Raw genomic sequence first — 72,089 nt, forward strand, 5'->3', positions numbered from 1 at the left:
CATTAACATCCCAATGAACAGTCTTGAAATGTAAAGGAAGTTTGTGTTAGCAAAAATTGGGTAGAAAAACAGTCTCTGGCAAGACACTGAAGCAAACTGCCACAGTGCTTGTAGAATGACAATTTATGCTACTTACACGGTGCCAACATCCTCAAGATAAGACATTCATGCAAAACTGGTCCTAGACCAGGGACACTCTTGGAGCCTCTGGAAAAAGCGAGCATGAAACTGCTGCTGAGGAACACTTTCCTAAACCTATGTATGGGTTCCCCTGGCTTCCCAGGGAAAAGCAGGTGCAGGCTCAAAAACAAAAATTGTAGATAAAAGGAGAGAAACAATCTCTAATGAGAGAAATCAAATATACAAACAGAAAGATTAGCACCCCCTCCAAGAACTTGGATAATTCAATAATCTGAAAGAAGCTATAACATATCTAGAAATATGTAGAAAGAGTAGGATATTAAAAAAGAACAGGTAAATTTGCAAGAATAACAATTAGCAAGCTTACCAATGGCCAAAACAAAAATCTCAATGGCTGATGTTGCCACATTAATGTGATTACCACAGGTTCTGAGAGGCACACACGAGCTTCCCTAGCTCCTGTGCCTGGGGTCAGCTGGGGCTGGCTAGGTGACCCTGCTGACTGGGCTGGGTTTGCTCACTCCTGGGGGCTCAGCTGGCCATGGGCTGATCTAGGCTGGCCCCAGCTGGGGTGCCAGGCCTCCTGTTTCTCATCCTCCAGCAGATTAGCCTAGGCGTATTACTATGACGGTGGTAAAGGTGTCAGAGCATGAACAACCAGCACCCTGTAATTTCTGCCTCATTTTCTCAACCAAAATAATGGCATGACTGAGCCTAGAGTCAAGGACACCCCATTTATGGTGAGAGGCCATTACATTGCTCTGTGTAGTTATAGGGAATAGGGGATGGATGCAGGGCGCAGAAAAGAACTGAGAACTTTACCACAATTTACGACACATAGCCTACCGAACTGGCTAAGCACATCTGAAGGATGAGTGAAGAGAAATCTGAGAAAATATCTTATTTTGTAGCAGAGATAAAAATAGAATGTATGAAAGGAGTTAAGACATGAAGGGAATGGACTGAGAGGACCTACCATACGTTTAGTAGGCATGCCACAGGAAGATAACATATTCAAGGAAGAAGTAGTAAGAACTTTCTGGAATTGGTAACAGACATGTCTCTCATAATTTGGAAGCACAATAAGCCCTGAAAATAATTTAGTTCGCCTAAACATACTTTCATAGAACTTCAGAACATAAAAAGAAAATTTAAAAGCCACTAGAATAGAAGAGACAGATTACTTAATAAAAGTACAGAAAACAAACTTTTCATTATCGACAATGGTCCCAGACAACAATGAACTAATACTCATGAGTGCTGAGGGAAAATCGCTATCTATCTAGAACTCTACACCATGCTAAATAGTTACTCAAAGAAGAGGGCAAACACACACTGTTTTGAGACAAAGCCCCAGGCTGAAGAACTATTATGGAATGTGCTTTAGAAAGAAAGAAATCAAATCTAGAAGGAAGGAATGATCTCTGATAAGCAATGGTGATCATGAAAATCAGTGGCCAGACATGGTGGCTCATGCCACCCAGCACGTTAGGAGGCCGAAGCAAGCGGATGCTTGAGCTCAGGACTTTGAGACCAACCTGAGCAAAAGCAAGACTCAGTCTCTAAAAAAACAGCCAGGTGTTGTGGTAGGTGCCTGTAGTCCCAGATACTTAGGAAGCTGAGGCAAGAGGATCATTGAGCCCAAGAGTCTCAGGTTGCTGTGAACTGTGACACCATGGTACTATACTCCAGGGTGACAGAGTGAGACTCTGTCTCAAAAAAAAAAAAAGAAGAAGAAGAAGAAGAAGAAGAAGAAGAAGAAGAAGAAGAAGAAGAGAAGAAGTAGAAGAAAAGAAGAAGAAGAAGAAAAGAAGAAGTAGAAGAAAAGAAGAAGAAGAAGAAAAGAAGAAGAAGAAGAAGAAGAAAAGGCCAGGCCCGGTGACTCATGCCTATAATAGTAACACTCGGGATGCTGAGGCAGGTGGATTGCCTGAGCTCATAGGTTCCAGACCAGCCTGAGCCAGAATGAGATCCGATCTCTAAAAATAACCAGGCATTGCCGTGGGTGCCTGTAGTCCCAGCTACTTGGGAGGCTGAGGCAAGAGAATCACTTGAGCCCAGGAGTCTGAGGTTGCCATGGAACTCTACTGAAGGTGACAAAGTGAGACTCTGACTCCAAAAAAACAAAACAAATAGAAGAAAAAAAGAAAATCAGCAGACATGGATTCATTAACAGCAAACCGAAATAGTAAGCATAATGGCAAATGGGGCAGCATGAAAACAAGGTAGATTGGGAGAGAGCAAGATGGCGGCCGAGTAACAGCTTCCTTGTATCTGGGCACCATGAGTCCAGGCATCTCTGGCTGGTGGGATCTGCCTATAATCATCCGTTTGAGGATACAGGGAGTCAGCGAGAGACTTCTGGACCCCAAGAGGAGGACAAAAATAGTGGAAAACTGGCAAGTAATTGCGTGTGTTCGATCGGTCTAATCCCACCAACAGCTGTAAGTGCAGTAGCAGTGAGACTGCAAACCAGAAAAGCCTTACCTGTGAACGGTTTTGGTGTTTTTGGACTTGGCACTCAGTTGAACTGCCTTGGGGAGAGCTTGAGCGGGAATGCGGAGAACTTGGGCATTGTCTGGGACCCCACACTGAGCCACTGAGCCAGATGGACGGAGCTAATAGTGTTTGGCTGAGGGCTCCAGGGAGCCATTGTGAGAGAACTGCCCCAATAAGGTCCGCCCTAGGGGTTGCAGAGCAAGGATCGGGTGGGACCTAGTAACCTAGTGACTGAGCAGCCTAAAAGGTGGGGTCTGAGCCGCCTTACAGCCCTAACCCTCAGGGGCAGAGTGAGACCGGTTTTGGCACACTGGGTAAGTGGATAGCCACTTCAGCAGTGATTCCAGCGACAAACACTTTCCTGGGAAAGCTTCTTCTTAGCAAGTTTAGAAGCTTAAAGTGCCTTTTAAGAGGGCTAAAGAGAAACTTAGGGTGTCTACCCTGTGGGGTTTGAGAAATCAGCAGCCTCCAGTCGTATCAAAACTGTGATTAACATCTCATACCCCAGACTACTACGTGTTGCCCAGACAATATTCAATAACATATACATACTGCTTTGTTTTTGGTTGTTTTTTTTTTTTTGTTTGTTTGTTTTGTTTATTTTGATGTTGTTGATGTTGTTTTGTTTTTTAATTTCAACCTTTTCCATACAGATCCCTTTTCTTTCTCAATTTTTCTAGTTTAATTATAATTTCCCATTGCTGCCTTTTTCAACAACTAGAACTTCATTTTTGCTAGTGTTTCTACCACTATTTGGTTTTTCACCCAATTTTATCCCGTAAAGTTTTCTGTTTCCTTGTTTTGGCTTGATTTCTAGCATTTTTGCCTTTTCTCTCTACTTGGTGGAGGTGGGGTACTGTGTCTGATCAGGTTAGCAAAGAGCTGCTGACCTCAAGGGAACCACCCAACAGGGCACCCCCAGAAGGTGGGCTTTTTAAAGGTTGTGTCAAAGTACCCTACTGTACACCTATATTGCTCTGTCTCCCTCTTTCTGTACCTCTCTTCTATTTGTCAATATTCCTTTTACCCACCCCCTCTCCTTTCTCTATTTTTCTTTGTTTTTCTTATCACATGGTCCTCCTTTCTTTCATCCCTTTTTTGCTCTTCAACCTTCTCACCCTTCTGGTCCTGTAACCCTTAGTCCACAGGCACGAGAACTTAAAGAGCAAGAGGAAGTGAAAGGAAAATTAGGGCAAGGAAACAGATAAAACAAATCACTCATGAGGAAGAATCAGCAGAAAACTCCAGGAAACATGAAGAACCAGTCCAGAACAACCCCTCCAAGTGACCATGAGGTAGCTACCGCAGAGGATTCCACCTATAAAGAAATGTTAGGAATGACAGAAAGGGAATTTAGAATACACATATTGAAAAAAATGAAAAAATGATGGAAACAATGAAGGAAACTGCTAATAAAGTGGAAAATAACCAAAAGGAAATCCAAAAACAGAATCAAATAAGAGATGAACTATATGAAGAATATAAAAAGCATATAGCACAGCTGAAGGAACTGAAACAGTCAATTAGGGAACTTAAAGATGCAATGGAAAGTATCAGCAACAGGTTAGACAATGCAGAAGAAAGAATTTCAGAGGCAGAAGACAAAGTTCTTGAGATAACTCAGATAGTAAAAGAGGCAGAAAAGAAGAGAGAGAAAGCAGAACGTTCACTGTCAGAATTATGGGACTTTATGAAGCGTTCCAACATACGAGTTATAGGAATTCCAGAAGGGGAAGAAGAATGCCCCAGAGGAATGGAAGCCATACTAGAGAATATTATAAAATAAAATTGCCCAAATATCACCAAAGATTCTGACACACTGCTTTCAGAGGGATATCGGACGCCAGGTCGCCTCATCTCTAACTGAGCTTCTCCAAGACACATTGTGATGAACCTGTCCAAAGTCAAGACAAAAGAAAAGATTCTGCAAGCTTCCAGGAGTAAGCGCCAATTGACCTATAGGGGCAAATCCATCAGAGTGACTGCAGACTTCTCTAATGAAACTTTCCAGGCAAGAAGACAATGGTCATCTACCTTTAATCTACTTCAACAGAACAATTTCCAGCCCAGAATTCTGTACCCTGCTAAGCTAAGCTTAAAAATTGACAGAGAAATCAAATCATTTACAATATACAAACATTGAGGAAATTCGCCACAACAAGACCAGTTCTACAGGAAATACTTCAACCTGTTCTGCACACTGACCACCGCAATGGATCAGCAGCAAAGTAAGAACTCAGAAATGAAAGGACAGAACCTAACCTCCACACTGATGCAAAAGATAAAACTAAGCAATGGACTCTCACAAAATAAGACAAATAGAATACTACCACACTTATCAGTTATCTCAATAAATGTTAATGTCTTGAATTCCCCACTGAAGAGAAATAGATTGGCTGACTGGATTAAAAAACACAAGCCATCCATTTGCTGTCTGCAAGAAACACACCTGGCTTCATAAGACAAATTAAAGCTCTGTGTCAAGGGTTGGACAATTTTTCAGGCAAATGGAATTCAGAAGAAAAGAGGAGTTGCAATCTTATTGTCAGATACATGTGGATTTAAAGCAACTAAAGTCAAAAAAGACAAAGATGGTCACTTTATATTGGTCAAGGGAAAAATACAACAAGAAGACATTTCAATTCTAAATATTTATGCACCCAATTTAAATGCTCCCAGATTCTTGAAACAGGCCTTACTCAGTCTGAGCAATATGATATCTGATAATACCATCATAACAGGGGACCTTAACACTCCTCTTACAGAGCTGGACAGATCCTCTAAACAGAAATTGAACAAACATATAAGAGATTTAAATGAGACCCTAGAACAACTATGCTTGATAGACGCATATAGAACACTCCACCCCAAAGATAAAAAATATACATTCTTCTCACCACCCCATGGAACCTTCTCCAAAATTGATCATATCCTGGGACACAAAAGAAATATCAACAGAATCAAAAGAATTGAAATTTTACCTTGTATCTTCTCAGACCATAAGGCACTAAAGGTGGAACTCAACTCTAACAAAAACGCTCGACCCCACCCAAAGGCATGGAAATTAAACAATCTTCTGTTGAATAACAGATGGGTGCAAGAAGAAATAAAACAGGAAATCATTAACTTCCTTGAGGATAACAACAATGAAGACACAAGCTACTAAAACCTGTGGGATACTTCAAAAGCAGTTTTGAGAGGAAAATTCATCACTTTAGATGCCTACATTCGAAAAACAGAAAGAGAGCGCATCAACAATCTCACAAGAGATCTTATGGAATTGGAAAAAGAAGAACAATCTAAGCCTAAACTCAGTAGAAGAAAAGAAATATACAAAATCAAATCAGAGATCAATGAAATTGAAAACAAAAGAATCATTCAGAAAATTAATGAAACAAGGAGTTGGTTTTTTGAAAAAATTAATAAAATAGATAAACCATTGGCCAGACTAACGAGAAATAGAAAAGTAAAATCTCTAGTAACCTCAATCAGAAATGATAAAGGGGAAATAACAACTGATCCCACAGAGATACAAGAGATCATCTCTGAATACTACCAGAAACTCTATGCCAAGAAATTTGACAATGTGAAGGAAATGGATCAATATTTGGAATCACACCCTCTCCCTAGACTCAGACAGGAAGAAATAGAGCTCCTGAACAGACCAATTTCAAGCACTGAGATCAAAGAAACAATAAAAAAATCTTCCAACCAAAAAATGCCCTGGTCCAGATGGCTTCACACCAGAATTCTATCAAACCTTCAAGGAAGAGCTTATTCCTGTACTGCAGAAATTATTCCAAAAAATCGAGGAAGAAGGAATCTTCCCCCAACACATTCTATAAAGCAAACATCACCCTGATACCAAAACCAGGAAAAGACCCAAACAAAAAGGAGAATTTCAGACCAATCTCACTCATGAATATAGATGCAAAAATTCTCAACAAAATCCTAGCCAATAGATTACAGTTTATCATCAAAAAAGTCATACATCATTATCAAGTAGGTTTCATCCCAGGGATGCAAGGCTGGTTTACATACACAAGTTCATAAAAGTTATCCACCATATTAACAGAGGCAAAAATAAAGATCATATGATCCTCTCAATAGATGTAGAAAAAGTATTTGATAAAATCCAGCATCCTTTTCTAATTAGAACACTGAACAGTATAGGCATAGGTGGCACATTTCTAAAAGTGATTGAAGTTATCTATGACAAACCCACAGCCAATATTTTACTGAATGGAGTAAAACTGAAAGCTTTTCCTCTTAGAACTGGAACCAGACAAGGTTGTCCTTTGTCACCTTTACTATTCAACATAGTGCTGGAAGGTCTGGCCAATACAATTAGGCAAGACAAGGAAATAAAGGGAATCCAAATGGGAGCAGAGGAGGTCAAACTCTCCCTCTTTGCTGACGACATGATCCTATACTTAGAGAATCCCAAAGACTCAACCACAAGACTCATAGAAGCCATCGAAAAATACAGTAATGTTTCAGGATATAAAATCAATGTCCACAAGTCAGTAGCCTTTGTATACGCCAATAACAGTCAAGATGAGAAGCTAATTAAGGACACAACTCCCTTCACCATAGTTTCAAAGAAAATGAAATACCTAGGAACATACCTAACGAAGGAGGTGAAGGACCTCTATAAAGAAAACTATGAAATCCTCAGAAAGGAAATAGCAGAGGATTTTAACAAATGGAAGAACACACCATGCTCATGGATGGGCAGAAACAACATTGTTAAAATGTCTATACTTCCCAAAGCAATCTACCTATTCAATGCCATTCCTATCAAAATACCAACATCGTACTTTCAAGATTTGTAAAAAATGATTCTACGTTTTGTATGGAACCAGAAAAAACCCTGTATAGCTAAGGCAGTTCTTAGTAATAAAAATAAAGCTGGGGGCATCAGCATACCAGATTTTAGTCTGTACTACAAAGCCATAGTGGTCAAGATAGCATGATACTGGCACAAAAATAGAGACATAGACACATGGAACCGAATAGAAAACCAAGAAATGAAACTAACATCTTACAACCACCTAATCTTCAATAAACCAAACAAGAACATACCTTGGGGGAAAGATTCCCTATTCAGTAAATGGTGTTGGGAGAACTGGATGTCTACATGTAAAAGACTGAAACTGAACCCACACCTTTCCCCACTCACAAAAATTGATTCAAGATGGATAAAGGACTTAAATTTAAGGCATGAAACAATAAAAATCCTCCAAGAAAGCATAGGAAAAACACTGGAAGATATTGGCCTGGGGGAAGACTTCATGAAAAAGACTGCCATGGCAATTGCAACAACAACAAAAATAAACAAATGGGACTTCATTAAACTGAAAAGCTTCTGTACAGCTAAGGAGACAACAAGCAAAGCAAAGAGACAACCTACACAATGGGAAAGGATATTTGCATATTTTCAATCAGACAAAAGCTTGATGACTTGGATCTATAGAGAACTCAAATTAATCCACATGAAAAAAGCCAACAATCCCATATATCAATGGTCAAGAGACATGAATAGAACCTTCTGTAAATAAGACAGACGAATGGCTAGCAAACATATGAAAAAATGTTCATCGTCCCTTTATATTAGAGGAATGCAAATCAAAACCACCCTTAGATCTCATCTAACCCCAGTGAGAATGGCCCACATCGCAAAATCTCAAAACTGCAGATGCGACGTGGATGTGGAGAGAAGGGAATACTTTTACACTGCTGGTGGGACTGCAAACTAGTACAACCTTTCTGGAAGGAAGTATGGAGAAACCTCAAAGCACTCAAGCTAGACCTCCCATTTGATCCTGCAATCTCATTACTGGGCATCTACCCAGAAGGAAAAAAATCCTTTCATCATAAGGACACTTGTACTAGACTGTTTATTGCAGCTCAACTTACAATCCCCAAAATGTGGAAACAGCCTAAATGCCCACCAACCCAGGAATGCATTAACAAGCTGTGGTATATGTATACCATGGAATACTATTCAGCCATTAAAAAAAATGGAGACTTTGCATCCTTCATATTAACCTTGGATGAAAGTGGAAGACGTTATTCTTAGTAAAGCATCACAAGAATGGAGAAGCATGAATCCTATGTACTCAATTTTGATATGAGGACAATTAATGACAATTAAGGTTATTGGGGGGAAGGAAAAGCAGAGAGAGGGAAGGAGGGAGGGGGGCAGGGCCTTGGTGTGTGCCACACTTTATGGGGGCAAGACATGATTGCAAGAGGGACTTTACCTAACAAATGCAATCAGTGTAACCTGGCTTATTGTACCCTCAGTGAATCCCCAACAACAACAAAAAAAAAAAAAAAAAAAAAAAGAAGAAAAAAATAAGTAAATAAAAAAAAAAAACAAGGTAGATTGAGTTACTTCCCATGAAAAATGTGAAGCAACAGAGTTGAAGTGTTCAAAGTTCCTCGTGTTATACAGAAGAAGAATATAGGTAATAATTAAACTTAAATTTCATTAAGTCAAATATGCTTATTAAAATGAAAAGGTAACTATTAAAAGAATAGAGATAGAATATGCCTTCCAATGCAAAAGAGGGAAATGGTACCTATAGAGAACCTGACCAGTCTACAGCAGGTAGGAAAGAAGTGAAAAGAAGTGTGTGTGTATAAAAATTATAACCAAAATAAGATAGAAGTATTAAACACAGATAAAAGATTCTTGACAATCCACTTATGTGTTGTTTACCTAATAAAGTTCCCAAACGTAACGGTATGGAAAGTTTGGAAGTAAAGGAGTAGATCCAGGCATAACCAGCAGAGGATTATCATCTATCATATATAAAAATTCTTTCAAATCAGTAAGATAAAAATGAAAATCTCAAAGGAAAAACAAACACAGAATATGAGCAGGCAATTCACAGGAGAAGAACCCAGAATGATCACCAAACATATGCAACTGCCCTGTCATCAGGGAACCACAAAACAAAGCCAAGAGTCGTGTTATAGATGTCGCATTGGCGGAAAAGTCATATGGCTTGTAACACCAGATTTGTTGGTAAGAATATGGGAGAACGGGGTATAAAATACACTGTTGGCACAAGAGTAACTTGGCAAAACATTTTGTAGGGCAGTGTAATAATATCTAGCAAAACTGAATATATACAAACCTATTACCACATAGTAGAGCAACTCTCACGTGCGCACATAAGGAGGCACGTATCAGAGTGTTTACAGGGAAAAACTGAAAGCGACATTAAAAAAGCCAGTCGTAAAAGAATATATTATGTAATATATCTTATATAACAATGTTGCATGTAGCTATTTCTTTTTATTTTTTATTTTTATTATTATTTTTTTTTTTTGTAGAGACAGAGTCTCACTGTACCGCCCTCGGGTAGAGTGCCGTGGCGTCACACGGCTCACAGCAACCTCTTAACTCTTGGGCTTACACGATTCTCCTGCCTCAGCCTCCCGAGCGGCTGGGACTACAGGCGCCGGCCACAACACCCGGCTATTTTTTGGTTGCAGTTTGTCCGGGGCTGGCTTTGAACCCGCCACCCTCGGCATATGGGGCTGGCGCCCTACTCACTGAGCCACAGGCGCCGCCCGCATGTAGCTATTTCTGCTCATATAGTTTTAAGTACATGCTTGTAAATAAAAGCTTTAAACATACCCCATTAAGGAAACACTGGAATACCTACCAACTTCCCAACTTCAGGACAGTGGTCACCTTCAGGAAGAAAGTAAAGGTAATCTAGTGCCAGGAAGGTAGGCAGAGTTTAATGTTTCTTGTTAACAAAAAAAAAAAAATTGTCAAATATGGCAAAATGTTAACGATTGTGTGGTAACTAGACAGGCATCGATTATACCCGTACATTTCTTTAATGTTTGAAATGTTTTATAATTAAAGTTTAAAATTGTGTAACTAACACAATGTACTCAGAGACAGAAACGCCAACAATCACCACAAAAACAGCAAATAAAATAGAAAGTCAAGGTAAAGGGTTCAAAAGAGTAACAATTTTGAAGAGTCATGACATTCCTAAGGTGAAGCATTAATAGAAGTGTAAACGTGACCAGGAGTATATACCCAAGGTTTTCTATTTCTTTAGACAAAATTAATGTTTAACTCGTGTGTTGCCCTTGGTAGTGTTGAGTACAGTAAAACAGGTTGTACCCATCCACGTAGCTAAGCCCAGATTAGAAGCAGTCAGCTTTGAAATTTCATGAGTTTCAGAGCCTGGAATTGTCCCCCTCTGCAATATATTAGCATTATTTCCCCATCTGAGCGCTCTTGGGCAGCACCAGTAATACCCAGGGGGTTTTCTTAGAGGTTAGGGCCCAATCCTCCGTGAGTTCCCAGGAACACCCCCTCTCTCCTTGCAGGGTGGGGTTTGTAAAACTCACAAGGATTCTTGTGCTGTAGAGGCTGATTTCCCGGTGAAGTTCACGTTCCCGCCGGGCATATCCTGCTCGTGCTGAAAAATAAACACAGGCTTTAATCTCCAAGGCCTGAAGTCACCTAGGAACTGGCCAAGGAGACCAACAGACCAGTGCCTCTGAGCCCTGTGCCTTTTAGCTCCCATGCCCGGATGGCTCAGGCGCAGACAGAACCTGCTGCAGGCAGGGTATTGAACGGGGCCCAGTCCTCTGGTAAAATCATGGTCCTCTGAGGTGAGTCAGATGCAGAGTGAAGTGTATTTGAGGCACATTTTAAAGGTCAGTTTAAAATCCGGCAATGTGATGATTTTAAAATCTGCTTTAGGACCGGACCATCATTTTGGTACCAGAGCCATTTTGTTCAACAGCATTCCCGGAACACACAGCCACTATGGCTTATCTAAGCCTCCCTTTGCTTTAAATGAGTTAAATCAACAACTCTTGTGACTCACAGGGTGAAATATACAGAGAGATGCTCCTCGTGTCCCAATCCCACTCCACCTTCCAGACCCAGCTCACATTCCCCCTCTTGTTGGCACCCTTCTCCCTGGACTCTGCTCGTCTTCAACAGACGCCAACATTTACCAGCAATGGGGAAGTAGAGAGCTTCCGTGGATTCCTACTAGGCAGCCCTGGACCTGAATGCCAATCTCAGTTTATTCCCTATAGAATCTCAGGCACTTCATTTAACCTCTCGGGGCTTCAGTTTCCTCACCTGAAAATTAGGGAGGTAAAAATATCCAGCTCACAGAGACGTTGTGGGGATTAAAAGAGATTCGTATGGACATCGTGGGCCCTGCTCCATCTGAAGCGTGGCCTGGAGTAATCCTGAATTCATCCCTGTTGTTACTGGCATTCTTCTTGTCATCCTTTCTATTATTATTATTGTTGTTGTTGTTGTTATTATTTTGTCCTTCATATCTCTGTTCCAAGTTGAAGGTGGTTATTTTGAACTTAGAGAAAAACTTTAATTTTTCCCCTACTGTTGTTGATTTAAAATGTTTCGCTTTATTTACAATAAAAGAGCTTTCCTTGAGTTACTGTGCCTTACATTTCCTTTTTTCAAACAGCATTAAGAACAAAATAATTCTAAAAATTGAAGTCAGGTATATTCAGGAGTCAAACATTTTCAGTCTTAAGCCCTCTGTTACCCAAGCCACCTAAGCCACTGATGACCTTAGCTGGCTTCCGAGGGCTGTCTGTCGACTCTTTGAGGCACCGGTGTGGAGTTATGGTCAGCTGTTAGGGAGCAGTAGGTGGAAACTTTGGTCACATTGTGGGAGGTGAACTGCTATAGGAAAGGCCACCAGAGAAGCCAGGGCAGGGGTAAGTTAAGTTCTTTCCTTTTGGATGTTGCCAGAAGGATGAGCTTGAAGACAAAGAGCATTCTTTTATGTCATTACTCAAATTCAAGCATTAACAAATGTAAGCACATGGTAGGTGCTTAATACTCGCTGAGGGGAAAGTGTGACGCCTCTCCTGGGGACTCTCCATTTACCTGGAAACTGACCCATGCTCCAACGATTCACAATAGACAAGTGCTCCCTCCTCTGCCCCTGCCCAAAAGCCTTATAAATAAATGTTCACACACCTTGAAACTTGTTCTTGTATTTATTATTTTAAATTATTATTCAAAGAAAAATGTATTGTTATATATACTTTAAATACGATGCAGCATAATTCTGAAGAAAAATAAATGTAATTTTGTAAATCAAGAAGAATTGTTTTTCTAAGGCACGTTTTAGCATATCAAGATTCCAGATGTCAGTACCTCATGGGAAAATGTCATTGTTTTGTGTTTCTAAATCTCATACACAATGACTAAAACTTTTATAACGTAACCACAGTGACTCTGTCATCCCCGGCACTGAAAACTGGAGGCTGCAAGCCACTGCCAGGATTGGGGGACACTGTCATGGTCCCCAGGATCTCAGCAGGGGTCAGCTTCCACTAACTTAACCCTCAAGAGAATTTGTCTCTGGCAAAGGTTTACCTGCTGCCCCACAGCATGGCCCGGCCCATGAGACTCCTGCATTTTGACAGAATGGCAGAGGGCCAATAATTACACAGAACACTGTAGGGCTACGGTGTCCAAGGCATGAAATTCTTGATTGTTTTTGATGATTGTTTATAATGGATATAGTGCTATTGAAACATATCACTAATCTCTTTTTTCCTTCTGTGGACATAGCCTTTTTCAAAGTCCACATTCTCATCTACCTGCTGGGGGAGATGCTGGAGGAGACAATGAGGAATCTTTGAAGAGTAATTCTGAGTCTCTAGTGAGGCAACATGACTCCTGCATTCCTGAGAAGTCTCTGGTGATCTGATATAACCTTTGCTGGGCACTCACAGAGGTGAGGGGTCCTAAGAGTCCAGGCTATAGTCCCAGGGCTGGTCCATGAGGAAGAGAAATATCAACTGGGCCAGGCCTCAGGGAAGAAGGCTTTTCCTGGTGGGCCCAGGTGTCCATTTGGCCTAAGATTAAACTTTATATGCATAAAATCACTGATAGAGTTAAAAGAAGAACATTAAAACTTGTGGTCCTATTAAACTTTTTAAATTTGTGATCCCATTAAACTTACAGTGTGTGATGAATTTAGGATTTTTTAAATAAATCCAGCAATATCTTGTGAATAGCACAATTGCATTGCATTACAAAAAGGGTTAAAATGCCAATTCTTCAAACATAAACTTTTTTTATTTTTTTCCCCATGGTCCCCCTTACATTTAAAGTATATTATATTTAGGCTCAGCGCCTATAGCTCAAGCAGCTAAGGCACAAGCCACATATACCAGAGCTGGCAGGTTCAAATCCAGCCTGGGCCTGCCAAACAATAATGACAACTGCAACCAAAAAATAGCCAGGCGTTGTGGTGGACACCTGTAGTCCCAGCTACTTGGGAGGCTGAGGCAAAAGAATCGCTTAAGCCCAGGAGTTGGAGGTTGCTGTGAGCTGTGATGCCATGGCACTCTACCCAGGGCGACAGCTTGAGGCTCTGTCTCAAAAAAAAAAAAAAAAAAGTATATTATAATTAGTGTACCCTTGTTTTTTTAAATACCAGAAATCTCAAAAACCTGAAAGCCAGCAAGGCCCCATCTGAGACGTTCTGATGCAAATCCCTGGGCATAACACTCACATAGTGCTGCTGATAGTTCCTTAAAGGTGACACTCTTTCCATCATGTCTCTGCATTTTGTAGCCTGTTTCCTCTCACATTCACCCCATTCCCAGGCTCAGCAATATTTTTAGGGCTAACTCTTTCCTCCAGACCCCACCCAGGTGTCACGCCCTCCCAGGAAGCTTCTTGTGTCCCTGTCTCATTTGGTGGCTATCCTCTGGGTTTTCATAGTGTCTGTCTTGGCTGGGCACAGTGGCTCATGCCTATAATCCTAGCACTCTAGGAGGCCAAAGAGGGTAGATTGCTTGAGCTCAGGAGGTCAAGACTAACAACCTAAGTAAGAGTGAGACCCTGTCTCTAACAACAAAAAAAATATATATAGAAAAAATTAGCCTGGCATTATGGCAGTTGCCGATATTCCCAGCTCCTCAGGAGGCAGAGGCAAGAGGATCACTTGAGCCCAGAAGTTTGAAGTTGCTGTGAGCTATGATGCCACCACCACACCCTAGCCTAGGGAACAGAGTGAGACTGTCTGAAAAACAGAACAATTGTCACCGTGCCTATCAGATTCTTTGCCCTTCATCTCTCTTCCCCACCCTAATGTAAATTCCTTTACAGCCAGTGCCATCCTTCTCATCCTCTGTGCGTTCCCAGGGTTTATCATAATGCCTGGTGTGTGGTAGATGTCCTGGCCCTTACAGCAAGGTTCTGTACACCTTACACCACATTTCCAGCTATGCCCCTCCTCAGAGTGAGAGGAGACCTGTTTCACAGGGTGGGTACTGTTCTAAGTCCGGGCTCACTGACTCAGCAGAGAGCACGCCAACAGGAGAGAGATGTTAACACTGTTCATTTGCACGTCAGGACTCCGATTTCTTCCTCCTGTGTTAGAGTTTCAGGGACAAAATTAAGCCAGATAGAAGGTTATCATGGGAGGGAGAATATGGAAATGCTTGCGCTATGGAAAGAGACAGTGAGAAGTGCTTTGTCTCAGGCTGGCTGTGGAGCATGGATTTGCTGGGTCTGATGCCAGCCCTCTGGATCACCAGGCTGTGCTGACTCACCCGGCCCTGCTGGACTCACAGCCTTTGTTTTCATAATGCCCAGTGGCTGGGTCTGAGTTTCCTTGTGCACTTCTGCATGCATGCTTTTCAAAAACAAAACTAAGTGCATGCATGCTTTTTAAAAACAAAACTTTTTTCCCATTCCCATTCAGGTGACTAGCCCCTTTGCAATACAGTAAATTAAAAAAAAAAAAAATGTTGCATAACAATGTACCATAAGAGCAAGACTGAGTCTTGTGAAAAGTGAGAACTGAAGAGGATAATTTGAGACTGCCCAGAAGACATTAATTAGTAGTCTACTTTTGTAGATTCTGCAATAGCATTCTGAACTTCACCCAAATGACGATCCCTGGCCTTAATGTCTGAAGGAGTCCTTATGCAGAGTCCATAAATCTCAGCTGGCATTAGCTGGCATTGTGAGGGATTGAGATCATTGGCTGATGGGACCTGCACTGGGAACAGACATGTTAACTAGACCAATTAATTCACTGGGGAAATTAATTATCTAACATTTAGCTAATTAGCTAATGCTTTCACCTGTTAGAGGTAGAGATAAATGTCAGATTGAAATTAAGTGGTCTTCTCCATTTTACCCTAAAAAAAAAATTGAGAGATATGGATCGGAATACCAAATAAAGGTCTGCAGGTCCCTGTGGTAGTATGTGGGCCTATCCAGTCTCGAAAGTGCCCATGGTTGCTGGGAAAGAGCAGCAGGTACAGCAGCCTGAGGCGGATCATGAGACACCTGTGTAATATTATAAACCAACAACAGGAACAACTGCCCCAACATACAAGGGCAACACGTGTATTCAAGATTATTTTGCCTTGTAGTTGTCATTACCTTTCCTGAGATAAGTGTCCTAGGGGATTTGGGGGTATCTTAGGCAAAGTTATAAATGCATAGTTGGTGGTGGCAATTGCAAGATACAGGCTACACTGACTTCTCAACACACAGTTCCCTATCCTTTCTCCTTCCCATTCTGTAAACTTTGCTGGCTGGCCAAGATGGACCATGGAAGGCCAGCACAAAATTCAAAGAGTTTGCCTAGAGTGACTATCACGAGGAAAAGGAGCATCTTCTAACTTGTAGACCCCTGTATACCATGGAATACTATTCAGCCATTAAAAAAAATGGAGACTTTACATCCTTCGTATTAACCTGGATGGACATGGAAGACATTATTCTTAGTAAAGCATCACAAGAATGGAGAAGCATGAATCCTATGTACTCAATTTTGATATGAGGACAATTAATGACAATTAAGGTCATTGGGGGGGGGGAAGGAAAAGCAGAAAGAGGGATGGAGGGAGAGGGGTGGGGCCTTGGTGTGTGCCACACCTTCTGGGGGCAAGACATGATTGCAAGAGGGACTTTACCTAACAAATGCAATCAGTGTAACCTGGCTTATTGTACCCTCAATGAATCCCCAACAATAAAAAAAAAAAGACATGAGTATTTGATTCTCAGCCACTATGTACATTTTTAAAGAGAAATCCAAGTTAAAAAAAAAAAAAAGGTGCCTCATATCTGCTGCAGTTTGGCATTTATAAACATTTTTTCTTCTAATTTGTTTAAAAGCCAGGAGACTAATGTTCTCGAAGCTTTCACCAGCATAGAACTTCATCTAGTTGCCATGGGTGTGGAAGGGAAAAAAAACAGGGTGAAGTTCCTCTAAAAGCCTTCTAGATTTTCCCTCTCAGCCTGGCACAGTGGCACAGTCCCAGCTACTTGGGAGGCTGCAGTAGGAGGATCCCTTGAGCCCAGGAGTTCAAGGCTGCAGTGAGCTATGATAACCTTGTCTCCAAAAATGTCTGTCCCAAAAGTGAAAAGTGAGAAGCATTAGCAGTAGTAGTAAATCCATGGACTTCCCAGCAGAGACTTCTTTTCTGAAAATATCAGGCTATATTTCATTATTCTACGTGGATTGACACCTTGTCCAGTGTATTTTGCAGGCAGTCTAGGGTTTTAGTAAAGGAAGCGGCCCCAGTAGACAAATTTTGTTTAATTATCAGTCCTTTGTGTGAACTTGAATGGGCAAAGTTCAGCTAAAGGGGCATTCTGAGGTCCTGACTTTGGGTGTTTTTCTAACTTGTGATCTCAAAGAATGAAAATAAGTTGGTGAGGGGCGGGATGGGGATGGGAAAATGAAATGTTTGAGAACTGAAAGTTCTCCTGTGCACTGGACGTTGGAAGTTCCTGGTGTTGTGGAAACCAAAAGAAGACCTTCCATATACAGTTGTCTCAAAGCAAATAAGTCTGTTTACAACATCAGACCCAAGTTGGGATTAAGGCCAGATATAAGGGGAAGGTGTTCTGGTCAACAGTTAACAAGCTAACCAACCTGGTTAAAGAGAGAGGATGCCACTCCTTCTGAGGGAGCCTATCTTCTTAGGGAAGGGCTGCTCTGAGAGTTGGGCTGTAGTATAAAAGGCTGCGTCAGGGAGGGGAATTTTGAGTTGACAGTAGTTCAAAATCCTAAAGGAAAAGTTCCATTAGCAATTTAGGAAGAAAACATAAATTTTAAGGGAGGTTTTCATTCTTAGAGCTGAGCTATTATGATAAGATCTATAATTTAAGAGCAAAACACAACATTTCTGTTCCCTGACATAAGCGTAAGAGTGACTGTCCACATAGTGCAAAGTATGGCCTCGGTCCTACCCGCTTCCAAAAGATGCATGAGAGCTGACAGAAAGGCATATGTGGGGTGAGTAATTTTGACTTTATTGTTTTGATCAGACAGATGTTCTTTGGATTTTATATTAAATAATTAGATGATGGGCCTTTTAGACTTCTACAGTTATGCAAACATATTTAACTTAGATATTATCTAGTTGGAATACAGCTCATAATACAAAACAAAGTAAGAAAAATGCAAATTTTCTTCCTAAGGATATTTTTATTCCTTGGTTTGGGGGTACAGGGAGTTGACTCATCCAACAAAGTGTGGCAAAAGAAGTCACAAAAGGTAACGCAAAAACTAACAGGAGTTACAAATTTGTTTCAGGAGTAAACAAATGCAAAGTTCAGCCTAAGAGTCACTGTGCTTTTCAGTCTTTAATTCCAGAATCATGGGCTCTATTGGAGAAATAATTACAGGGGCTTCTCAGTGCCTAAGGGAAATTTAACTGTGTTGCAGCATATTATGGTGTGATTTCATATACTTTGTGATGGACTTTATATGGAATTTACTTCTAAAATATCGGGATGTTATTCATCTCAGAGGTCAACATTAATCTGCCAGAGCTACCTACAAATCTAGCTCCAATTTTTGTGCCAGGTTAATAGTGCACAATAGAGCATTAATCTTCATGAGGCATAAGGAATTTTTGTGAGTTCCCTCTGATTTGTTGAGTCTCCATCAAGTCAGCATTTCAGAAACATTCCACTTACCCATCTCAGACAGAGGTAGCCTCCTGGCATGTTCACTTCTGCAGGGAAACCAAGGGGAGAGAGAAAAGAAAAAACTTATGACGAAGATAATGGTAAATGGAAAGACTTCTTCTCAGCCAGCACTTTTCTTTGGTTATCAATATTTAATATTGGCCATGCTAGATAATTGGTCATGATTTTCTAAAAGACTTTATTCCATGTGTTAGGAGAAGGAAAGGAAATGCAAAAAAAAGTTTGAGGAGAAAACAGTACGTGCAAGTCTGTTTAGTAAAAATTGTATATTTTGGAAAGATCAAAGTACTGTAGAACCTCTGTAAGTTGACCACCCAAGGGACTGTAACGAGCTGGTCCACATACAGAGGTGGTCAACATAAGGAACTAGGCTGCTGTACTGAAATGTATATGTGGTGCATATCTGGTCTATGAAAATTCGGTTAACTTAAGGAGGTGATTAATGTAAGGAGGTGGTGAATTGTGGGGGTTCCACTGTATTGCAATAGCCATATTCATACTAGGTGGAAGTTGGAGACAAGCTTACTCTTGGGTCACTGACAGAATGATCACCTTAGAAGTGCTTCTTGAGCTTAATGGGACAAAAATCGTCTATAGACATGCTCATCAATTTTCTATGAAATCATTAGACATGGGAACAGACCATCAAGAAAAACTAAAGAGTATCTCCTAATAAATTAATAGGTATATTATAACTAATACAAGAGAATATAATTAATGGTTATGCTAGTTTGAGAATTTCTTCTTAAAGATGGAAAAGTTGGAATAGATCAGTGATTTTAAAAACACCAAGGCCCGGGCCTCCCTGACTAACTCAATCAGAATTTCTAGGGCTAGTACTTGTTAAAGTCCTCTGGCAATTCTGACATGTAGCGAGAGTTTAGAATCTCCAGGGTAGATGAATGAGATTCTTTTATGGAGTCATGATTCATAGATTGAGTTGGGAAGAAAGAAAAATCACAGATCATGAAAAGTAGTCTTGGCAGAGTGAAACAAAGTGCAATAGAATTGGGTGGGGGGCGTGGGTGACCGTGTTTCTCAAACTTCAATGTGCATGTGAATCACACAGTTAAAACACAGACTTTGATTCAGCAGGATTAAAGTGGAACCTAAGATTTTGCATGTCTTTTTTTTTTTTTTCTTTTTTTTTTTGTAGAGACAGAGTCTCACTTTATGGCCCTCGGTAGAGTGCCGTGGCCTCACACAGCTCACAGCAACCTCCAACTCCTGGGCTTAAGCGATTCTCTTGCCTCAGCCTCCCGAGTAGCTGGGACTACAGGCGCCCGCCACAACACCCGGCTATTTTTTGGTTGCAGTTTGGCCGGGGCCGTGTTTGAACTCGCCACCCTCGGTATATGGGGCCGGCACCTTACCGACTGAGCCACAGGCGCTGCCCAATTTTGCATTTCTAATAAGTTTGCCAGTGTTGCCCACACTTAGTGTCTAACAAGTGACCATGGATAAGTGTCCTCTTGCCTTTCACAGGAGAAGAAAGGAGGTGTCTTGTTGCTTAGAGATTTGGAGGCTTGTTCTGAACTGGTAAAACGTGCTAACACCATGGAATACTTTATTTTTGAAACCAGGTGTAAACTATTAACTAATTAAAAATCTTACTGTAATGGGCAGCGCCTGTGGTTCAAAAGGGTAGGGCACTGGCCCCATATGCCAGAGGTGGCGGGTTCAAACCCAGCCCCGGCCAAAAACTACAAAAAAAAAAAAAAAATCTTACTGTAAATATTTTTGAAGAGGAAATTAAAGTGTTCCACTGTATGAACAGTTAAATTTACTTTGATTATTAAGACTTGGGAATTAAAGAAGAATGTGTAAGGTAGCTTGCATCAGGGAATTCAGAATCTTTCTCAGGAGAAGGAAAATTAATTACATTACAGTGTAAAATGCTATCTGCCAGCATGAAACAAATGCTTTAGGAGTACAGTGAGGACAAACGTTAATACTGACCAAGGAGAAAAGATGCTTGAAAAAGTCTTTGTGGGGGAGGGAGGCGATAATCGAAATGGACGCTGAAGAATGAGGAGGATTTTGATAGGTGAGAAATGGAAGGGAAAGGGAATAAAGGAATGTTTTACTTTTGAAACTGGGTGTAAAACAGAGTGAAACAGAAAGGCCCTCAGCAAAGGCCTGAAGCAGGGGTTCTCAAATTTGGCCAGTCATCAGATCATCTGGAAAGATTTACAAAATACTTTCAAAGAGCCTAAATTAGTGGGCACCTGCTCACAGGTGAGTTTTAAGCAAAGTTCTCTGGTGCTTTTAATGAACAAGCCGGCTGTGAGTCCGTGGAGAAAGAAAGATACCAGGCTTGTAAAGATGTTTTGAGGCTTGTGGAGAGAAATGTATATGGAGGAAAATGAAAGGAACAAAGGGCAAAGTTCCGGACAGCTCTTGGCAAATGTGTCTTAACTCTCTGTGGTGTGAGGTAGATAATTTGTTATTACTGTGATTAAAGTGATGCGTAATAATGACCACAATAACCAACTGCTGTGGATGATGTGCTTCATAAATATGAATTAAGATCATTCCTACAGCAGCAGGGAACTCACCGTCTTGCCTTTTGTGGTTTTACTGAGAGAGAGGAAGGCTTGGTGGTCTAGCTAGCACTGCTTTGATGAGGCCGGGGCCTGGGCAGCAGCCTCTGGGATGGAAAGGTGGTGGCATACTCAGCATGGCTGGTGGACGCTTGATGGCAGTTCTACTCAAGGTGTGGTCCGCATGCCAGCAACATCAGCACCAATGAACTTGTTAGAAGTGCCGATTCTGACACACATGCCCCACCTGCAGTATCAGAATTTCTGGAAAAGGAGCCCATGAAGCGACCAGGGGATTCTTATGTGTGCTGACCTTTGAGAAGCACTGGTCTCGGGAGCTGAAAGATGTGGCCAGACTCGGATTACATACACACATACATTCAACACAGACATACACAGATCCCCATGGAAAGCGGGGAAGGAGGCAAAGAAGTGAGCAGAGACGGTAGAGATAGCAGTGAGGAATGGCCGCTCGGCGGGGCACCCGGGATGGCCTTGGGAGCCCTGGTGCCTGCCCGTGCTGGATGCAGGTCTCCTGCAGTGGAGACATTGCCTGATTGGACGGCGTGGGCCAGGCTGTGGCTGGGACGTCACAACAGGGATAGTGGGAGTGAACGGGCAGCTACTGAACCCCACTGGGTATGGAGTGATGTGCTGACACCGGAGAAGGTTCTGAGGCCTTCTGCAGGGTCCTTTCTCTGTGGCCAGTTTGTCTTTCCCTGGGCTCCTTAGTACTCTCCTACACTCTCTCCCTGCGTCTGGTGGGAGAATGTCACTGGATAAGCAGAGTTCCTACAGCCAAGTGTCTTATAGCATCTGTGTTTAAGTTTTATCTACTTTCATACAATAGTTTTGTAGTCTCTGGTTTCACGTGTTTACTAACCTCAGGTCTTTTGCTTCATCGCTCCCTTTCTTGGCATTCTTTTGCCTCACTTCTTCAATCTTTTCCTTGAGCATCCTCCTCTCCATCATCGCTAAATCCTGTTTCTCCAGAACCACGTGCTATTCGTTCTTTCTTCGCCCCTAATGTATCCACCTTCAGTCTCTCTCAGTTCCTGTTCATCTCTCTGCTTCCAGCCATCACCCTGCTGCATCAACTTCTCACGTAAAACAGAGGAAGAAGCTGCCCATCAGGGTCAGCCGGGCGGCACTGAAATGACTGCTTTGTAATCTGAAATGACTGATTGTAAAATCTCCCACCAGTCTCTCAACTTCTGTAAGCCTTGGCTTCTTCATGTGCACAAACAATTATTAATATTACCAGCTAACAAGAGTGTTTATGGGATTAAGTGAGTTAGTGTATTCATCACATGCAATTTTCATGCCACTCTGCAGTTCTCATTTTTCTTTTGAGTCTCACTCTGTCATCCCGGCTAGAGAGCAGTGGCGTGGTCATAATAGCTCACTGCAATGTCAAACTCCTGGCTGGGCTCAAGCACTCCTCCTGCCTCAGCCTCCCAAGTAGCTTAGACTACATGCCCCTGCCACAACACAAGGTTAATTTTTCGACTTTTAATGGAAACGGGGGTCTCACTCTTTCTCAGGCTGGTCTCCAACTCCTGAGCTCAAGTGATCCTCCTTCCTCGGCCTCCCAGAGTGGCAGGATCGCAGGACTGAGCTACCCTGCCCAACCCATCATGCAGTTTTCATGCTTAGTGCTGTGTGTGACATCTAGGAAGCATACAGCATATGTTAGCCATCATTATTGTTATTACGAGACCTCATTGCTTCTCAACTGATCTTTTAACCTTGCAGGAAGGTTTGTGTCCAGTATTTGAGCCAGCAATATTCATAGGTATTGACAGATACCCTTTCTCTTTTGTGGGCTTTCCCCCCAGATTCCTTTATATACTCTTAAGGTGTTTTTGTTTGTTTGTTTTTCCAGAAAAGGTTTTGTTTATGTTAACAATCCTCACCTGGATTCTCTGGATGAAGACATTCTTTATCACCTGGATTTAGGAACTAAAACACACAAACTACCAGCAATGTTTGGAGATGTAAAGGTAAAAATATGTCTAATTTTAGGAAAAATGATTGAATTTTCTCTACTAATTTTTTTTTCTTACTTTCTCAAAATAAACTTTACAAAGTTTGACTAGAGCAGAGGTTGTCAACCCGTGGATCGCGACCCGTTTGTAACAATGAAAATACATCACGGCATTAGGAAGGTTGAGAATGACTGGGCTAGAGAAATGTTAGAGATCCCAGCAGGGACTGAAGCCACACTCGTTCTCTGAAATGATTTAGAGATTTAGAGATTGCCTCATAAACAATCCTTTCTACCCCACAAAGACAGAAAGGTTCCCAAACTCAGTCTAATGCAACCATAATGATTTAGCTATTCTGGTCCAGGCAATAAATACAATTTTATTGACAATACTGCAAGGTATTCAGAATTCCTTATATCAGATTTTGTCCACTTAACTACTTTTATAGCTGAGTTGAGTAATTCTTATTTTATTAAATCATAAAATCAACAAAATTAACAATACAATATTATTCCATTTCTTGAAAATAACCATTAGCTGATATTTCATATCATTAAGATTTTTGTTGCTCAAAGAAATATTTCATGAGACAATTTATGGAATATTGCCAGGAAAATTGTACATCTGTATCATTTATTTAATCTTATGTATATATTCATTATAAAAACAGTTTCTGTTCATTATTTAAAATTGGGAAAATATAAAAAAAGAACACAATTTTTAAAAAAATACCAGATAGTCCTATCTCCTAAATAGACACCATCAACCAATGTTTTTCTTCCAATGTTTTTAATGAAAGATTTAGAAATAGTTGTAATTCATTCTGTATTTTTTCACTTATCTTTATGTCATTCACATTTTCTTTGAAACCTATAATTTATGGATATTAAGTGGCTGTGCCACACATTACATAGACAATTCTTGACTTTTTTCTTTTTTATGTATTTATTTATTTATTTTTATTAAATCATAGCTGAGTACAATAATGCAATTATGAGGTACAATGTGCTGGTTCCAAATACAGTCTGAAATATTTTCACCGAACTAGTTAACAGATGATTCTTGACTTTTAAGTGAGTTTTCATTATAAACAAGACTTGGCGAAATATTTTTGTACCTAAAGATTTTTGGGGGCGGCGCCTGTGGCTCAGTCGGTAAGGTGCCGGCCCCATATACTGAGGGTGGCGAGTTCAAACCCGGCCCCGGCCAAACTGCAACCAAAAAATAGCCGGGTGTTGTGGCGGGCGCCTGTAGTCCCAGCTACTCGGGAGGCTGAGGCAAGAGAATCGCTTAAGCCCAGGAGTTGGAGGTTGCTGTGAGCTGTGTGAGGCCACGGCACTCTACCGAGGGCCATAAAGTGAGACTCTGTCTCTACAAAAAAAAAAAAAAAAAGATTTTTTTGCATTGAAATCAATTTTTAAGAATGTTTATTTTCTAAAAGGCCTATATCTATAGGCCTATAATGTCTATAGTTCTACCAGTCACATGAAAAAAGTCACAGGACTTTTTTCATTTCTTTAATATTTATAAGAATGAAAAGATTTGCTATCTTGCTAAGTCTTCACATTAGCTCTTTCAGGAGGATTTAGGAGATGTTAACTTCCTGTGCAAAATATAGAAATGGCCTTCAGAGAGGCCAAAAAAGGTTAAAATCACACCATAAAGTGGTAAAACAGAACAAGTTCTTCCAAGTCCAGATTCCAGGGTTCTTGCCCACTGCACTAGTGGGACCTTCTGAGTCCCAGTAACTCAGAACAGTCCATGATCATTTGATCCTAGCTCTTTCACGGACCAGTGGGTGAAGAGAGAGGAGGGGGAGGAGGTTAAAAAGAGGAAGGACAACAGAGTAGGGGAGGAAGAGGGAGGAAAAGGGTGCAAGAAGGGAAGGAAGGAGAGAAGGAAAGAGAAGAAATAAATCCATGTATTCATTATCAGGAGGTACTAAGTCACCCCCTCTGCCTCCCTTCCCCCTGGGCAGTCAGGCATGAGCCTGTGGAGGGATTTTCTGTCAATGGGAGGATCCCCCTTCCTCACTCACTCCCACCTGCTGCTCCTTGCCTTTGTGTGGCCTTCTCCCAAACTTTAGCTTCATCTTCTTTTTTCCTTTTGAAATCAGAATATTTTTAATTGACATTGTCAACATTGACAAAGTTTGTCTGAAACTATTTCCTTAAAAGCCAGGAGGTACAACAACTTACTTACGCGACCGCGACCTGTCTTCCTACTGCTGTTTTGGGTAGTCATGTTCCAAGTGTCACAGATCAAGGCCACCTTTAATATTCATTAACCAGATCTGGGCTGAAGCCAACTGTGAGACTGGACATTCACATCTCACGGTGACTTTCCCAGGACTCTTATCTGGGGTCGTCTCTGATTAATTAAAAGACTCATCACAATTAATAAACTAAGGCACACAAACAGTTAACAAGTTAGACAGACTTAGGATATGTATTTGAGACAGAAAGTGGTCTGTTGTCTGGTCTCTCCTCTACCATTTACAGGGTGCTTTCTGTATACCAAACTGCATGGTACATGCAGAAGGTATTCAGACTCAGTCCCCACAGCAACTGAGGGAGTTAGTGATTGTCTCTATTTTATACTTGAGGGAATGAGGCTCAAACGTCCATGCAGTGTTATAACATGAATAAAATATATCTCTGTTTGTCTGTAATAAGCACAACGGAGCTGGTAAGTAGTAGCTGAGTTCAACCTTAGGTTTGTCTGGTGAAAAATGTAATGGCTCTTCCTCAGTTCAAAAAACAAAAGCAAAAAAAAAAAAAAAAACAACACTACATTTTGATACTCCAAGTGTTAGTTTCTGGGAAATCTCTGGGATGGACAGCTTCATTTTGGAGATGAAAATGAAAGGACTCACTCATCTCTCTCTCTCTCTCACACACACACACACACACACGTCTCATCTCTTTTACAATCACAGGCCTTCACCTCTCCATCTGACTGGATTTCCATCAGTGCTTACTCTCACACTCTCTCACAATCCAACCCTATAAACTTATTACCCATCTGGTTGTGGAAACTTCAGTAGATTCTCTTTTGGATAAAAAGACTGCCCTGTTTAGAACCTGTCTTGTCCCACCAGACGGCAACTCGACTGGTAAAGCCATTTTGCTGGAAAGGAAGCAAAAGCATGTGTAAGGTGGGGGGTGGGGGTGGGGGGTGAGGGGGTTTGAGGAGCATGCACTGTAGTTCTAAATGATCTGAACTGGGCATTTAACCCGAAATAGAATTGTTAAGAGGCAGCAGGTAAAGTCTGATTTATTTTCATATATGCTTTTCTTAGAAACTTGCCTTCCTCCGGCCACACTCTTATCTTTGAATGAGACTATTCTTTGAATGTTCAGTTTCTTGACTCTTTTAAATCCCAGGGTAGCAATTCTGGCTAAGAAGAGAGGCATAATCCATCAGTACCTGAAAACACAGTCCTGCTTCCCAAAGATGATAATCATTATCAGTAACATTATCTTCAAAGGAAATGAGACCTCAGGGTGTGTAAAGTTTAACCCTTTGACTCCAACAATCACTCTTATTTTCTAAATATCCTTACTATGTTTTTGAAGAGTTTCCTAGCTGCTACTGCAAAATCTTAGTGGCTTAACACAATGTAAGTTTACTTCTCACATTAAGTACAAGGTGGATGTTCTTGGTTGATGGATGGCTTTCCTCCAACTGGTTATGCCAGGACCCAGGCTCCTTCCACTTTGTTGCTCTGTCACCTTCAAGGAGTGACTTGCTAAGTTTCTTATCTAGCAGAAGAAAGTAGGTGATATGTAGGATCATCAAAAGATCTTTCTTATAGGATGGGTGATTTCCATGGGCTTGGACTGGAAGTGGTACTCAGCACTTCTGCTCACATTCTAAGTAGCTGGAACTCAGGCATATGGCCTCGTCTAATTGGAAAGGAGACTGAGAAGTTAAGTTTAGCTGTATATCCAGAAAGAAAGGAAAACAGTTTAAATAAATGGCTAATCAATCTCTGTCCTACTCACTGAACAGAATCAGATAATTAAAAATATAGTGGAGGATCTTTACAAGTTACCTATTCAAACCCAACACCCAAATATGCCTTCTATTTTGCATTTATTTATTTATTTAGACAGAGTCTCACAGTGTTGCCCTGTATAAAGTGCTATGGCATCATAGCTCACAGCAACTTTAAACTCCTGGGCTCAAGCAACTGTCTTGCCTCAGCCTCCTGAGTAGCTGGGACCACAGGTGCCCACCACAACGCCTGGCTAATTTTTCTATACCCTGTAAGGGAGAGGTCTCACTCTTGCTCTGGCTAGTCTCTAATTTCTGAGATCAAGCAATCCACTTGCCTTAGCCTCCCAGAGTGCTAGGATTACAGGTACCCTCCAATCTCTCTCTAGAAATTTCAAGTAACATGAAAAAAATCATTATAAGATTGTGTGTAATATAGTACATTTTGAAGATGTTTATAGTTTTTGTTAACATAGAAAATACATAAAATGCAATAGTAATAAAATACTATAACATGGCAAATGTAAGTCTTTTAAGATAGTAGGGATATTTGGAATTGCGTTTGATCTGGGAATCATTAAACCAAGTCCCTAACATGTTTTTATAATGTCTCTGACTCCTTCTCAATGGATTTCTAACTTTGCTAAAACCATTTTGCTAAAAGGTCATTTTGTTTGTGACATAAATCACAGTGTCCCTTAAGGTCAATGTTGGTTGGTGGCCTTCAGCCATGATTTATTACTTATTATAGCAGCCGGACTAAAAATTGTGTCTAGAAGTGATGTTTAGTAAGTAAATCTGATTTAAAATAAGTCTTCAAGAATGAAGCTGCTTCTGTTCATGCATATCATCTTTATGTCTCCAGAAATATTCAGAAAGTCCTGTTGATTACAGTAACATCTATAGCTCAAAGAAGAATTCAAACCACATACTATTCTCATGTCTGTTTTGGTTTTATGGTCAATCTGAATAGTTGTAATTTACATTCGCTGGCACCATACAATGAAGTTATTTTCAAACCACTGTATTTTTTTTAAAAAGTTCTTATACTTAGATCTTTAGACAAGTCTTAACCATCCATACTAACAAAGAAGAAAATTCCATAAATAATAATAATGAAACCATGGTGTTACCCTCTTTGCTACCCAACCTTCATGACTGACTTCCATTACAGTTCATTACTAACACAAGTCCCCACTGGAGAAACTCATAAGAAAGCAGAGAAAAGACAATAATAAGGGTAGAAGAGAAGCAGAGGGCCTGGATAAATGACATCCCATAATTGAGAATGAGTGCAATACAGGAGTTATTGTTAAATGGAAACAGAATGCCTCATGTAATGGACCACCCAACAGTTATGGTGAATCATTTGTGAATGGTAGTGACTACTCTGCTACCTCAACTAGTATTTCCTTAGACAGATGTTCTTTATCCCTGTGGGTACCTCGCCAGTCACCCTGATCCTCTGCCTGATGCTGCCCACATCAGCCAGATACCACCCACTGCCCTTTCCTCACTAGAGGACTTGAACCAGCTTTATTTGTACTACATTCTGCAATAGAGACCCAATTAACCAAGCTCCAAAACAAAGCTCCAAAATAGGGCCAGGAAATTGCTATGTGGCATGAGAAATAATAGTTACTACTTTTGCACTGCAAAAGTGCCTGAATTTGTGTAGAGTCCTTTGCCATATGTGATCCCATTTTCACCTTATGAAACCCTCTAAAAGGTGCTGTGATTTTCCTAATTTGGAGATGGTCTGAAGCACATAGATTACATCCTTGACAATAAGCAAGTTACTGAATTGTCAATGAGGTTGGGGTTCAAAACCAGGTTTACCTAACCTCAAGGGCAGGCCTCCATTTTGAGGCCTCTTCATGCCGTGTGCGCTCAGAGTCCCGGAGGACTTGGTGCCTTCTGTGGGCTGTGCTTTCTCCTGGGCTTGAGTGTCCATGGCTGCCTCCTGTCCATGCTGACCTCTGGTACCACTCTGCTCCTCTCTCTGGTCCCCACCTCTCCCATCCCTGCTCCCTGTGACTCATGTAGTCCTAACAAGCTGTTGCACATGCAACTACCAGACAATTTTATGACCACCTTTTATTAGATTTGACATCCTTAACTGCAATGCCTATCCTAATCAAAGATGTTAAAATGTGAATAAAATAAAAACACAAGCACTGGAGTTGATGAAATACTGCAGTGAGATTCCAAATGTAAAGTAAGAAGGTTTCTTCAGGCAGTGCTCATAGCTCAGTGGATAGGGCACCGGCCACATACACCCAGGCTGGTGAGTTTGAGCCCAGCCTGGGCGTGCTAAACAATGACAACTGCAACAAAAAAATAGCCAGGCATTGTGGAAGGCACCTGTAGTCCCAGCTACTTGGGAGGCTGAGGCAAAAGAATTGCTTAAACCCAAGAGTTTGAGGTTGCTGTGAGCTATGACACCACAGCACTCTACTGAGGGTGACATAATGAAATTTTGTCTAAAAAAAAAAAAGAAGGGTTCTTCCATAAGAATTTTATCTGGATGAGAAATTGGAAAGTTTCTAAATGATCCCTTTAAATCTTTAAGTTAACATGGTGTATTTTACAATAAAAACTTAATGATTGGGTCTGTAGAATCATGGATGTCTAAAGCTGGTAGTTCTCCTTTTCCTTTCATATTACTTAGGTTCCATGGTCTTGGTACTTATGAGGTCAGACAATTATGTTTTTGAACTCATCCTAGGAAGAGTAGTGCATACATCATTGCTGAATACCTGTGAAAATATTAGAGTTCAAAGCTATAATGACCTTGGAAGTGTTACCTTGGGGAAGCTATCTGCTGATGCCAGCACTGATTCCATCTTTCAAAGCAATTTTGGAACTGTTTTTGTGGAATGGCCAGCAGAGGTGTCATCACCTCAACTTTGTGCCTGGTTACCTTATTTACAGATGAATGATACAAATTAATTCATAAACACAACCCATGACATCTACACACACTCTTAAGTAAATTAACTAAAAAATAAAATGAACACATTAGCGTTCAAAGTTAGACAATTAAGTTCATGAACTCGTCCTATAAAAAGTGCTTTGAAGGCTGGACAAGGGGCTAGCAGTGTTGTACAGCTTCCCAAAGGGAGGACTTAGAAGGTGACTGCATGATATTCAGCAATGAGGTATGTAGCACATTTTCGAAGATAAGTTTCTAAGTTTAACTGTCTAACTTTGTACATCCTAAGCATAAATCATGTCATGCCCAACACTAGGCTGTCTATATCAATTAAGATGCTGGTTGGTGTTCACCACAAACGAAACGCACCAAGAGCCAAGGCAGGAGGATTGCTTGAGCTCAGGAGTTCGAGATCCACCTGAAGAGGAGCAAGACCCATCTCTACTAAAACTAGAAAAATTAGCAAGACATCATAGTGTTTGCCTGTAGTCCCAGCTACTTGGGAGGCTGAGACAGGAGGGTCGCTTGGATTTGCAGTTTGCAGTGAACTATGATGATGCCATTATACTCTACCTGGGGGTGACAGAGCAAGACTCTGTCTTAACCAAAAAAAAAAAAACAACAGGAAATACGTCCTCAAACAATATCAACACTCACTTTGATTTTGTGCTTTTCTTTACTAATTTGGTACATAAAACTTTGTGCCTGGTTACCTTATTTACAGATGAATGATACAAATTAATTCATAAACATAACTCATGACATCTACACACACTCTTAAGTAAATGAACTAAAAAATAAAATGAAAACATTAGCGTTCATAGCTGACCCTTGATTCTTAGCCTAATTACTATGGCAGGTTCTTATTTTTATTAACAGTTTGTCTGCGTTGGTGGGAGCCCCAACAGAATGAAAGCCTTTGCACTGTTTATGCACAAGGAGCTCGAGTTGGAGGGAAGTGGAGAAGACATAAAAGATGTCTGTGCTGGGACAGACAGATATCGTATGTACAAAACCGGGCCCATCCTCTCCATCAGTGTAAGTACTCAGCGCTGCATTTCATCTGGTCATCAGGGGCTAGGGAGAAAAGTAAAAGCTTCTGAATAGAGGAGCTCTTTACCCTTCCTGCTTTGCATTCTTACATAATTAAACAAAGTGTCCAGGTACGACATTCATTATTGGGAAAAGTCCTCAGGGCAGAACATAGCAGGCACCAAGGCTTTGGTTTATTAGTTACCACTTAGCTATTCAAGTTAAGGGGAAAATCTTCAAAGCTCACCCCTTTCTCTTTAGTTGGTAATGGATTAACAAACTAAAAACTGCCCCACGGTTTTCTCTCTTCTATCCCTTATCCAGCTTTGGGAACATTGAGCTTTTAGTACACAGAGGCCAATTTTCTTAAGCTTGCTGAAAAGCTGCTAATGTATTTCCATGGAGCTCTTGTGAATTGCTTTCCTGAATTTAAAATATGTTAACAGCTCTGGACACACACAGTGTCCTAAGAGAAAATGAGAGCAGCGTGATTTGTAGTTTTGGGGAATGCGTGGGCCGTTTCCCCTTGGGCTGAGCGTGGGGTGCACTTATGAAGGTATATGTCACACATGGCTACCTAGTGAAAATTCCTATGCTCACTCCTCTGCATGGGACTGTATTCTGATGCATTATTAGTTCTGAGTCCAGTCCAGGGCTGGACGCTACAGCCCTCATAAGGGGTGCAGGCAGTCATGCCAGGGGACAGACAGAGTATCCAGGAGCAGAGTTGTAAGTAGCTCCTACACCAGGGAGCAGGCACCATCCATCTATTACCCTGCAGTACCTGGTGATGGAGTGTGAATGATCATGGCTGAAAGCCTGGGGCAAAGAAGGGAAAATCTAAATTGATCTCCTCTCTGGGCCAACAGTGCTTGAAGCCTGCACAAATGGGAGAATTCATTCATTTATTCATGTTTTTATTCAATAAGTAATTAGAGAATAACTGTGTTGGAGGTGAGCTGAATATCTCCCAATCTCAACAAATCCTTTCCTACTAACATTTGCTGGACGTTCAGATTACAGCTTTTTTCCCTTTTTGCATAGTAAGTGGGTAAGGACAAAAAGATAAGGTTTAGAAAAATGTAAAATTACTATAAATAAGGAGTAAAAAGTCAGAATAAGATATGAAAAAGGCCCTAGACTGATCCCACTGTCCTGTTGGGGGAAAGACCCGAAATCTGTATCATGCCAAGGTCAGCCAGGTAGAAATAGGCCTTGTTAAGGAGGTGTGGGATTCCCAGTTGGGACCCTTTCTGCGAAAATTCTCCCCCTCCAGTAGTTGCTGAGAGATGTGTGTGTGTGCGCGTGCGTGTGTATATGTGTGTGTGTGTGTGCATGTGAGAGAAAGAGAGAAAGGGTGAGAGCACAAGTCCATTTGTCATTTTATCACCATATCTCATAAAGTGATAATCATAAACTTATCATATATCTGACTTTTAAGGAATCTAATAGATTAAATAGTAACTCATCCTCTTAATTTGTGCTTGAGGAAAATGATACTTAAACCTCAACCCTGTAAATCTTGAACATACAAATCAACATAGGTTTGATCCTGGCCCCAGGAGGCTTACAAAGCACTTAGTAGCCAGGGCATAGTCAATGGGGAAGCCAGAGGTTCAACGTTTCCGTAGATTAATATTGATGGTGAGAAGCAGCAAGTGAAGGTGAAAATATGGTCACAGCTCCAGCGGTGTTCCAGAGTCTTTGTGTCCAAGAGTAGAGCCCACTGAGGGACACTTAATGGTCTCTGCTGTTACATCAGGATCAAAGTTGCCACTGATTTTGAATTTAGTCTCACTTTCTACAAACTAGTCTGGAGGACCTTTCTGGAGAATTATGAGAGCAGCATAACCAAGTCACTAAACTCTCCAGCCTGTTTTGACCCCCCATCTGATGAGACTGACTGTACAGTTCTAAATGCTGCAGAAAGCCAGGCTTAAGGTCGATGGGCTTCTAATTGTCAGGAGAATTTCACCCATATTTCTACCCTGGCATCTTTCTGAGTGCTCACTTTTGTTTGCTGAATTATCAGCAAACAAAATTAAGTACAGTGGGAAAGGACTGGTGACATGGCAGCCAAAATTACATTTCCTGAAATCAAGTCAACCTTGCAAAAAGCCCTTTTACAAAGGTTCATTGTAAAGAGCCTGACGCGTAGGTAAGGGACGGCACTGCCCTAACAGGCCTGCGCCACTCTGTCCGCGTCTTCTGCTCAGGACCCTGAGGGTGAAGTCAACCATACTGGTGGGGAGATGCCTCCTGCTGATGTGCACAGATGGACACATCCATCAGCCTGTCACGACGGCCTCAGTTGGGGATGACGTACGTCTTCCCCAGCACTGGCGAAGTCTTAATAACTCTGTAAATTTATCTGAGGGCTGTTAACTTGTAATGAAGGCAGAAAATATGTCCCATTCATGTATCAGTTTGCAAGATGGATGTTGACTCTCTCTTTCCCAACAGCACGGTATGGGCATCCCCTCCATTTCTATTATGCTTCACGAACTCACCAAATTACTCCACCATGCACGATGCTGTGATGTCACTATTATCAGAATCGGCACCTCGGGGGGGAATAGGTGAGATGACTTGATAGCTTCCTTGTGTTCAGGTAGCTGCCAAAATACAACAGCATGCTCAGAGCTCAGCAGAAACCCAGTTGGCCTAAAAAGAAACCCAGAGGCTAGTCTTGAGGAAATCTATTCATGTTACATTTTTCTTATTTTTTTCTTCATGGAAACCTAGAGGGAGAAACCCCACTGCCTACTGCCAGATGATCTTAGGTGTTTAAAAGAGGAAAAGTAGAAGAATTGCAAGGAAATATGTTTTGAGGGTAAGGGTAAATTTTAATACTTAGGAATTCTGTTAGTGACAGAAATGTGTGTTCAAGTAAAAAAAAAATCATGAAGATTTGCCAGTTTTATCAGCTGTGTAAGCAGACTGCATAGGTCTTAGAAAAACATTGCTTTTAACTCACATCAGTTACTACACCCTTTTCTTGGCTGTCTCGTATCAGTACATCAGAAAGAGACCAGGCTAGCCTTTTAGGGAAGGTTAAGGGATACTTCCCAAGATTTTCCCAGAGCCTCCTCACCTCCCTTCTTCCTTGGCTGGACAGGCAGCTGTAAAGAGGCCTTGTTTTTGCTTTCAGAATGTGCTGAAGTGAAGTTTTTAGGAAAACTCTCCTTCTTCAGTCTTTTCTTAAGGAGCAGATCTTGTTAGGGTACGATTTTACCATATCAAATGCAAATACAGATTGGGCATTGTAAATGGAAAATTTGGTTGACAGTGTGAACTGAATGGACATTATATAAAGGGCTGATATTTTAAGAGAAATGATCTTAGAATTACACATTTTTGGAGCAAGAAGGGACCTCAGAAATCCTGAAAAACTAAAGAAGTAGGCTGTTCAGTATCACAGATCCACAGATGGCTGAGCCAAGCAGCGCCCCTAGAAGAGACACGTTCAAAAAGCCTTTCTGCAGTTATGGAGCAGGAATGAAGTCCAACCAAGGTCTTCACACATGGGACAAAGAAGGACATTTATCCAGAGACAGAAGCAATTAGTGTTAGATAAGGCATCGTGTACACTGTAGTTTATACAACATTCAAATAAACAATAGCAGGGACCAATGCATATGGGGATGAATTAGATAACATTGTTTTTTAAGGTTGCTCATGATCCTTGGATTGTGGAATACAAGGATCTAGCTCCATAGACCACATCTATGCTTTGTGCATCTGGCTGATGTGGTTGCCTCTTGACATTGGTAAGTGTCCAGCATGGGCAAGGCACTCTGCTGACCATCAGCTCATGGTCATGGTCTGATGGTTTCATGGCAACATGATGGTGCAGCGCATGGCTACCACCAATATCACAATGAAGGCCTATATGAATGGTGGTAAATGAGACCACTGCACTGGTGTGGACACTTTCATCTTGAAGTTTTGTTCTCTTTAAGAACTCTTAGCTTATCCATAACATGTACATGTTTGTGTTGTTTTAAGCAGCATTGCATTTGAGATGAAAGATGTACAACTTAATTACTTTGCTAATATTATCACTTCTTACATGAGCCAGCGCACTTTGACAGTGATAAAGTACTCCGATAAATAATTATGTTGGTCTTTGAGAGTCTTGAACTATGACATCAGTGCTCTAACAGATCTAAATATTAGGATAGTATGTGAATAACATCATTTTTGATGCATACCTTATTTGGCTTATTTAAAAAGTATTTTGACCCATTAAAGCTCTATCATCAGAAGCCACTTTGGATTGCTAGCTGGATCTTCTACAGTGTTTTGTAATTAATTCTACTCTGATCAGTATCAAAATTTATACCACCCAGAAGGATAAACTTAGCTCTATAAAAGAGATTGGCAAATCTTTTCTATAAAGGGCCAGATAGAAAATATTTTAGGCTTTGCAGATCTTGTGTTTTCCATTGCAACTTCTCAACTCTGCCCCTGTAGCTTGGACACAGCTATTAACAGTATGTAAATGGATGTGTGGGTGGCTGTGTTCCAATAAAACTTTATTTACAAAGGCAAATGGGATTTGGCTTATGGACTATAGTTTACAGACCTATGTTCCATGGCATCTCTATAGAATCATTCAATTATTCCCCAAATTTTTATTGCGTACCTGTAATGAACGTGGCAGGTACAGCACTAGACTAGGGGACTGCAGCAGACAGACGTTGTTCTTGCCTTTATGGAGCTTATGTTCTGTCAGAATGATAGGTAAACAAATGTGGTAATTATAAAAGATGTGACAAATGTTAGGACTGTTAGGACAGAGAAAGTGTAGGGCCCTATCTTCTCGTATCTTCTTATTCATCCTCCACATAGAAAGCAGACTGAGTTAAAAGCTGGGTCAGAGCTGGGCCTGGGGAAATTTAATGTAACCTATCTGTGTTGCCTTTTCACTTTTGGACTTGTTTGTTTCCCTCCATGGATTTGGACCTTCTGCGGGAGGTGACTTATGCTGACACTTGAAGAATGAGTTGGTGTTAATCTGATGAAAAGGTGTGGGGGAGGATGAGAGGGCATCCCAGGCAGGGAGGATGACAGCTGGCAGAAAATGGTTTCTTGAGTAAGCCCGACTCCCTTGAGAAGCCAAACTTCATAGCAATGGAGGGTCAGCCAAGAGGCCTAATTTGCATGGAGTCAGGGAGGGGAGGGAACAAATGTGACAGGAATCAGAAGAAAAAGAGGACAGAGATGCAAAGAAATTATAGTAATCAAGGAGTTGTGGAGAAGATTAAATATTAAGAAGTCACGTCACTTCATGAAAGCTACTTGCTGGCAGTCTCATTTAGTTTATTCCTGACCTAATTTATTCAAATTTGAGCCTGAAGGCTGATACTAATTTGCATGCCCAAGAATCATGTTTGTCTTGAAATTTAAACCCCATCACATTGTAAATGTGAATCTGGAACGACAACAAATGTAAATGCCTGTTCTGAATGTTACTTAATGGTATTTGGGAAAGAAAATAATTTTAAAGTTGAAGATAGGGGGAATCATTAGCAGCCAGGGTTAATTAATGTTGTCAGAATAGATTGCACACTATGTATCAAAAGTAAACTCTAAATCGTATTCTTCTATAATCGCTTATTTATTCCCGCATTGCAGGGATTGTGCCTGGGACTGTAGTAATAACAGATACAGCTGTAGACTCCTTCTTCAAGCCCTGGTTTGAACAGGTGGTCTTGGATAACATTGTCACCCGTAGTACTGAACTTGACAAGGATCTGGCTGAAGAACTATTCAACTGTAGCAAAGAAATCTCCAACTTCCCAACCCTCGTTGGACATACAATGTGTACCTATGATTTTTATGAAGGTGAGAATAATTTATAAACTCTGAAGGCAACAGAAAATTGCCAGCAACTCTTTGTTATTCAAACCCATAATTTATATTAAAAACTCCACTTTAGAAAACTAATAATTGTGGATTTAAAAAGGAACTGAAATAGCCTTTTTAACTTACTAAATCTTAAGAACATAAGGACATAATAAGCAGCGGAAAGACACCCAGAATGAATTTATACTGAAAGTAGGTTTAACCTCCAGGAACAAATTGAATGCTAAAATGCAATTAGTGATATTTGTGGAATTTTATCTCTGTTTATGCCTCTAAGGGAAATATGCTGATTCTGTTTCCACCACTCACCTGGACCTGACAAGGGACTTGATCCCCAGGAAACAATGGGAACTAGGAAATAAGAAATGTTTGGGGAAACAGATCCCACAGGGATGAGATAGTTTCAGAGTGGCGCATTTATCTCTCAGTCCTGAGTAAAGGGTCCCCAAACAGTTCAGAGACAAATTGAAGGTGACTTTTAAGTAGGAGCTCTTATACAAATCTTCAAGAACAGACCCTGCTCCTTCCAGAAGAAGAAATCTGCACAGGGTTGGTATCATGCCTTGAGGAGCCTTCTGGAAATCTTGCAGTGTAATTTTGTTCACCTCAAAATCTATATTATTTCATTATAAATTTTATTTTCCCTTTGGATCAAACTTAATTTATACTATTGAATTTTTAAAAATTATGTACAGAGGTAGGTTACATCATCTGTAAATTATTGTTCAGGATAGTAAACATGGTTTCACTATATATTTGTTATAAAGTAGGAGGGGTATTGGCTCTGACAGGGTTGAGCCCCTCAGTCCCAGGCCGGCCCCCAGGCCCTTCACTTAGAGAGTCGCCCACCCTGTGCTCAAGCGGAGCTTGCAAATGGCAGCCTGTTGGAGTTAGCGTTTTCTTTGGCCTGCACAGTACTTTTTCAAATGCAAATTATTTTGCCCACATTTATAATTTCTGGATATTTCATATGAAAATCCAGATTTCTGACTTTTTGAAATAATGAGGTCTCCATTTGCTGAAGGTACAGTGGGTCTGCTCCTGTCAGACCAGGCAGCCTCCCCTTGACGTGACCTGCTTGGCTTCCGGGACATCTGCGTTCAAAGCAGCTTCAATTTACACTGTTAGCAGTATGGGCAGGCAGCTCTAAAGAGCAGAAGGATCAAGGGGAAATAGACTGCCAGGGTGGGAGTAGTGTGAAGGAAATGAAGGAAAAGGAGAAAAAGACAGGAGAGAGCCCCCAAGAGCCTTGTGTGAACAGTGAAGAGTGACAGGGTGTTACCAGCTCACCGGCTCCAACCCCGGCCCTCTCAGGAGTGGCCGGCGGGGGAAGAGGTCGGTTTCTGGGTGCACACAGAGTCCGGGGGAAGTAAGGGGGTTAGGGTTTTCTTCCATCCTTCTGTCCCCACTTGTCGATACAAGTGAAGTTTAGTGATAAATGAACCGGGGGCAGCCAGGAAAGGAGACGTGATCACTAAGGGTGGCCCGCAGCCCGAGGAAAGGCAAGGGGGGAGGTGGACACCACCCTGCTGTCTGTGTGTGGCTGCCACTGTCACCACAGTCATGTGGAGAGCTGCAGTGACCAAACCACCATCCGATCCTCAAGTGGTTCAGGAGCATCACTGAGCCTGGAAGCCTCTCCTGTTCCTCCCTGCACCTGTCCCTGGGCCACCCTGAGTCACTGGAGCAACCTGAGATTCTCCTCAAAGGGCAGTTCTCTCAGCGACCACCAGGTCATGAGGTTCCTGGGCACAGTGCTGGCTGCTGCGGCCTCTCAGTTGGCTAATGGCCCCCGAGCTGGAGCACTCAGCCAGGGACACCCCTTAGCCTTGCTCCGCAGCCTCTGACAGAAAGATTCAGACAGGACCATTTCTCCTATCCCGGGAGAAGCTCAAGACTTAGAGACAGCCTAGTGTTGGCATTTCAGCTGACCCAGCCCTCCTGGTAATGCCACTGCTCCTGTGGTAGGATATCAACTCACTAAACGTTTTCCATTCTCCTTCAGGCCAAGGTCGTTTAGATGGAGCATTGTGCTCCTTTCCAGAGAAAAAAAGTTAGATTACTTGAAGAGAGCATATAGAGCTGGCGTCAGGAATATTGAAATGGAGTCGACAGTGTTTGCAGCCATGTGTGGACTTTGTGGTCTGAAAGGTAAGTTTGTCCAGAGTGTGCAGGGTCAAATTCTCCTCTTTCATGAAGGTGTTTTCACTCCTCAGAAGTACAAGCTCAGCTCTGTATTACTTTGAGTTGAATGCATGCTTTGTAATTGTTTATAATATGCGTTATCTTTTGTGAGTTGACAGGACATTATTCCCATTATGCCAATGAGGAAACCTAGTCTCAAGGGTCAAAAGCAAGTTGCCCAAGGATACCACTTAGTTGCTGATGTGGCCAGGACTTAGCAGCAAGCTCAGTTTTCTTTATTCTGGTAGTGGCTGTTATTTTCTATTTACAATTAAATTTATTGAGACAGGATGGAACCAAAATATTTCTAAATGGTCCATCAGCCATAATTTTAATTAGCACGGTCAAGGAAGGTTGGAATGAGGAAGTGCCACAAGGAATGTGGGGGGAAGAGCATTCTGACAAATGCAAACCTGAGGCCACACAGCAAGAGCATGCAGTGTGCTGGTGCAGCTGGAGAGGGTGACAGCAGGGTGGACAATGGTAGGAGAAGATGTGCAGACTGTGGGGTCACTGTGAGACCTGTGACTTTCACAGGTCATGCACTCGATGAAAAGTCCTGGCACCCGGAGGAAGCTACTGGAGGCCTTGGGCTAGAGAGGACTGGATCTGCCTGCATTTTAAGAGAATCAGGGAGGCTTCTGAGTTGGGAGGAGCCTAGTGGTGTCCAGGGCAGAAGTGGCGAGGCCCTAGTGAAGGATGCAGCAGCTAGAGATGACACACAGGAGTAGCAGTGCAGATGGTGATAAGTAGTCACACTCTGGGCACACTCTGTAGACAAAGCCTGACCATTTTTGAGAATTTCTGTGAATTTGGGGAGAAAGGCAGTGGTTAAATATGACTCCCAGGTTTATGGCCTAAACACAGCTGACAGGATAAGGTTATCATAACTGGGATAGAGAAAATTTAAGCCAAAATTTGGGAGAGTAGGCATCCAAACGGAGGCTAAGAAAGCAGGTAAATTTAGGAATCTGGAGTTTAGGTGAGATGTTTGAATGAGAGAAGTAAAATGATAAATGTTTAGATATAGCTGGTGTTTAAAATCAAGCAGTGGGTGAGATGACAAAGAAAGAGGGTAGACCCAGATGGGGGGACGCCACGGTGAAATGTGGGAAGTGAAGGGAGCTGGGAGGGAGCAAGAAGAGTGGCCAGTGAAGGTGGCAGGGCCCCAGTGTCCTGGCACCCGGAGGAGAAAACTAAGCGGTAGTGAAGAATTACAGGACGATAAAGCTTTATTTTATCACAGTGGAGTTTTAATTCCAATGTTTGTCTTTATGGTCCATCAATTTTAATCTACACATTATCAACAAAAGTATGTGGCAACATTTGAAGAAAACATTGTAGAAAAAAGTTATAGTTCATAAAAAGCGATAAATTGTAGAACTGCTATTCTTGACGACTCGCGTCTGTCAGAATCCACATCCATGTGAATCCTCGTACAATATGAACGATGAAGAGCAAATGCACCTTGGCATTCTTTACAAGGTCATCATTCTACTCCCTTCCACGGAAACAGTAGCAGCTGCTTCTCTCTCTCTACATTAATGAGAGTGGGCAAGCTTGACCTTGCCTGAGCAGCAGCCAGGTCAGCACACAGCCTGCAGGGACACGTGGACGCAGATATTTCTGCTCCAGGAAATACCTCCTCACATTTCTTTATTATATAACAAGTGATCACCTGAGTCCTGTCTCCACCTAATATGTAAATATGAACCAGAATTTGGCGATCAATTTAGTTAACCATAAAATGCTAAGTTACGGGCACCCTGCCCTGGTGATGACCATCAGTTCTTTCTTAAGAGGCACCATTGGCAGCCAGGGAGAGTTCTAGGCTCATGGGCCCTCAGCCCCAGTCTTTCTCTCTTTAGGATGTTACAGAAACCTCTGAGACATTATTCTGCTATGAGCTTTTCTGTCTTTGCTACAGATTTTTGTGACCTTGCTCTCTCTGCCACCTGCAGGTGTCCCTCCTGGACGCTTTCCTCTCTACCTTTCTGTAGTTCCCGCCGCCTGCTGCATTTTCTTCTTTCTGCTGCCGGGAACCTGCTGGTAGCTGATTTCAACCTGCAAATAGCTCTCTTCCAGACCACTGCTGCAGCCTTTTCATCGAGTAGATCCCTCCTAGGCTTCAATAGTCACACGAAAGGAGGCTTCTGTAACTCTGATTCTGTAATTCTTGGAAGTGTTTCTATCCGGATATATTCCTGGTGACAGGGGTTCTTTATCTCCCCCAGAGACCACTGTTTTAAAAGGTAGATCCCTGGTTTGCTACCCCCTAGAAGATCAGCCACCAAGTACATAGACAAAGCCCTCAGGCATGGGATGCTATCACGTTCCCTTCTTTCATTACCACTTCATAATGTCCTACCCCTACAGGACTGAAGCTTGGAAGCTGGCACCTGCCACCTTTTGATTTTAAGCCATGTTTATAACCTACTCTGTGTGAGCCAGAAAAGCTTGCTTTGGGGGAAGGGCTGAGAGTGCATTCATAAGCAGCTGTTGAAGCAGAGGAAGTTAGAGAGGATGGAGTAGTGATAAACAACATGGAAAAGAGATTTCACCTGGCAGCAAGAGCTGGGACCCCACAGGCCTATCCCCCACCCCCTGTCACTATTAGTAACACACAACCCATCCTGCCTGACTCTCCAGGCAGCCTTCTGAGATCTTTTCTGTGCCTTCCATACTAGCAGATGATTGGATAACCAATCCGAACTCCTACTAAGGGGATGGCCGATGGCTTCATTGTATTAAATATAAATAACAACTTTTTATATAAACAAAGGTGTTCTAGAGACTCATTGTCCTGGCTCAGAAGAATCACTTATTGAGTTTGGACCACTGCAGAAACAGATCTTTCTGGGTCTACTGGCACAAACAGGTCTTGGGTCCACGTGAATTCCCACTACTCACTGTCTTTGCAATTAGTATCAAATCTCATCATAAATGTCACCTCTGCAGAGAAGGCTTGCAAACTCACTCGTTCAAAACTGTGCCATCCTACTGCACTCGTCTGCATCACATTACCACTGTTGACTATATTTTGACTAACTTATATACTATTTTGTACATTTTTTGAGACATAGTCTCACTTTGTTGCCCTTGGTAGAATGCTGTGGCATGATAGCTCACAGCAACTTCAAACTCCTGGGCTAATGTGATCTTCTTGTCTCAGTCTCCTGAGTAGCTGGGACTTACAGGCGCCCGCCCCAACACCTGGCTATTTTTAGAGATGGGGGTCTTGCTCTTGCTCAGACTGGTCTCAACCTCCTGAGCTCAGGTAATCCACCCACCTCAGCCTCCCAAAGTGCTAGGATTACAGGCACGGCCACTGCACCCAGCTATTTTGTGCCTATTAATGCATGAAGGCATTATTATTTCATCCCATTAGATTATAAGTATCATAAAATGGGGACCTTATTTGCCATTACTAAATCCATTGGATATAGCAATGTCTTTCATATGGGCTTTCAGTGAATATCTGCTGAGTGAACGAAGAATGAGAGATTGAATGAACAGAATGGCTACTACCAACAGATTCTTTCTGGCCATGGCAAACGTCCATAGCAAGCTGGATCCTTCACTCCCCAGCTCATTAGTGGCTCAGTATTGCCTAAGAGACGTAAGAGTGCCTCCTAACTGTCCCGACAGAAGGAGGCAGAGCCTTAATGTCAAGCTCCCTGTGTTGTCAGGTCTGTACAAATAATTCTTCTGCTGTGTTTGCAACCCCTTGGTCTCTTGATATGTGATAGGTGGATAAACTGCCCAGAATAAAGCCACCAACCCAAAAATCACTGTTGCTATGCTGATCCCATCATTCTGGAAGAGAGTATTGGGAACCTAACATTGCTTTAACAAAGATTCAGTCGCAGAGAAATAGTGGAACTCACCACATTATTTCACATCAAAAAGCTGAATCTTTAGAATCACATAAACCTGTACAATGGAAGCACTCTGTGATGCTGAAAAAAAAATGCATTCATTTATCATTTCATAAGTTGCCCATATCTGTCCCTCTCTCGAGGCAAAACCTACTTTAATTAAACCCCTAACATTCAGATTAAAGATGATAATCCTTTTGCACTGTGAACTTGCGATAAGTATGTTCAATTTGTATTCGTGTTTTAAAGATGGTGCTGCCTTTTGACACATGTGCGTGGCAGGATATGAAGCCTAATATTTGTCTAAGTAAGATTAGGTTCTGCTTCAATCCCCTTCTCTTGTCTTTCGTTGTTTGCAGCCCTCACAGTGGCTTTTCTTTAGAGTAAAGGAGGAATTCAGGGTTATTTCCTTAGACAGATACTGGTAACTTCAGGGAAATATTCAGTCTTTACATTACTTTAGTGCGGTTCAGTAAGAGGGAGCAGAATCTTGACTTTAATTCCATTTTATGTTCTTTTGTGCTTCCCAGCCACAAGGGATGTTGAACTGTGGGAACTGCACGGTAATTACTGATAAAGTCAGAAAGGTATTACAACAAGGATTAAAGATTATATTCAGTTTGGGGCTGGAGTATTTCTTAAACCTAAAATGGAGATAAATCAGGATTTTATGCAAAGCTACAAGGCAACCAGTTGTGGTTCCTTTCACACACACAAGAGAAAACCAAATGGTAGCTCAGAGATTTAGATACATTTCCCACTTCTCATAGTAGCTGAGCAGGAATCTGGACCCAGCTCTGTCTGGCTCAGGCCCCTTTTCAGGCTGTGCTGCTTCTTGCCAGCAGCCTTCTCATGGAGATGTAAGGTTGGTAGTCTCTGCATGGGAGAACCAAAACGTGCACATGGGTAAGAATCAATGCAGGATTTTCTATTTTATTTTATTTTTTCTAATTTTATTCATTTATTTTTAGACAAGTGCTCACTCCGTCACCTAGGCTGGAGTGCAGTGGAGCAATCATAGCTCACTGCAGCCTTGAACTCCTAGGTTCAAAGGATCCTTCTGTCTCAGCTTCCCAAGTAGATGAGACTACAGACACATGCCAGCATGCTGGGCTATTGGGTGTACTTTTACAATTTTTTGTAGAGACAGAGTCTGGAGTTATTGCCCAGGCTGGTCTCCAACTCCTGGCCTCAAGCAATGCTCCTGCCTCAGCCTCCCAAAGTGCTGGGGTCACAGATAGGAACCACCATGCCCTGCTGACACGTTATTGATTTATTTTTTATTTCAGATTAACACGAGGGTACAGATAATTAGTTAACATTGTTTGCACTTGTTAGGTAAAGTCCAAGCTGTAGTTGAGCCCTTCACCCAAGAGGTGTACCATAGACCCTTACACTGTGCTATTAGGTGAGAGGTTTTCTATTTTAAATGTTGTGAGCAGGTAGCTGCATGAGCTCAGCAAGCAAACCCTACGGGCCGAGCATATGCCAACTGGGTTAGTGTTGGACTCAACTAAAACATTGAGCAGATACTCATTGAGTAGAATGTATAACCATTATTTTTCCAAGAAAATCAGTCATTGTATCTGGAAGATTGGATATAAATGGTTAGCATATTAATTCACTTACTATTTTTACAAAGACAAGACCAAAACATAATTTGTTTCCTTTTGCTTTGTAAGCTTTTGCATATTTTTAATCAAGGTCAATGTCTATAGTTTTGGTTGCTGCATGTTAATTCTACTCTCCTGCCCACTATCCCACTCTTCCCTCCCCCTTGCTAACACACAGATCAGAGAATCATTTCAGGTCCTTTTGTGTGGCTGGCATCACCTGTGACCCTCCTTTGCCTCACTAGGACCCCAGCACTCAGGCTCTACTCTGCCCACCCTGTGTCTCTCTGACTCGGGGGTGGTAGCCACCAGCAGCTCAAGTCTCTGAGGGTGCAGACAGACCTCCCAGAGACACACCGGGTCCGGGAAATGACAAGTTGATGTGAGGCACATGAGCTGAGGATGTGGACTTGGGAGATGCCTCGAGATCTAACCTGCTCCCTTCTCAGAGAATGAAATGAAGTCTAGAGAGTGTAATTAACCTGCCTGAGGAAATGCAGACAGAAGCAGACAGAGACTAGCTCTGAGATCTCCTGCCCGCCATGGTCTCCACTATTCCCTAAGGTGGAAAAAAGTAACGGTATTTATCCACGCACAGATGACTTGTACTCTCCTCTATTTGAAAAAGCCTTTGGGCAGCTTTCAATGAAAGAGGAATGCATAATAATGGCATTTAAACAAAGGTAGAAAGAATAAGGGGCATTTATTCAAGGGGGTAAATAGGGCTATAAGGAGCAACAACAGGACCCCTAAATACTCAGGTGTCCTGGAGGCTGAGCTGCAGCCCTCATTACCCAATAATAGGAGGTTTGAGATTTGTCACAAAAACTTTATCCAAATGTTAAACTTCAGTGAAATTATTGCTGCACTATAATGGACGGTGTCTTTAATAACACTTTCATAAAAGGTGTAGGACAATTCTTTCTAGTTACAATGAATTGGTTCTGTCTAATTCAGCATTTCCGTGGGCACCTAAAGAAGTAGGGTCTATGGGTGTACACCACTGTGGTAACTTGACTTGATTCAGAGTTACAGTGTAAAGTCTTCAAAGCAATAGTTTTCAAATATTAACGTACAAACAACTGAACTGGGAGGATTTTTAAAAATCCAGGTTGACTGCCCTCTCCCAACTCCCACCCCCAATTCTGACTTCGTATGTCAAGGGTAGAGCCTAAGAATCCGAATTTTAACCATCTCTGATTCTGATGCAGGTGGCAGTGGAGCACATTTTGAGAAAAAACAATCTAGAAGAACAAATAGTTTATATGTCCCTTAGCCTTGACCAGCCCCTTTGAATATAGATTTTTCCATACTTGGTTTTTAATAAGGAGCCAGCAACCTGAGATAAAGGTCTCAGCAAAGATACAGGAAGTGCAAAGGCTCTGAGTCGTTGATTAAAAACAATTCCCAGGCTTGATAGTCCAGGAATATAGGGCATAGAGGTAGCATTTGCTTAATAAACTCGAACACGTGAGGGGCACTGGAGGGCAGAAAAAGAGCAGGAGAAGGTGGAAGACGAGCGGAAAGAAAGGCCAGGCCGGTCACTCTGCAGCTCACCTTTGCAGCTTTGCCATTTCCCCAGGCCGGCCCTGTTTGGCTTCTGCTGTGCCCTTGGGCATTTGTGCGGCCCTGCTGTCTTTTGAGCGCTTTTCATGGGAAAAGTTGCTCTGGAATCAGAGGTGGGGCTAAAGTGGTGCTGCATAGGGGTCCAGGGATTCCTAAGGATTACTGAGTGAGTTTGGTGGGCCCCTCCCCCTGACATCATGCATGAATATTTTGTGTACAAAAAGGTACCTATTGGGCGGTGCCTGTGGCTCAAGGAGTAGGGCGCTGGTCCCATATGCTGGAGGTGGCGGGTTCAAACCCAGCCCCGGCCAAAAACCACACACACACAAAAAAGGTACCTATTATGACTTCCAACAGATTCTCAAAGGGGCCGTAAATGATCCCAAATGGTTGAGACTCACTCATGCAGCTCAAGGGACATTAAGCACTGTGTTCAGATCTGTGTGTCCCCACCACGTTCCAGCCTCAGGTCAGTTAGCTGACAACCTCCTTGGTGACAGCCAGGTCACTAAATGTCCCTTTCTCCCCAGGAGTCACCCTCCCTGCCTAATGTGAGGATTATGGCAGCAAAGCTGTCAGGCTTAATTTCAGCAAATTGTTATGGGTAATTAGTCCCTTCTAATTGCTCATGGAAATAGTAATTTTAGGTGGCAAGATTATTATATGCTGCTTGTTAGTAGACTCTCCAGGGTCAAGAAAACACCAGTGAAATGGCTACAACCTGGCATTCCATCTTTGGCATTCTCCTTGATATCCAGAGAACGCGTTTAGTAAAGTCTGCTCCCGCTCCGTGAAAAGTACAGAGCACTGATTTCCTTTTATCCTTCTGCCAAGTGAAGGATTAGAGAACTTTCAACTTTTTCTTCCTACTGCCAGCCCATGTCAGGCTTCACAGACATGCCGATCATTAACTTGAAAAGCTGGGGGAAGTTCCTGGCTCTTCCATTTTCTTGTTTACCTGCTCAGCCAAGTTGCTCTACAGCCAAGTGAGTTTTGAATAAATAGGGTCTTAGGTGAAGAAATATTTGACTCAGCTCACGTTGAATATTTTCACTGCTTTTCACGTCACTGAACAAGGGGGCCGGTTTGACCGATGGGTCAGGACAGGTTTGCCTCATGGCTCACTGTGTGCCAGCTCAGGGGAGGAGTGGCTAGAGGGTAGAGAACTCACCTCAGTCGTTTCGGAAGCTGGGGCTTGATTGGCTGTCTACTGGCTGCGTCACACTCGGTCCCTTGGTTGACCTCTCTACACCCTCATTTCATCATCTGTCAGAAGGGACAAAAAATAATCCCTTGCACCTGGCACAGCTGTCGGCATTAAATGATATCATAAACGCTCAGTGTGTAACAATAAATAACCAAACAAAAAATATTTGCAGATTGCAGAAATATTTGGAGAAATACATAGAGACTATATTGGAGAACCATACATCTAATACAAGGTTAGTAACTAAAATACATAAGGAATTTAATTTAAATTTAAATTTAAATTTTTTTAATTTAAGAAAAAAAAAACAATTAAAAAAATGGGCCTGAATAAGCATATTCCAAAAGAAGACACACAGAGGGCCAACAGATATGTGAAAATATACTTGATATCACTAATCATCAGGGAAAGGCAGACTAATCCAAGAGGAGACATCACTTCACACCTGTGAACGTGGCTATTACCAAAAAAGATGAAAGATAACAAGTGGTGTTGAGGATGTGGAGAAAAGGAATCTTTACATGCTGTCGGTAGGAAAGTAAATTAGTACATCCACTATGGAAAACAGTAGGGAGGTTACTCAAAAAACTGAAGATAGAAGTACACGTGATTAAAAAAAAAAAAGAAGTACACATGATTTAGCAATCCTGTCTCTGAGTATGCGGCCTGACAATTAAGTTCATGAACTCACGCTAGAAAAAGTGCTGCATACCTATTGCTGAATATCACTGCAGTCACTTCAAAGTCCTCCCCTTGGCCGTCTGGTGACCATAGTGAAATTCAGCAGTGAGGTGTGTAGCCCTTTTTCTAGGATGAGTTCATGGACTTAATTGTCAGACCTTGTATATATCCAAAGAAACTGAAATCAGTTGTGTTGACACAATATCTGCACTCCCGTGTTAATGCAGCATTATTCACAATAGCCAAGATATAGAATCAACGTATAATGGAGTTTTTAAAAAATGTGGTATAGATACATAGAGGAATAATATTCTGCCTTTAAAAAGGAAATCTGATCATTTGAAACAACAGGGATGAACCTACCTAGAGGACATTTTGCTAAGGGAAATAAGCCAGGCACGGATGACAAATAATGCATGATCTCACTGGAATTTATAATCTAAAAAAGTAAAACTCCTAGAATTAGAGAGTGGAATGGTGGTTATCAGAGGGTGGTGGGATGGGAGGGGGGATGGGCAGATGGTACAAAGTTTCAGAGGAATAGGGTTAGAGATCTATTGTATAACATGGTGACTATAGTTAAATATTTTACTATACTATAGTGTAAAATATACGTGTAAAATGACTAGTGTATATGAAAAATATGATTATAGTGATATATTTTAAAATCTCTAAAAGAGTAGATTTTAATTGTTCTCACCACAAAAAATGACAAGCATGAGATGATAGATATATTAGTTAGCTTGATTTCATCATTTCACAATCTATACATATATTTAAACACTGCAATGTACTCCATAAATGTATACAATTTTCATTTGTCAATTAAAAATAAAATAAAAAGATAGAATGTGCTATTATAATTACAGTACACTTCTCCTTCCCAAATCTTGATCTTACAAAGAAGTCTGAAGTAGTAGAGAAGTCAAAGAAATAAGTATTATACTCAAGCCCAACCATAACTCTGTGCTCTCAAAGCTCGTTAATATAGACACAGCTACCCCCCTATGCACTGAAATCCTTTTTTAAATGATGCACATGAGATGGAGATTATTAAATGCTTAATAATTCAGAGCAGTTGGCACTGATTTCAATGCAGATTACCACATTCCCTGAAATCACAGATTTTGTGCAAAACTGACAATAAAGAATTCATGTGAAACTCAGTTTTTCCTCTTTGGCTCTTTCTGATGACACCAAGGACATTCTTTTCATGGTAACTTTTCAAAATGGGAGTTTCATTTTTTAAAACAAGGATTTTTTATTGTTTTTCTCCTGATTTGTTAACTAGCATAAGAATTTATTCAGATTTTTTTTTTTTTTTTTGCAGTTTTTGGCCAGGGTTGGGTTTGAACCCTCCACCTCTGGCATATGGGGCCGGTGCCCCACTCCTTTGAGCCACAGGTGCTGCCTAGAATTCAGATTCTTTAGAAATTAAATGCTAATACAGTTGCTCTTATACTGAGGTGATACTTACGTTTAAGCATTTCATTTCATATTTTTCTCTTTGAATTTCATGAGGGTCAGTACTCCCCTTTATTGGCTTCCTGAGGTCAGCGTTCCATATCTCTTCTCTATTTACTTTACTCTTTAGCAAGGGCAGTCAGTAGCAGGCAAAGTTTCAAACATTGCCCTGAGGAATAATGGCTAGTTCTCCAGTTATATCCTCATGTAAGAAAAGCCTTCTCAAAGAACTGGAAATAGGAAAGAAGGCTGGAGGTTGTGCATCTCACATGGCGAAGATCTCTCCTTGTTCAACCTTGAAGATAATGCTTTCCTGAGCTCTAATTTAGCTAATTATGGAGGAAAGGGGCAGGAAGAGTATTCATAATAATTTCAAGTAACTTATTTAAATGAAGCAATTGGTGGGGTTCCACAGAAATATGAATCACATAGAAGAGCAGAGGGTCATCAGGTCATCTGTATTATAGGGAAAGCAAGAGTATTTGTGCTATGGGTTTGGCTAGTGTTTCTACGGAAAAAATAAACCCATTCTTTTCACCAATCGTGTTCTTTGCTCTTCCAGCTGCTGTGGTCTGTGTGACACTTCTTGACAGACTCGACTGTGACCAGATCAACTTGCCCCATGACATTATGTTAGAATACCAGCAACGGCCTCAGCTCCTAATCTCCAAGTTCATCAAACAGCAGCTTGAACTTCATGACCAGACGCATAAGAAGGTCTCCCAACCCTCCCCTGCAAGTTTATAGCTCAAGTTGTAATGTGAACATCATAACATTTGTGGTATTTACATATAGTTCTCATTCACATGTTAAAATCATAATGGAGAGATTTTATTAAATCCTTTCCTCTTAAAAAAGAAAATTTATTACTCTGAGAGGCCAAGGGGGGCGTATTACTTGAGCTCAGGAGTTTGAGACCAGCATGAGTAAGAGTGAGATCCTGTCTCTACTAAAAATAGAAAAACTGAGGCAAGAGGATCTCTTGAGCCCAAGAGTTTGCTATGAGCTATGATGCCATGGCACTCTACCTGGAGTGACAGAGTGAGACAGTCTCAAAAAAAAAAAAAAAACACTTATTATAAAAGAATTTAATAATCACATTAAATTAAATTCAAATTTCATTTTAGAGTAAGATAACTAAATCAGTCTAATAATTAAAATTTTAAAACTCCTGGATTGTGACATTTGGAGTTTCATATGCAGCATTAATTAAGCTCACATCAAAACAGATCAGCCATTTGTAGATCCAGTTACCACTCTGTTTCTGAAACCAATCCAGAAATTCATGTTAGAAAGTTGTCAGGCAGTTCTAGGTATTGGACAAGTGTCAAAAATTGATTATGTACATTCAAAATATTTACAGACATAAGTGTCAGTGTAATGTAGATCTATATGGGAAAGTTGCCCTTAGGGAAATATGAGAATACTTTTTTAAAACTGCACAATTTCAGCACACCACAGAATAGGTCTAGAGGTCTACCTATGCCTACATTTGTGATTTTATCACAGAATATAACAACTCTGGATTACATGTTATTTTTCAGATGAAAACCTTCAGGGATTCAAAGAAAGGTCTTTATTTTTCTTCAGAAGTCACAAGTGACCAAATTGCCTTCTAGCAATTTCTTTCTCTTTTAAAGGAATGTATTTTAAAGGCACTGAAATTTTACTTCATTTCAATGTTAACCAAATGGGCTGAAGAATTAGTAACAATGACATTCAGAGTTGTTAGTCAGAGTTAGTCTTTTTGTGTGACTTTGAGGCAGGTCCTATGCAGACCTGCGGCACCCCCACCTGTCTGCCCCTCTGGGAGGCGCGGGGCACACGCCATCTGCACCATCCTCTCTCTGCATTGATTCTGCCTTGGAGGTTATCAACTTGACATATGTAGGAGTTGGAAAGAGTGGGTGAGGGATGGGGGGGTTATGCCTTACAAACTTGCATAGCATGTAATGTTGTGTACATATATTTATATGGTTGTGGCTCAAATAAAGTTAAATTTCAGCATGATACAGATTATAGACCCTGGAACCATTGTTGCAGACGGCAGAATGGAGGCCTGGGACAGGATCCTCGCTGGCAGTCAACACGCCCAAGGCTGACTCAGTCTGAATCGGCCTGCTCCTGTGTGTGAACAGTTTTCTCTTTTCAGTAGGTGTTTATTATCACAAACAGTTCCCTAAGAGGTATATCATTCTGTGAACTTCCTCTGGCAATAGAGATACCTGCAGTGCAATTTTTAAGGTTTCCTATCAAATATGAAGAAAAATCAGAGCTAAAAGTGAGGTACAATAGCATCACAGTCATTTTCTGGTAGAGTTTTTACTTTGTTTCATATTTTTTTAGACCAAGTGGAAATAGCTTCAGAGTACATAAGCCTTCAGTGTCAACTTTTATCTGTGTCCTCATGGAAAATCTTTATTTTCCCTTTTACCAGGAGAAGGGGAGGCCACGAGAGAGAGAGGATGGAGCAGTAACAGTTGGTCGTCCTCTCAGCTCTTCCTGGGACTGTGCTTGTGCTCGTGTGCACACCCCCATATGTGTGTGTTTGTGTCTGTGTTTTCTCACTACTACTTCCTGTCTCAACAAATGGTACCAGAATCCTGGGACTCCCCCATGAGGATTCTCCTTCATTCCCACATCTGATCAGTCACTAAGTTCTATTAGTTGATTCGCCGGAGAGTGTCCCCAGTACCCTTCCATCTTCTCTGCACCCATCCTCACCTAGGCCACCATCTTCTCTTCTTCAGATCTCTGTGGTAGCATTAGCCCTGATGGCTTTGACTCCACTCTTGAAGCTTGATAGGGTTATTGTCCTGCTTTAAAGCATTTGCATTGGTCTTAGAAGGAAGAGAACAACCCTCAGCAGAGCCTAGGAGCCCTTGCTTTTCACCATGGGTGAGTCCAGCTCACCTGTGTCCCTTCTTACCCTGGTCTCTGCCTCTCGGCACATCTCCCTGGGTTCCTGGGGCACACATTTACAAAGGTGCCACCCTCTATAAAGGTCTGTCTACAGATCCATCCAATGAGAGCGCTCAGCTGAGGGGACAGCTGGCTGTGTTCTCCGGCTCTGGGCCATACCCACTGAGAGGCTCCTCTTCCTGATGTACACAGAAGTATCATACAGGACAATGGGCACTCTTACTGCCAATATCCCTTCCCACGTCAGGGCCTTCTGCTGCCCGCCATCCCTAAAGGGGCCCCCCCATAGCTCATGGCCACAGTTTCAATCGCAACTCAAAGCTCGCTTCCTGATCCTGAACCCAGATTCTTCCAGCCCTGCCCGTGGCTTTCCACAGCGCCTCCCCCACCCCCACCCTGCTCCCACCACCGCCTCTTCAAAGTACTCATCACAGCTCGCAAGTAGGTCTGATTTGGGTCATTATCTAAATAATGCTTAGTGCTTCACCCTTACCCTGCGGTGTTTTGTCCTCGACGTTCCCGACCACTCAGCCGCGTGTGCTCTCTGGCTGGACAGTGGCTGCTCATCTCCTGCCTGTTCCTCTACTCATTCAATCTGCCTTCCTTGGACACCCTTTAAGAAACAGACAGACGGGCGGCGCCTGTGGCTCAAAGGGATAGGGCGCCGGCCCCATATGCCAGAGGTGGTGGGTTCGGACCCCGAACCCGGCCAAAAACTGCAAAAAAAAGAAAGAAAAAAAAGAAACAGGCTCACAAAAACTGTCGTCAGGTTATTTCTCTGTGTGTTTGTTGGTGTGAATTTTTGTGTTTTTTCCTTTGTTCATTCATTCATTATAAATACATATCCCCTCTTTCCCCTAAAGAATCAGAGACAGCTTACACAGATAAATAAAAGCACATCAGGATAGTGTAACTTAGAACTAAGTGGGAAAGAAATGAAAAAGGAAGGAGTATCAATTGCATGAAGCCTGAACAAATACTATTATAAGACTCACCCCATAGAGTCTGTGCCTCAGACAGGGGCTCTCCCTGGCTCTGAGCTGTCATAAAAAGAAAAGAATGTAATGTTTTTAAGATAAAATTGTGCACAGGAGAACAACTAGGCTTGATTCTGAGAGACCACAGCATGTAGAGGTAAGTGTGGGTCCTGAGTGTGGCACGGTGCAGGGGGCAGAAGTGAGGATGGCTGGGGGAGGTAGGGAGGTATAAGGGAACTCACTCCAGGACCCCACACGCCCTGGGGTAATCCACACTGGCACAGGCTGAGATCCCCAGGGAAGCCTTTCAAAAACACTGTTTGGGGTTCCACTTGAAACCAGCCAGACTCTCTGGGGGTGGTACTGAGAAGCTCTCTTCTAAAACTGTTCCTTGCTAATGTGTAGGCTGTGTTGACAGCCACGGGTTTAGAAGATTAGATGGTCTGTGAATTCCCAGGTGATCTTCTGATTGAACTTCTAAATATTTTTAGATGATGTCTCCACTGGAACATATAGAAAGAGCAACTTCTTTTACTTGACTCTCATTCCTTAATTCTAGGAATAGTATCTTAATCATCTAATATTTTAGCAATTTGCACAGTACCTGGCACATAGTAAGACCGAATAGATTTTTATACATATATATACATATATATCAAATTTATATTGTTTTGTTGTTTTCTGTTTTTTTTTTTTGTAGTTTTTGGCCAGGGCTGGGTTTGAACCCGCCACCTCTGGCATATGGGCCCGGCGCCCTGCCCCTTTGAGCCACAGGCGCCGCTCCCAAATTTATATTGTTATATCCAATTTATACATATATACATACATCTATATATATCATTATATATTATACATTTTTATAATTTATGTATAATGTATTAATAACTTACATGTAATATGATATATAATTTACATTTAATAATATATAATTCCCTTCAATTTTACTATGTGTGTATATGGATATACACACATACACCTGTACACACATATATTTGTGTGTATAAAATTATATATATGCACAAAACAAGCAAAAAATCAAAGCCTCATAAAAACCCTTCAAACAAAAATGAACAAAACCACAAAAATAAATAAATAAAAGCAGATATGTGACTTACTATCTCTGAGGCTAATTTTATCCAAGTGTTACCACTTGAACAACCTTTGGAGAAATATACAAGGTGAATTAGGAGGTGATTAGTCAGTATAATTTGCCATGCAAGCTCATTAAGACCCATGACTCCCAAATATTAGCACAGTTAACAGTTGAAGTGTAATAATTGCTAAGTAAAACTTAATTTGTGGTCCAAAATACACTAAGTAAATTTTCCTGGCTTATTTTTATCCAGTTAAAGGATGTTACTTAATGCTTTGTATCCTGCAGTTGTATCGACTTTAGGAATGTAACAAAGTCAGTTTGAATTTTATTTCCTTCTTTGAAATATACAGCTTTGGACATTTGGGATTCGTTTTGGGAAACTTTAATAAAATCTATGAACTTCTTCAGGAAAAGACACAGTCATCAAGATACTTCCCTAATCTGCATGTAATTTCATGGGTTTGCATACGGTCCTCAGGCTGGGTCATGGCAGGGCAGCTATGCCCACTACCGGAGGCCACAGTTGCTGCTGGTGGCCCTTGCCATATTGCTGTCCTCCCAAGGCACTGGCAATTGCTCCCCTCTCCAGTCCCCTAGAATCAGGGCTGGTAGCAGCTGTTCCCAGCTGTGCTACCCCTTGTTCCCGAAATCCTGCCCACCCGCTTGTAAGCAGCCCCTTCAGTAAGTTTTGTCAGTTCCCTGTTTAATTTGCCATCTGGTTCCTGCTGGGACCTAGTAATACAGCCTCCAGAATACATCTGGGGACCAAAATCATGTTGAAAAACACTGACTTAAGAAACTGAAGTTAGTATATAAGATCTTTATAATTTTTTTGAAGCAAAACAGAAGTTAGTTCTTTTTTTCTTTTTTAACTGGTAGAATACTTTTAAAAAGATAATCTTCTATTAAAGAATGTGTTCTTGTATTTAAAGATTCTCACAAACTCTCCAGAGTGTGCAGCTTGAGAAACCTTGACTCATTTTCCTAGCAGGCTGACTGGCCTCACATGTAGGATAAAATTGAAGAGTTGAGTAAAAGACAGATTAATGGCCTCTATTGCTTGCCTCCCAGCTACAAGTCCTGTCATCCTGCCATGGAAGGAAATTAAAATTGTCTGACACAGACTGAGTTTCATAAAGCCACACTGTTCCACTGTTCCACTCCAGGATTCTGGGTGCCTCTAGATGTCTACACCCTAAGTTGGATTTTTTTGAGGATTTGATCCACAATCTTCACCTCAGGGTTGAAACAAAGTAAACCAATATTTAATTGAGAAGGTCTCCCTTTGTCCCTTTTAAAAATAAATGAGCTATGTATTTTTCTCTTTCCTCAGTCCGCTAGGACTTCCTCCATCTTTCAAGACTCTGAAAATAATAGTCAGTGCCTCTGTAGTCCAATATCTCCTAAAATGAATGACTGGAAAAACTTATAGCTTCCAATCTGCTTCACTATTCACTCTTCAATGATTTTCCCCACTTCTGATTTGCTTTTCCGCACCTCCAAAAAACGTGTCATCCAATCTAGAATTGATTTAATATTTGTTTTTCTGAAACTGAGCATTGCAATGTTCATGCAAGAACAACAGCCCACCATAAACCGTGTTTTTTCCTCGGCAACCTTGTATCTGATTTAAATATTTTTTTACAAGCATAACCTTGTACTTTAGCAGTTTAGAAGTTCACTAGGCAAACAACCTAAAAACAATATATGTTTTATAGAGGATTGGTCTAGAATTACCATACCAAAAGGTAGTAATTTAGGATTGGGTCTATTTTTCTAAATTTTTAAAATTTCTTCTTTTCGTTTCCAAGTCACTTTGTTTTTCATTTGAGTTTAAGGTTAAGTTTGCACTTATATTTCCTCCCAATATTACAACCAACAAACAAAAACCAAAGATGAGGCAAAATAAGACATCACTTGGGTCCCACTTGCTCTGGATGAATGAGCAGCAGGGAGTGCCCACTGCCACCACGGTCTGCTTCCCTCACATCAGGATCTTCTCCCCTCAGTGAGAGGATCATGGTCCTCTTCCATCTTCCACGGGGACCTGGGAAGGCTCCAAGTAAACAAATGACAGAACAAATACCTATAAAGAACCTACTTTTCATAACTCACAAGTAGTACTAGGTATTGTGAGAGAGCGACACAGTCCCCCCTTCAGGCAACAAAGAGCCTAATAAGTTTCAGGCAGTATCACACACATGTGAATGACTGTACTTCAAAAGATAATCTCTTAGGCTACAGAAGAGAGGTAAACAAAAGCGTTTTGCAAGGTCATCAAGGGTAAGGATGGCACGGAGCTGAGAGAATTTGAAAGAGTTTCTTGCATTAAGTAGATGTTTGAGATGAGCTTTATTAAGGGCCATAATTTTGATAGAGACTCTAAGGAAGGTGTTATCATCAAAAGAAAAAGCATGACATAAAGGAAAGGAGAAAAACATAGGACATTTGACTAGAATAGTGAAAATCCTAGTTGGCTGAATCTGAAAAAGAATTTGAAGGTCTATTATGTGGGGCTCTAGAAGTCAGGCTAAGGAGATTGGACGTTAGTGGCTAGGCAATGGGAAGTTGCTGAAAGCACAAGAGCACTGGTGCTTTTGAGATAGGGACCAGTAACAAGAGGAGCCTGACACTGACGGGCTACCTGCTACAATGTCCAAGATGGTGAAGGGGCAGAGAGGGAGTCAAGATAAGACAAAGCCTCCGAAGACATGATTTGTTAGATTGGTCAGAGCTCCCTTTTGTGAAGGTCAGTGGTTTCAAAATTTCACCTAAAAAGTCAAGCAGCTTACATATTTCAGAATAAAAATTGCCTTTTCATGTGAAAGATGATGGTCTTCCAAAGTCTTTCTTTCGTTAAAGGGCCCAGGAGAGCCATGTCAGAGCCACAGCAGTAGCTGTGGGAAAGAGTGACACTGAAAGGGCTGATGAGCAGGAGATGCCAGGAAGGATCTCAGGGTCTGTGCAGATGAAATGGTCTACAGCTTTGTAGCTAGTAACAATGTAGCCTTCCCCCAAAGGAGATCTACATATATATAAAAAATACAGTTCATTAAAAAGGAGAGTCTCAAGGAAATTCTGATACATGTTACAACATGGATAAAGCTTGAGGATATTATGCTAAGTGAAAAAAAAAAAAACAGTCACAAAAGACCAATACCAGATGATTGTCCAAACGCGTAGTATCCTGGGTAGTCCAACTCACGGACAGAGTGGAATAGGGGTTACTTGGGGCTCAGAGAAAGAGGAAGGGGAAGTGATTGTTTAATGAGTATAGAGTTTCCATTTGGGATGGTGAGAAACTTCTGGAGATGAGTGATGGTGATGATTGTACAATAATATGAATATGCTTAATACTACTGAATTGTACCTGCAAAAAAAGGATTAAAAAGGCAAATGCTATGTATATTTTTCTACAGTAAAAAATTTAAGGTTCAAAGCGATCTGTTTTGTGGTTTTTCTAATATCAAATTCTAGTTCACTAATGTTTGGAGAGAAAGTTCATGCCATGTGGCCTGATGGATGAGTCACTACAAAAGTTCTCCGGCTATAGTATGGTCCATATTTCACTCCCAGGAGACACAGCAGACAGCATCCTTTCTGATTCATCTGTGCAATTTGAACTTGCTTGGCTTACCAGTGTTGTAGGGAAGGCTTTATTTATACAAATAAAATCCCTCCATGTGGGATTCTTGGTTTTTGTGTTTCTCAAAACTTTCCTAATGACCTGCGCTCATGCCTACGGGAAGGCATTTCTACATGGGCTTCTCTGATCGACAGGAGGAGGCAAATGACTGTGGAAAGTTTGCTTGGTGAGTGAGGAATTGGAGCCACGGAGTTGGCCTGGTAATGGCCACCAGTGGGGAGAGCGTGCAGCCTGATGGTCTCATGTCCAGTACAGACTCATCTGCACAGGAGTCTGGATCTTTGTACCAGCCATTGCAGGCACTCTCGCACGGGTGGTGAAGCTGGCCAAAGTTATTTTTCAAAGCACATTTCATCAGACTCATGAATGCAGGGAGAAGATATAACTAACACATCAATAGCTATCAGAAAGAATGATTAAACCTAAAATACTGGAAAGAAAACGGAAGACGCCAGGGAATATTTCTACGGGATCAAAGTCCGTGGGCGAAAATGAAATTTTTCTGCTACAGCATTACCCTTGGTACAAATCCTTTGGTGTCTCTAATAACAGAAGAGCAAAGGTAAAGGGGATTTACCTTTCCGATCATCACAGCACCTATGGGACTCTGTAGGGTCAAAATGTGGGCCCAGAGGAGGAAAGAAACTGGAATGAGGTCAAGGAAGATAATTAGAAACAAGTGAAAGGAAATGGTGAGCGTGCAGGGAGGGGAGGAAGGAAGACAGGGGCAGACCGATGTTACAAGAAGGAAATGTGCACTGAGGGCTCTGCAAGATGGGGAGCTGTCATACCCCAAAGACTGTAAACATCTATAAAAGCTGCATGAAATATTTTGGGAAGAGCACAAGACTATGGGGAAAGGGCCAAGGAAGGGGAAAGGGGTGCGGAGGTTAAGGTGGAGGGAGGGTAATGAGTGGGGCCACACCTACAGTGCATCTTAGAATGGGTACAGGCAAAACCTACTAAATGCAGAATACAAATGCCTACATACAGTGACTAAGAAAATGCCATGAAAGCTACGTTGAACAGTTTGATGAGAATATTTCAGATTGTATATGAAACCAGCACATTGTACCCCTTGATTGCACTAATGTACACAGCTATGATTTAACAATAAAAAAAAGAAAAAGAAAAAGAAATATTTTGGGAAAAGAATCAAAACATGCTAGAAAAAAAAAAGAGGAAATTTAATGCCAGAGTTTTGACTTGACCTGATCGCTGATATCAAACCTAGATGCTCAGGTTTAAACCTCACGTAGACACAGGCTTCATGTTGGGTGAGGTGGGTGTTGGAACTAAGACCCAATAGAAACACCTGCCCACTCACTCAGGAGAGTTTAGTGAACCTGGTTTTCTCTGCCTGACTATCAGTGGAAAAAAACAAACAATTCCCCCATGAAATCCAAACTCCATGCCCAAGTCAGGCTTGGAGTATGAATTTACAACATAGTTCAGTACAGCCCCCAACACACCATTTTTAAATATATACAGAATGTTTGGCTATGGGTCAGAGATGCCCTGGGACTTCCGGCAAAATAGTGTAGGGGAACGGGTGGCAGGGGATTCTCACAAAATAACCAGCCTCGCTGAAGAAGAGCTCGGGATAGGAAACCATTCAGTAAGCAAAGAAAACTTTTTGTGTGAGGCAAAGTTAGCAGACACAAGATACAGGAGAATTAGACCCAAGAACATAGGTTACTAGAATGAGATTTACACAGTGACTGCCAAAGAAAAACTTTAAGGCCATTAAAGCAATAATGGAAGTAATTAAAGCACAAGAACAAGAAGTGAGGAAAAACAAGGCTGCTGTGAATACTGATGTGGAGGATAATAATAATAGTACAGCGCTGGCCTGTGCTAGGCCCCCTTCTAAATATTTTGCTCATGTTCATTCAACCCTCACAACAACACTACAATATTATTATTGTATGATGAGGTATTATTATTTTTCTATCTTATAGGTGATGAAACTGGAGCATAGAAAGGTCAAGTAACTCGCCTTCAGTCACAGATGTGATAAGTGACAGAGCTGACATTTCCACCAGGGCATTCTCTATCCAGAGAACAGAGTCTTAAGCACTATACCAAACCAAGATCCTAATTTTATACCCAAAAGGAAAATTACAAAAATGAAAAAATTATAATTATAAAGAAAACTCAGCAGGTGAATTAAATAGCAGATTTAGGCACAGCTGAAGAAAGAAGTAGTGTCTAATAGTGCCTGGGACTGAATAATATCTGAGAATGCTTCATGGAAAGAGATGGCAAACATAAAAGCAAATATAAGAAATAAAGAGAACAGAATGAGAAGGTCCACTGTATTTCTAAAAGAAGTTCCAAGAGGAAAGAATAGAGAAAACAATAAAGAGGTAATATTCAAAGTGTGATGGCTAAGAAATTTCCAGAACTGGTAAAAGACCAGTTCAAAATATCCATATTCAACACAGCACAAATAAAGAGATATCACAAATAGAAACATTGTAATATGTGTAAGGCTATTTAAGAAAACTAAGAGAAATCCTAGCACTCTGGGAAGCTGAGGCAGGCGGGTTGCTTCAGCTCAGGAGTTTGAGACCAGCCTGAGCAGGAGCGAGACTCTGTCTGCCGGGCACACGCCTACAGTCCCAATAACCCAGGAGGCTGAAGCAGGAGGATCACTTAAGTCCAAGCATTAGAGGTTGCTGTTCAGTACGATGATGCCACAGCACCCTACACAGGGTGACTGAGTGAGACTCTATTTCAAAAAAAAAAAAGAAAGAAAGAAAGGAAAAAGGAAAAGAAAGACAAGAAAAGAAAACTAAGAGAAAATATTAAAAGGTTAAAATTGAGCAAAAAAGGAAAGAGATATTCCCTACGAAGGGACAATTAGATAGATAATACACATCTGAACAGTAACCATGGACTCTAGAAGATTCTAGATTATCTAAGAGATAATATTTGCAGAATTCTGAGGAAAAATTTGTCAACTTAGAATTCTATGAACAGGTACAATATCGATTGTGAGGACAAAACTTAAAAAATTTTAACAATTAGAGCATTTCCTATACTTAGATTACTGCTGAAAGAAAAACTAACTGAAAGATGTACTTTGGCCAGGAGCGGAGGTGAAGGGGTGTGTGGAAAAGGACTCATGTGAGAATCAATGGTGAGCAAAGGAATTGGTAAACAATGCCTAAGAAATCAATCTGGGGGATTAAAACAAGTATGAGATACTATTATAATGGAGAACAGAAGTGTAACCAGATTCAAAGGTCCTGAGGCCCACCATCACTCAGAAGGGGTGTAGAGGTTTAGAATGACATTAGACTTTATTATTTGTGTGCATTGAAGTCTACCATCAAAAGAATCAAAATGGAATGCTGAATTTCCAAATAGAAGGAGGAGAAAGAAAATACGGGAAATCTTGATTGATGTAATAGAAGGAAGAAAGAGGAAAAAGGAAAAGAACAGACTTGCCCTGGTAAGCAGGAACCAGAACTTAAGTTAACAGAAGTTAAGTTTAAATGTACCGGCAATCGCAGTAAATGTAAACTGAGGCCAGTTGTTTAAAAGACTCTCTTCAGCTAGATTCTATTATGGGAGAACTTCTAAAACATAATGACATAGAAAGTTGTTATTAAAGAGATAGAAAAGGTGGCTCAGTGTCTGTGGCTCAGTGGTTAGGGCACCAGCCGTATGCACTGGGGCTGGTGAGTTTGAACCCAGCCCGGGCCTGCTAAACAACAATGACAACAATAACAACAACAACAAAATAGACAGGAGCTGTGGTGGGCACCTGTAGTCCCAGCTACTTGGGAGGCTGAGGCAAGAGAATCACTTAAGCCCAAGAGTTTGAGGATGCTGTGAGCTGTGATGCCACAGCACTCTACTGAGGGTGACATAATGAGACTCTCGAAAAACAGAGATAGAAAAGGGCTCAACTACAATGTGAACTTCACCTTAGAATTGAAAACAATGTAACCTAAACATTTGTATCCTCATATAATCTGGAATAATAAAATAGATAGAAAAAGATATACCGTACTTAATTTCTAATAGGATAGTGAGCTAGCTATTACGAAAATCCCTCTGCCACCCCCCCGCCCAAACACTCAGATCTGACTTAAAAAGTTAGTGGGAAGAATTAAGAAATAGGATACATAACGAAAAGGCCAAAAACACAGAGGCAGACCCCAGAAACGGGTGCTATTCTAGATCAGGGGTCAGCAAGCCATAGCCTGGGAGCCCAGTGGGGAAGATGAATGGGGGCTCCCTCCAAAATGCATAACACGGGAAATGGCTCATGTTCTGTAAAAGGATGGGTAGGTGGAAAGAGGAATCCAACTTCTTACAAAGGGCACCAAGGAGGAAACCCTGGCCTGTAACCCTGCTGTAGATAAGGAAGTACCCCGAGACAGGCAGCTGTGGCCCGAGCTCACCATAAAAACAGCCCCACTGCCTCAGAGGTCCACTTCAAAGGCATTTTCTCAGCACCCATTCCCGGCTCTCAGCGAGGCCTTACAGCATTTCCTCTCTGTGTCTGTGCATTTTGTATCCACACAGACCAGTGGTCCGGGTTCTCTCCCTAGTTAATAATCACTGTGAACGTCGGTGTGCCGATTGCAAAGCTGCCTGTTTACTATGATCTGCCTGTAATCCTAGCGAGCTACCTTTCTTGTTTGCTTGCTTGTTTGATTTGTGTTACTTTTAGAGCACAGTATTACAGAGTGCAGGGGTTCTTCCAGCACCCACATACATCACACCCATTGTTCCTTTTGGTATACCTGAAAGCAGTGGAAACTCCCACATTCAGATGCTTTGGATTAAGATATTAATGTTTCAGTTGGTAATATGTTTGTTTGAGTCTGTTATTTTAGCAAAATGAGAAACGCTAAAAACTTTTTTTTTTTTCTAAATCTGTTCGGGTTGCCATACGCCTGAAAATCACCCTTGTTCCTGGGAGGACCGTATGTCCTTGCCCAGACCTTAGCTTTCAGGAGTCCTGGGGCAGTGACTGAACCGTGGCAGGAGGGTACAGAATCAGAAGTTCACTTCCTACTGGGAACCAATTGAAAAATAACCGGTTGGGTTTGGTGCAGCAAAATCTTGGTGTGTCCAACCTGGTGTTTTTCAATAAAAAACACAGCTGACCTGTGAACAACATGGGTTTGGACTGTGTGAGTCCTTTATGTGCGGATTTTCTTCTGCCTTTGCCACTCCTGAGACAGCAAAACCAACCCCCTGTCTTTCTCCAATGCAAAGACAAGGATGGAGATCTTTATGATAATCCAATAGTAAATAGTAAATATATTTTATCTTCTTTATAATTTTCCTAATAGCATTTTCTTTTCTCTAGCTTATTTTATTGTAAGAATACAGTATATACACATAATACATTTAACATTAAAACTATGTGCTGTTTGACTGTTTATGTGATCAGTGAGGTTTCTGGTCAACAGTAGGGTCTTAACAGTTAAGTTGAGGGAGAGACAAATGTTGTATGTGGAGTTTTGACCAACAGGGGGTCAGCAGAGGGTCGGCACCCCTAACCCCCACACTGGTCAAGGGTCAACTGTAATTCTTTAAAGAAATATGTTCTCCTCCTCCTTCTTCAAACTGTGGACAGGCATTTCTATTAAAGGGCATTTCTGTTTTTTATTGACAAAGATGGTATGTATTTATTTCGTACAACATGAAGTTTTGATATATGTATACATTGTGGAATAACTAAATCAAACTAATTACCATATCAATTACCTCATATACTTATCATTTTTTGTAGGGTGAGAACATTTAAATACATTGTTATTAACTAAAAAACTATTTCTGATTGCTAGCTTCTAATGGGTACTTGGCAGGTTTAAGATCAACTGTTACCAGAAAAGGATAGATTTTTCATTTTTCCCTGGACCACTCCACACCACACTCTCTCATAATCCCCTTCTCTAGTCTTTGAGCCTTCGATAAATCTTGTGAATGGTCCTACAGGTTTATCATAGCTATTATTGTGTGGAACTAAGAGAATTTCCTGTTTCCATGCTTGGAGCAAAGCTTGGGGGAGAACAGTGACTGCTTTCCTAAGGCCAAATTATGAGATGCCAGGAAATGACCTGCATGGCCATGCTACTGTGGCTGGAACCAGGACTGTCTAAGGTGACAGGCTCCAACCAGGACACATTTACGTATGCATTGCCAGAAACATAGGTAAGGGAGAAATGGTAAAAATACAGGACGGCACTAAAAAAGGCAGCGAGGCAGTATTTTATAAGCACTAGCAGGAAAAGTATTTAGTGCATAGCTAGGTCTTGGGATCAAAGGTTCTGTAGAATAGAGCTTGGTAACAGTTGCTTAAGGTGACAGCTCTCCTGCAGGACTCACGTGATCATGAGTGATTCACTATTCAAAGGAATTTGACATCTATTCCAGGTAAAGAGAGGTATTTTGGGAGGCCTAGGGGACCTTACCAGGACTTCTTAAATGACACCATTATAATACACGTGATTCCATATCCTCATAAGAGCCCAAAGCAGAGTCACCGCTATACCTGACTGGTGGCTATGTCCCATAAATACCCAATCTTGTTCTAGATATTCGTGATGACAGAAGGTAGCCAGTTTGGCAAACTCAGATCAAGGGCTGTAGGATTCAGAGCTCAGTTACTGACTTTAAATTCAGGTTCCTACCCTCAGTGTAATCTTGGGCAAGGTGAGTCACCTCCTACACCTTGGCTCCCCAATCCTAAAATGGAGCTGACAATAGTGTACATCTCATAGCATTGCTGTTGACAGTAAAATTACTCCATACTAGCAGTGTCTGAAACAGTGTCTGGTATGTATTGGTGCTCTATAACTGTTGGCTTTTACTCTTGGGAATTCAGACAAAGGACTATGATAGTCAAGAATCTGTTGTCCAAGAGTTTTGATTCAGATATCTGGGTCTGCATACCACACTATCTCAAAATAAAAATTTATGACATTTCTCACCATTCTAGCAGTTGACTGGGATCAGATGGGCTGTTTCTCTGCTGGCCTCACTTGGCATTTCTCATGTGGCTGCAGTCCCTGAGGTGTGGAGTCACTTGGAAGCCCAGCTGCACGGGACATCCCAGACAAGCTCTTCCTCCCTCTCTGCCTGGTACTACACTGCTTGGTGCTCCACTGCCTGGCTTCTCTTCATGGAGCACCACCTCCAGGACTGTTTATGTGAACTCCCCTTCAGCCAGGCAGGTGGACTTCTCCATGGTAACTGACTTCTGAGGACACGGAAGCAGAAGCTGCCAGCCCTCTCTCATGCTTAGTAGCAGAACCGGCAGCATCACCTCTGCTCCGGTCTATTGGCCAGTCAGTCACAAGGCCATCCAGGTTCAGGTGGGAGGAGGACACCGCAGAAAAGCATGAGGACGGGAAGAAATGGTTCACTGGGGTGGGGGCAGTACTTGGTGACAGCTACTCTGACTGGCACGTGGAGGGGAGCATGAAGAGTGTGCTACACCCAGAATGAAGAGAGCATAGATAAGGCTTCGTACCCACAACTAATGAACCGAGACCCAGACTGGTGGTGTAGACGGATCCGAGAAAAAGGTGTTGGTGGCAGATGACTGGCAGAACTCCCCTCAAGCAGTGAGTAGCAGAGGTGGGTGGAGGTCGCTACTGCAGGAACTGGAGGCTGTGGTCAGAGAAGGAAATACCTGGGTATTCAAGTACCACAGGCAGAAAACCATCACTAAGGAGCCATCCTGACGTGACCATGGGCAGGACCGGGGCAGCCAACCAGGCAGTGGGCAGCATGGGCATCTCAACCTCTGGAAGCATTCATTGTCTTTTTTTCTGTGCTCAACAGGGATTGAAGTATTTTATGCCATCTAAATGATACAGTTCAAACACCATGGGCTGTCATTCAAGAGTCCATAGCCCTTGTCTGAGAAGGATAAGCAGGGATTAGAGGACAGCAGAAGCAAAACTCGCAGACACCAACAGGAACTACCCTTTAGCTTTATGAAGCCTCAAAGGACACAAAACAGCATGGACAAAGGAAACACTTCCATGGTGGGAATAGAACCGGAGGTGACAACTGGCCAGCAGCCGGCAGAAGGGAAAAATCTTCCAGCTCTACAGAAAAGTGCTCCCAGAAATCTGATACCGGCCCTACTGGGGGTGTCTCATCATCACCCAGAGACGATCTCTGATCGCAGGTAAAGCCACTCAATAAGCCACATCGCTTCCACCACGAGTCGTCCACGGACAGGGTCTGGGTTCTGGGTCCCAGCATTCTTGATGCATCACATTCTACAGCGTTTTCCTCAGTGTCTGCATCAGGGGAAAGGCAGGAAGGTACACCACGTCCTGTATGTATGCCTGTGTAGAGGGTGAGGAGATGACCTGCTTCTCCATGTGGAGATTTGTTGAATTGAATTAAACCATAGATTTGTACTCAAAAAGAGAGGAAAAAAAGAAAATTGTGTAGAAATACAAAATAAACTCTAAGGCTCCCCCGGGCCTCTTAAGCCAATCTTAAGTAACTGTGTTGTTATTGATATAACAGTTGTCAATGGATGAGCAAATGTACTCTTCATATTATCTGGACCTTTTCTTTCCAGATTCCAGGGTCCTGATCCACGTAGACAGAAGCTCATATTGGCTGTACTGGATTTCCTTTAGCAAGTCACTTATTTTCACTTCCAAGTAAAGTTTTATTTCATTTTAGTAGGTTTAAAAATAAATATTCTTTTTAATATTATTCCCAAACTAAATCATCTGTATTTCAATAGTAACAGGGCATTTGTTGTATCATTCTGTTTTAACTATACTGTGACGGTAAACATTTCAGATTAATACAATATTTATAAAATGTCTAAAGAAATGTAAGCAAATTGTTTTTGAAATTGTTTATAAATATTAGGAGTTTTAAGCATATGTGGTGCTAAGTAATATTGACATGTCTGGGAAAATGTGCAAAATAGAAAGAAAACAAGGCAACTCCTCTTTCCCCATACTTATTTCACCATTAGTAAAATAAATCCTCCGAGGAAAAAAGATACTTGATGAAATCAGGGAAGCCTACAGTGACATGAAAAACATGTATTTAAATACAAACCTAAATAAGGTTAAGCAGTTAAAAAACAAAATGAAACAAAACTAGACCCAAATATTATTGAAGGCATGAAAGAGAAAAAACACGGGCATATGTTAATGCAAGAAGAGGAATTACTGTAGAGGGTGGGAAATCATCTGTCAGGAGATTTTTAAAAACTATGCTAACAATAGATTTGATACCACAATGGCCCTGAGGATTGAGAGGTACACTGGATTCCATAAAGGGTCATGCAGCTGTGGACTCCGTCCTTATAACGCAGTCACATGCGGAGTCTGAAACATTCACTGCTCCTAAAGGCTCAGTTTCTAACTTCCTGAGAATCCCCCCAGGCCCTCTCCAGTAATCACAGTAATCTATCAAGTGTTCATCCTCAAATGCATCAGCAACCATACCATCATTTTTCCGAACAAATCAATCAGATGTCAGAAATAGTAGAATTCCAGATTTTTTTCTTCTTAGGTCAGACTTTACCATTTCTGAAATTTTAATGAATTGTTAAAAAAAATCAGTGTCTAAAGATTCTCCTCACGACTTCTCCAGACAAATTCCTGGCCTTAACAAGTTTCTATTTTTCCCTAAGTTTCCTTAAACATTTTAGTCATTTTAAGTTTTCAAAATGGCATATTTTACCTCTGTGTCCTGGACTTAAAATCTAGCCATTCCAGATAGATTTTAAGAGATGGGACAGCTACTTTTTTGAAGGCAAAATAAAATCCAAGGAAACATAAGTTCACTAAAAAATAACCAAATACATGTCAGATGTAGGAAGCTCCACCCTTTCCATAACTTTTACAAATACCAAGACCATACAAATAATGGGAATTTGGGTATGGAAAAATGGGCTGAGTTTTTTCAAGGGGGAGAAAGTCACTTTGCAATCCAAGCTTTCACAGAGTAGAAATAATTGCCATAAAAAACAGTACTTAGCAATTAATGTGATATTCAAAAGAAATCAAAATGTTTTCTTCTTCCCGTTTTCTGCAGAGAGTGGAAATAGTAGTTGAGAGGACAGGTTGAAAAGATAGGGGATTATCTGCACAGAAGAACTGAAAAAAAGCCAGTGCAGGGGTCCTCAAACTGCGGCCAGTGGGCCACATGAGGCGGTGTGATTGTATTTGTTCCTGTTTTGTTTTTTTTTATTTCAAAATAAGATATATGCAGTGTGCATAGGAATTTGTTCATAGTTTTTTTTTTTTTTTTTTGTTTTGTTTTTTAACTATAGTCCAGCCCTCCAACAGTCTTAGGGACAGTGAACTGGCCCCCTGTTTATAAAGTTTGAGGACCCCTGAGCCAGTGGATCATTGAAGCCTTAATAGTAAAAAATGAAACCCATTTGAGTTAGTTTAACCAGGAAAGCAATTTTGAAAGGGTGTTAGGTAGTTATTAGAATTTACAGGAGGGTAGAGAGTTAGTGTTGAAGGCTATCCACCCAGGAAAGATTCTTAGCTCTCGCCAGGAGCCTGCTCCACTGCTCTGCGAATCCCACGCATCTTTGCTTTTGTCACCTGCTCTGAGAACTAGATACTACAAGTTATGCAACTATTGTCTCCAAAGCTAAAAGTCTCCACTGCCACCCCTGCCAGGAAGTGGATTCTTGCCTCATCATCTACTTCTTTCTATGAACGGAAGTTTCAAATGGGTGCATCTGAGACTTCAGAGGCAGAGAATAGATTACAAGGGACTGGGGAAATTAAGTCTCTAGCTTCTACTGTGGAAGACAGATCAACGAGGCCTACAGTAGAATGGTTCCAGGGTAGGAGCAAGGAAGTCAATAAGTCTTGGTAGATTAAGTATTGCAGGTGAGAGAAAATAGGCCATCTTGAATGACTCCCAGGTTTCAGGTTTGCACAGTGTGGTGGATGGTGGTAGCATTATTGAGATGGCGTGAGCCTGAGGAATGAACATGTGTAGTACAAGAAAGACAATTAGAACCAAGAGTCCAGTTCAGGAGGGTACTGGGAAGAGGAGGGCAGAAGTGGCATAATTTTTTAATCTCCTCAAATCAGCCTATAAAAAGAAACAGAGCAAATAGGACAATAAAGCCAAAACCCAGTGGGGCTCATCTTTAAAAATAGGTGACAGTGTCTTCCCACAGGCAGTCTGTTTGTGTTGCTATTACAAAAATACTGGATTGGCACCCTCCTGGACCTCCGGAAGATCTGCCCCGGGACCTCCGGAAGAGTTGCGCTGGACCCGTGATCAGCAGCCTCCCAGACCTCTGGAAGAGCTGCGCCCAGACCTCTGGAAGAGCTGCCCCGGGACCTGTGACCGTCACCCTCCTGGACCTCCGGAAGAGCTGCTCCAGCACCTGCGATGGGCACCAGCCCGGACCTCCAGAAGAGCTGAGCTGGGACCAGTGATTGGCACCCTTGGGAATAGCTGCCCCGGGACCCATGATCAGCACCCTCCCGCCTCTGGAAGAACTGCACTGGTACCCATGATCGGCACGCGATGGGCACTCTCCTGGACCTCCAGAAGAGTGACATCGGGACCATGATCAGCACCCTCTTGGACCTCTGGAAGAGCTGCGCTGGGACCCTTCCGGACCCTGGTAAGAGCTGCGCTGGACCTGCTACCCTGCCCGGCGGGCCTCCCCACGCCCTGACCAGGAACTCTGGGAGCTGTGCAACCCCAGGTCCTCCCTCCACTACCATCCCTGCCTCCACACTGACCCGTGTGCCCTCTGGAAACCTCCCTGCCTCTGCGTAGAGCCCTTCTCCTGGCCAGAGACTGCTGGAGCTTTGGGCCCTCTGTGCCAAAGGCACTGGATGCCAGCCACTTCCAGAACTGTGTGCACCACTCCCCGCCCTGTTGCTGGGTGTGTCACACTCCAGAGTTGCTCTCCCAATCAGAACTCCCTGGCTGGGGCAGCCCCAGAAAAGCTACACAGGGTCACCCCCTATAAAGATCCACCAACAATAGAGTGATCCCCCCGGGATCTAATCCCGGAGAGACACCAAGCCAACACAGGATGGCCAGAGGCAATGGTGAAAAACAATCATGACACAAAATCAAAGGAAAAACTCTGGCAATATCAATAATCAGTGTAGATCAACTCCCCCAAGGAAAAATGGGGCAGACACAGCACAAGATCCCATGCACAAACAAATAGCTGAGATGTCAGAAATCGAATTCAGAATCTGGATAGCAAATAAGATCAAACTAGAATTCCAAGCAATAACCCAAAAGATGTCTCAAGAATTCAACAAATTCAAAGACCAAATGGCCAAAGATTTTGACACATTGACACAAGAAGTTGCAGCCCTCAAAGATCTGAGAAACACAGTAGAATCCCTCAGTAACAGAATGGAGCAAGCAGAAGAAAGGATTTTTGACATCAGAGACAAAGCTTTCAAACACTCCCAAACTCTCAAAGAGGAAGAGAAATGGAGAGCAAAAACAGATCACTCTCTCAGAGAGCTCTGGGATAATTTGAAGAAAATCAATATTCACCTTATAGGGATCCCTGAAAGCGATGAAGTGGCTTCGCAAGGCACAGAGTCTCTTCTCCACGAGATTATGAAAGAGAACTTTCCAGACATGCCAAGAGATTCTTACATTCAGATAGCTGACAGTTTCAGAACTCCAGCACGACTCAACTCGAATAAGACATCCCCCCGACACATCATAATCAATTTCACTAAAGTTAATATGAAGGAGAAAATTCTGAAAGCAGCCAGATGAAAGAAAACCATTACCTACAAGGGCAAGAATATTAGAATAACTGCAGATCTCTCTGCTGAAACCTTTCAAGCTAGAAGAGGATGGTCATCGACTTTTAGTCTCCTAAAACAAAATAACTTTCAACCCAGGATCCTATACCCAGCTAAACTGAGTTTCATTTAGTTTAATTCATGATGGAGAAATTAAATACTTTAATGACATTCACATGTTGAACAAATTTGCCACAACTAAATCAGCTCTCCAGGATATTCTCAGACCCATCCTCCATAAAGACCAGGATAATCCTCCACCACAAAAGTAAACCCACCCAGAAAATTTTGATCAAATTCCAACTTCCACAGTTGCAAAAGGATTAAAAATGTCCACTGGACTCTCAAAAGACTTATCAATATTCTCAATTAATGTGAATGGTTTAAATTGTCGTCTAAAGAGGCACAGGTTGGCTGACTAGATACAAAAACTCAAGCCAGATATCTGCTGCATACAAGAATCTCATCTTACATTAAAAGACAAATATAGACTCAAGGTGAAGGGATGGTCATCTATACTACAGGCAAATGGAAAGCAGAAAAAAGCAGGCATTACAATCCTATTCGCAGATGCAATAGGCTTTAAACCAACCAAAATAAGAAAGGATAAAAATGGACACTTCATGTTTGTTAAAGGTAATACTCAATATGATGAGATTTCAATTACTAATATTTATGCACCCAACCAGAACACATCTCAATTTATAACAGAAACTCAAACAGACATGAGCAACTTGATTTCCTCCAGTTGCATAGTAGTTGGAGATTTTAACACCCCTTTATCAGTGCTGGATAGAGCCTCTAAAAAGAAGCTAGGCAAAGAAATCTTAGATTTAAACTTAATCATTCAACCTCTGCACTTAACAAACATCTATAGAACATCCCAACAAAACTGAATACACATTCTTCTCATCAGACCACGGAACATACTCCAAAATCGACCACATCCTAGGCCACGAATCTAACCTCAGCTAATTTAAAAAAATAGAAATTATTCCTTGCATCTTCTCAGACCATCATGGAATACAAGTTGAACTCAATAACAACAGGAAT

The 72,089-nt window shown here is 41.6% G+C and overlaps 1 pseudogene; it reads left to right on the top strand.

The window, feature by feature from the left end:
* The first annotated feature begins 17,589 nt into the window (after nucleotides 1–17,589).
* Nucleotides 17,590–51,046, top strand: LOC128587509 (uridine phosphorylase 2-like; annotated as a pseudogene).
* Nucleotides 51,047–72,089: the final 21,043 nt, after the last annotated feature.

This window comes from Nycticebus coucang, chromosome 6, assembly GCF_027406575.1.
Source record: "Nycticebus coucang isolate mNycCou1 chromosome 6, mNycCou1.pri, whole genome shotgun sequence".
NCBI classification, from domain to species: domain Eukaryota; kingdom Metazoa; phylum Chordata; class Mammalia; order Primates; family Lorisidae; genus Nycticebus; species Nycticebus coucang.